This window comes from Primulina eburnea, chromosome 11 (assembly GCF_022965805.1).
Source record: "Primulina eburnea isolate SZY01 chromosome 11, ASM2296580v1, whole genome shotgun sequence".
Taxonomy (NCBI): domain Eukaryota; kingdom Viridiplantae; phylum Streptophyta; class Magnoliopsida; order Lamiales; family Gesneriaceae; genus Primulina; species Primulina eburnea.
In genome coordinates this window covers 38,303,421-38,364,368 of record NC_133111.1, presented here as the reverse complement: position 1 = coordinate 38,364,368, position 60,948 = coordinate 38,303,421, and the positions used below count along the sequence as shown (strand labels likewise).

Genomic DNA, 60,948 nt, shown 5'->3' with positions numbered 1-60,948 from the left:
ATAAGTCCATAAAAATAAAATTGATCCAACACTTCTATGGTGATCTTACGTCGCATGTTTCTGATCAAAACTATAGGGAACCTCGTATGCTAGATGGGAGAGATTTCTTTCTAATTATGGTTTTCTAACACTTCAATGGATAGTTTAGCAAATCACTTTTGCCTATTTTTGTTACCATTATAGCCTTTGCTACCAACCATTTCAATTTATTCTCTAGAATAAAAATCATGTGGGTTGCACTGTCCACCTACGCGATGGCAACGAACCGCGAACGTACCTTCTAGAAGGAAGAGATCTTATAAATCTGGGAAGAACGGGATTTTTTTTAATTGTTTTCGTTGTTTACATTAATGAATACTGGTTGTTTGGTAATTAAAGGCAAATCAAAGCACGGCCCAACACAAATATGCAAAGTAAGTTTAATTAGATCAAACAGTTTTATCACTCTTTAAGATGGGTTTTAATGGATATTTAATTTTTTTAAGATTCTTCTCCATTATAGATAGGAATGTAAATGAGCCGAGCCGAGCCGAACAGTATTCGGCTCGGGCTCGGCTCGGGCTCGGCTCGAGCTCGTTACGAGCCTTTGGTTTGAAGCTCGGGCTCGGCTCGTTCGGAATTTATGAAGCTCGGGCTCGGCTCGAGCTCGGCTCGTTAATGGCTCGTTTATCTTGTTTAATGAGCCTGGCTCGGGTTCGGCTCGTTAAACTATTTGCTCGACTCGGGCTCGTTACGAGCCTTTGGTTTGAAGCTCGGGCTCGGCTCGAGCTCGGCTCATTAACAAATAAGAAAAAATCAATGAATTTTGGTTATTCTATCTTCTAGACAACTGACAAAATATGATTTAATTAATATTTTATTATATTTATCAAAAAGTGTTCAACTCTTTAATTATATAACATATTTATGAAATATGTTATTTAAATACAAAAATTCAAAATTAAGATAACATAATTTTTTTATATTTCATACTATATTATTGGAAGTATTAAATTTGTATATATTAATTTTTTTCTGAGAAACTTCTTGCATATATAACTAATTCAAAAGATTATAGATTTACAAAATAAAACAAATCATATTCAATTTAATATTTTGTGAAAAATATATGTTCACTTCATCTACAAGCAAATAAAAATAAATAAATTTGATATTTCTTATTATCAATCATAACTCATAAAGAGAAATATTGAGCAATAATGAATAATTTTTGTAAAGATTTATTCATAATAATTTTAAAAATTTACCTTCAAAGATTTGTCATTTCAGATTACATAAATCTATAATTGATTTACTTATATCCATCTTTATAAAAATACATCTTCGTTATACAAGTGGAGCTATGTCGATTTTTTTTTAATTATGTAGTGCATAAATGAGATGTTATGTTGGAAGAAAAATAATTGTTATCATAACACTGGTTGTGCGCTTGCTTTCAAAAAAGGGGGAAAACAAGTCGAATGAACAATTGTTTTCATTCAACTTAGCCTATTTGAATAAACGTGGTCCTCGTTATTTCATAGGGGAAAAATTCACGCATATATGAGAAAAGTTAATTGATTTGTGTTCAATTTTGTTATTACGATTCATTTTATAGGAAAAGTGAAAGATAAGCATCTTTAGTAAGTCTCAAATTTGAAACCTACTCCCCTAAGTCAGAATGGTAAAGTGGGTACTATCATCAATACAAGTAAGTCTACTGAAAAATGAATGAATCCCAAAATATATACTTTCAGATGAACTCTTGGATAATGTTCTAAAAGTTGGGTCTCATATCTCAAGGAGTGATGTCAACTACTTTTAAGATCTATTGTTTTTTTTAACAATATTAGGCTATTAGATTATATGAAATATTGATTGAATATGATACATGTATCTGCTTTATAAATTTTAATTAGATATTATGAGCGTAAATATATATTTTTGATACAATTTTATTAGAATCCAACCTAATAACTTATATTTGAGAAGCTCATATCCCAAAAAGTAAAATAAAAGATATTTAACATCATATCATTATACAAATTAAGTTTTTGTGGAAAAAATATTTTCATTTTATTTACAAGAAAATAAAACAAAAGAATTTTATTATTTTAATCTTCTAAAAATTAACTTTTTTGTGAAAAAAATTTACAAATTAAGTTTTTTGTGAAAAAATTCTTTTTCACTTCATCTATAAGCAAATTAAACTAATATATTTTGGGTTTTCAATCTTTTCAAATTAATATTTTTTGTGAAAAAACTTTGTTCAATTCATCTACAAGAAAATAAAAATCAAAGAATTTTAAAGTTTCGGCTTTTTTTGGCAACTTGATCATTATCTAACATAAATGTAGTTTGACAATTTTGTCCTTATCATAATAACTGATTGACAAAAACGTCCTTACTAAATTTTTTCTGTATGTACAAACTAAGGAGAAAGTTGACAATACACAATAGAAAAACTTTGACATTAATTCACATTTTTATAATATGTATAAATTTTAATTTTTAACTTATTATTATTTATCATACATAATTATTTTAATATTATAACTCATTAATTATCTCAAATTCGAGCTCACGATCTACTTAAACGAGCCGAGCTCGAACCCGAGCTCGTGAACCACTTAAACGAGCCGAGCTCGAGCTCGAGCTCGAGCTCACGATCTACCTAAACGAGCCGAGCTCGAACCCGAGCTCGTGAACCACTTAAACGAGCCGAGCTCGAGCTCGAGCTCACGAGCCAGCTAAACGAGCCGCGCGAGCTCAATTTTGAGCTCACGAATCTATTATCGAACATGTTCACGAGCTAACGAGCCGAACATCATTAATCTCAAGCTCGGCTCAACAAAATTGTCGAGCCCAAAATAAGGCTCGGGCTCGGCTCGATAAGCTTAACGAACGAGCCCGAACGAGCTTTTTAACGAGCCGAGATCCGAAAAACTCGCGAACAGCTCGGCTCATTTACATCTCTAGATTAGTTATATTTATTCCACAAGCTTCTCAAATCTATTTCCGAGCAAAAAAAATATTTATTTTTGTACATTTCAACTGTTGAAAAAATGAGTTAATTTATGGTTTCACAAACATTTGCACGAGAGCTATAAACACCAAAACAAGCTAAATTTGTAGTTTTCCTATTTCTTATAAATAGTGAGCCAGTGAGCCATTTTCTTGAATTTTTCCCATTCTCCCTTAGAGACTAGAGAGTATTGTATTATCCACAAACAAAAAACATCAATGGAATTCCCTGATTTTCCTTTAGAGATACATGCATGAACTTTGTATGATCTCCTGTCGCCCCCGGTTCATAGTGAATCGGCGGCAATAAAAAAAAAAGCCGACTGGAGTTCTGAAGAGAATAAAATGTTTGAGAATGCTTTGGCAGAAGTTGATCCAAGTTCTCAAACTTTCTTTGAAGATATTGCATCAAAGAATCCTCGAACGATGATAAAAGAGATCAAGGATCATTATGTTGCATTGATTGTAGATGTAGAGATGATTGAATGTGGTGAAATTCCCATTCCCAATTACAGAAGTAATGGCGATACGAGGGATCGATCATGATATTAATTATCGGAAGGAAAAACATATCGAAATGGAGATGACGAAGAAGAACATCGCTGGTGGATCTCCTGCTGCTGCTTGCGCCAATGCAGCAGCTAAAACGAGACAGTCGCGCCAAAAGGGAGTTCCCTGGACTGAAGAAGAACACCAGTATACCTACTTTTCTTCTAGCCTTCTAGGGTTCTTTCCTTTGTTTTCTGTTTAAGATTCAAATAATATTTTCCTATGGGAAAATATAATCTTTTATTATTTATAAAATTAAAAAAATTTGAAAGTAAAATATAATCTTTTAAAATGTTGTTTCTCGATTGCCCACAAGAAAGATATGTCAAAGAATATTAACTTGTCTAATATCGAATTTTGATCCATCAAATTTTGATATATTTATTTATTTATTTATTTATTTTGTATTTGATGTGACGACATAACATAGTGAGCAGGGGCGGAATCAGAAATATGGCTCTGCCCGGACTAGAATTTTAAATTCTAGAATCTTCTAATATTTTAAATTGATCTACTCGGGCTAATATCATATTATTCCAAAATTTATACAAAATTTACATAATTTTTTGGGTTGCAGGCGCGCTATGAACTTGGAAAATGAAAATACAAAATAGACCAATTAGTTGCTTGCATCACGTGTTTTGTATGTATTTTTTGTGTTGGAATATTGAATGAAAATGGAACATAGAGTTGTCTGATATAGGAAATCAAACCAAGTCTTGCTCTGCTTAAGTTTGAACTATGGGATTGGGCCCTTAGGTATACCAGAAATTTTTGAAATGAGGAAGACACTGATAGTCTGAGTCTCGGTGGAACACACACACGTCCGTGATCGGATGGACCAAATAGTGCTTCCTTCATCCTATCACATGTGTTCGGACCAAACGTCGCGTCTTTTAGCCTTCACAGCAGGCTGCGTCTAGACTAGGTTGTGTTCGATCAAACAATGTGTCCCTTGACTTATCACAGAAAGTTGTGTTCCTTCTCCGCAACTGGTGAATAAGTACAAATAATTCCTCCATCTGCATTGATCATACTTTTCGCATCTTTGTTGTATTTTCCTTCTCGTTCATTGTATACTTGAAAGTTCTGCATATTTTTCTAAGTTCTGCATATTTTTGCTCGTTGTTATCAAGAGTTTATAGTGTTGCATTCTCTCGATTCGAAGTCGTTGTATCTTAGAGACGATTACCGTCAATGTAGAGCACTGTTATAAAATTTCGAATTTATGCATATATAAAAAAAAAACTAATTATTTATACACTTATGTTTGTACATAATGGATAATATACATTATTAGTAGTAATATTTTGCACAAATTTTTTGCGTATAAATTATTTTTTGTGAAAATTATTTTTTTGTTTTTCAATAATTTCCGAGTAAGAAATTTAGGAATTATATGAAAATTTTAGAACTCAAAAGTCTTAGACATTGATAAAAGAAGGTGTCACAAATCTAAGTAATACAGTTGAGAGGGTGCAAAATTCAATGATATATCAATCAAAAAAGTCATTATTAATACATATACGGGCTATACCTCAAAAGAATTTTACACTGAAATTTGTTACATACTGTCAAGTGTTTTCATATTATTAGTCTTTTAGTTAGTTAGTTGCTTACATTCACTCTTGTACATCTATAAATACCCTCACTGTACACAAGTGAGAATTAATTTCTTCAATAAAACTTTCTCATCGTTTCAGAGAAAGAGAGCTGCTCATCTCATTATTGTTCTTCATTATCCTTGATCGATTGGTACAGATTGCACAATTTGTGTGCACTTTAACATGGTATCAGAGCATTTGATCCTTCAATTGATCGGTTTTCCTGCGATTGGAAATTCATCTGCATAAATACGATTGGTTCAGTGTTCGTGTGAGTATGGCAGCTCCGATTGGAAATTTTAGCTTTAATGATCCTCTGTATTTGCATCCATCTGATGCCCCAGGAGTTTCTCTCGTTGTCGATCCACTGATTGGATCGGAGAATTATGGTATTTGGAGCCGAGCCATGAAGATTGCTCTGCACGCGAAGAACAAACTCGGATTTATTGATAATACGTGCAGAAAACCAGCTGCCAATTCTCCATCTCTTTATCAATGGGAGCGCTGAAATGCAGTTGTTTTGTCGTGGATATTTTCTTCCGTATCCAAGGAGATTTTCTGCGGGCTGGTTTATGCGAAGGATGCCTCTAGTGTTTGGGCAGATCTAAAGGAACGATTCGATAAGGTTTGTGGTTCACGCATCTATGCTATTCATCGCGATATAGTTCATTTATCACAAGGATCCAGCACCATTTCAGTTTACTTCTCGAAACTGAAGCAATTGTGGGATGAATTAGCTTCGTTGGTGATTTCTCCAACTTGTGAATGTCCTACATCACGTTCTTATGTTGAATATGAGCAACAACAACGGCTGATCCAATTTCTTATGGGTCTTAATGATAGTTATGGCCCAATTCGCAGTCAGATTCTTCTTATGAGTCATCTTCCCTCTGTTAGTCAAGCGTATTCCCTAGCTAGTCAAGAAGAATCACACAGGCATGTGATGACATTCCAATCAATAACAGATGCCCCTACAACAGCCTTCTATTCTTCATCCTCCAAGCAGTCCGACATTATAAAATGTGACCACTGCTCAATACCAGGACATCTGAAGGAAAATTGCTTTAGATTGATAGGCTACCCACCGGGACATAAACTACACAAGAGATTTCCACAAGCCAAAGGTATTAGAGGAATTTTGAAGCCTCCTCGAGTATCTGTACACAACACATTTAGTGAAGCTTCTGCTGCTCCCACTGATCCTTCCGGAGTCACCTTCACACCTACCCAATATGCTCAAATTCTTCGTTTGCTTGAGAATTCTACTGTCCCTACAGAACCTTCAGCAAATTTAGCAGGTATGGTTACTAGCTTGATGTCCATTTCTGCTGGTGTTGATTGGATATTGGATAGTGGTGCAAATGCTCATATTTCAGGTACCTCTATCGGGCTTCAAAATCCTCAGCCATGTCCTCCATCCAATGGATCAGTTCGATTGCCTAATGGTAATTCCACATCTATTTCTTCAACCGGTTCAATTACATTGTCACCCTCCTGTATGTTACCAAACGTTCTTCACGTTCCTGATTTCAAGTTCAATCTTCTTTCAATATCTCAATTCACCAAGGATAACCAGTGTTGTGTGGTGTTCTATCCAACCTTTTGTTTGTTTCAGGAACTCTTGACTGGGAAGATAATGGGGATTGGTAGAATGAAAGATGGCTTGTATTATCTTGTTAACCCACTTTCACTTGTTGTGTAAAATAATCCAGTACCTGTTTTCTCTTGTACTAAAATTGCTCCTATACCAATTCCTTTGCCAACTTGTAATGTTTCTGCATCCATCAATAATAATATCGATCTTTGGCATAAAAGATTTGGTCATATGTCTACTGCTCGATTGCGATGTTTACCTTTTATCACACAAAATAACCTCACACAATATTGTGCTATATGTCCATTGGCCAAACAAACCAGAAATGTGTTTCCGTCTGTTGAGAGACACAAGTCTCCTCACATATTTCATCGTGTTCATATAGACATATGGGGTCCCCATCGCACTCCCACTCATGAAGGTGCTCAATATTTTCTCACCCTAGTTGGCGATTTTTCGAGATGTGTTTGGGTATTTCTCATGCAATTTAAATCTGATACTCTTCGCATTTTGAAACAATTTTTTGCCTTTGTGTCAACTCATTTCCATACCCAAATCCAGACTGTGCGTTCGGACAATGGTTCTGAATTCTTTAACTCTGAGTGCAATGAGTTTTTCAGTACTCTTGGTGTCATTCATCAGAGTTCGTGTCCCTAAACACCACAACAAAATGGGCTCGTTGAGCGCAAACACCGTCATATACTTAATGTGGCTCGTGCTCTCAAATTTCAAGGGTCCATACCTGATCTTTATTGGGGTGAATGTGTCTTACATGCAGCATACTTAATCAACCGTACCCCAACGCCCCTTCTTGACAATAAAACTCCTTTTGAAGCTCTTTTCAACAAAATCCCTTCCTTTGAGCATATTAAGGTGTTTGGTTGTCTTTGTTTTGCCAAAAATCTTCGCCCCACTCACAAATTTGACGTTCGTGCAAAATCGTATATTTTCATGGGTTACCTTCCCCATAAAAAAGGCTTCAAGCTTCTTGATCCTACCACTCATCGTTTCTTTGTATCACGGGACGTAGTGTTTCATGAAAGTATATTTCCTTTTGCAAACATTACTGCCCCTGCTACTCTTTTTCCATCCTCTACCTCCATGAACTCTGATGATGATGTCCAATATCCTTCAGTGCCCATTTTATTCCCTAGCTCACCACCTTCTCCATCTCCTCTTCCTGAACCTCGGCGTTCGACCAGACACTCTAAACCACCCATTTGGACCAAAGATTTTGTTTGTTCTGCTGTAACTCAACCCTCTTCTTCCAGCACACCTTATGCCTTATCCAAGTATCTTGGCTATGCTCATCTTTCTTTAACTCATCAATCCTATCTTGCCTCTATCTCTCAATAGTCCGAACCCAACTCTTTTCAAGAAGCTTCTTCTGATCCAAGATGGCAAAAGGCTATGGCTGCTGAGATTGAAGCCCTTGAGGCCAACAAAACTTGGGCCATCGTGCCACTTCCTCCGGACAAAAAACCTATTGGTTGTCGTTGGGTATATAAAATCAAGTACAATGCGGATGGTAGTGTTAATAAATTCAAAGCACGCCTTGTGGCAAAGGGTTATACTCAACAATATGGGATAGACTACCACGACACCTTTTCCTCTGTTGCCAAAATTCTCACAGTACGTTGCCTTTTGTCCCTTGCTGCTGCCCAAAGTTGGCCCTTGTATCAAATGGATGTCACTAATGCTTTCTTGCAAGGTGATCTCACCGAGGATATTTATATGTCCATTCCTCCGATGTTGAACGACCGCAAAAGAACTTTGCTTGCAAATTATTGAAATCTTTATATGGACTAAAGCAAGCTTCTCGGCAGTGGAATTCGAAGTTCTATTCTGTAATGATTCAACATGGCTTTACTCAACCAGCCAATGATCATTCCCTGTTTATCAAGAAACAGGCTTCCTCTATTACCATTCTTTTGGTTTATGTGGATGATATTGTTATTTCTGGCAATGATCATGACTCTATTGTTGAATTAAAGGCTCATCTTCATTCTAAGTTTGCTATCAAAGATCTTGGCCCACTGAAGTATTTTTTGGGCCTCGAAGTTGCTCGCTCTACTCAAGGTATTTGTTTAAATCAGCGTAAGTATGCCTTGGAATTGATCTCTGATACTGGCATGGCTGGTTGCAAGCCTTTTCCTACTCCTATGGAACAACACCTCAAGTTAACTTCTTCTGAGTTTGATGCAAGCTTCACCACAGTGCAGTCTTCTTCTGTCCCTGACACTCTTCTTCCTGATCCTAGTGTTTTCCAACGGCTTATTGGGCGCCTCATTTATCTCACTATTACCCGCCCCGATATATGTTTTGCTGTACAGCATTTAAGCCAATTTATGCAGGCCCCGAAGTCATCTCACATGCGTGCCGCAGAAAGAATCATTGGCTATCTGAAAAGGTCCCCTGGAACTGGTATTCTGTCACGCCCCGAGATCGGGGTTAGTCGACACCGGCGTTGTCTCACAATCACATAATTGCAAAACAACAAGCCTCGTAGTAAATCAAAATAACCAGTCTTTTTCATAACCAATAATCGTCTTTACAATGCGATAGAAATAAAATGCGGAAGCGGAATACATGATGATAAAATTAAAGACGGAATAAATTCGACTGGTCTCAAATGGAGTTTTCTTCATTACCATCCCCAAAAGTAATCTTGCTCTTCACCCTCGATTTGTTCCTCGTTCTTATCTGGGTGGGAATGTAAGGGGTGAGTATTTTGGGGAAATACTCAGTAAATGGGGGCCGATCGAGCATAACAAATATCGAGGATATACATACGAATAAATTATCGAATTTTCAATATTAAGCATGTTGAATCAAATAATAACAAAAATACGAATATAGCACTGAAAGTCATTTCATTTTCTATGGTTTTACTGATCAGTCCCCTATATGTTACTCCTCTAAGGGGCGAGGCCAAAGGAACGGTTATTATAACCCACCGCATCAGGGCCTAAACAAAGTATATCAAAGTTCGGAATTTCCTTTACCATTGCTAAATCAAATCATTACAGTGCTTTTAAATAATTCAACATGCTTTCGAATTTTATAACCGATATCGAATCAATGAATAATTCAAGGGAATTTATACCGAATGGAAATGAATAAATTATGCCGATCGAATTTTTAAAATCGTATTTAAATTATTTCCTACATATATCATGTTCACAAAATAAAAGGATTTATTGTGCCCAAACCTTTTATATAATAATATATATTTTCAAAAGTCTACCTTAAAACAATTAGATAATGAATCACCTTAAAACAATTAAATAATGAATCATATTTATAAATACTAATAGTCACTTAAAATAATCATATTTGTGCAATTTTTTATATAAACAAAAGAAACCCACTTACAGTTTTCGGTGGAATTGAAATGATAGAAAGTGTGCCACAATAATTCCGCTCGGACAAGGTTGCGACAAGGCTTCGAATTAGCTGCTGCAATGCCTCGATCTTGGCTGAATTCGGCTACTGTCACCTTCGGAAATGGACAAGATAGTGGTCTGGAAAAAGGGCAGCAACCTTGCTTCGAACCGTTGCGGAATTCTCGGGTTTTTGGACAGCTTGTTTGATCAAGCTCCTCAGCTATTCCTGGACCAATTTCGAGCAGCAACTGGTCTCGAAAGAAACAGCAGGAACTTGGCTAAGGCTGGGTTGTTAAGAACGATAGCAACTGGACTTCGAAATGTTACTAAAATGCCTCGAATTTGGGTAGGAGGTTGGGCCAAGAAATCTGTTTTCCAGCAACTGAACTTTCGAATTCTGCCGGTACGGGGAGGAAGCTTACAGTATGTAGTATCCCTTCGGTTCACCTATATTTATAGGCTTGAATGATCAGCTCCAAGGCAAGCTCCCATCACTCCAAGATTTCTGCTGATAGCTTAGTCAACGGGTGATTACGCTTTCCTCTTCCAAGCTGAATGTGGCCCTTTTCTTGGTTCAAGTTCACGTCCCAGACTCATGCTTGCAGTGGAGTGATTTTTGATTTCCTTAAATTGCAAGGTAACGGTTGCAAGAATTTCTTCCAAGATTGGTGCCTTCCATTTGCACGGTCTTCACATTCTCCCCTCCTTATTTTAAGTTTCGTCCTCGAAACTTGTAGTGACCCGTTCCAGAATCACCTACTAATCAAGAACTAAGCATGCAATTAACCTAATTAACAATAATCAGAGATAACAGCGGAAATAGTCAACAAAAATAATGGTTATACAACCCAATCGAAGTCTAGAATAACTCAAAATAAAAATACCCAATACAACCATATCGAATCAAAACAATACCGATAAACTAAACCAACCAGATACTCACGTCCTCCTCCTGCTCCTCCTGAGCTGTCCAACCTGAGGCCTGCCCCGTGGGAATGGGGTGTCCAAGAATAAACAAAACCGAGGACGTGAGCGATAAGAACGCCCAGTACAAAAGTATGAGTATACAGACCTATATGAAATGCACATGCTATGATCATGATACCGGGGTAGTCAAGAAACAGGAGTCACAAAAGGATCTCAACAATGCTCAGTCTAGAGGCGCCAAGTGGATAGTGCCGCGCGGTACACCTCTGGGTCACTGCATCCACTACAAGACAGACGTGGACCTAAAATGTCCCGGACCACCGAAGCCCTCCCGACCCGTCGGCCACTGTGTACTCTCGGTGTCCATGCGTCCACAAGACAGGGCTGAGCGGCCCCAAGATATAGCTTATCTCGAAAGAGATACAGCTCAACAGTAAAGGCTATCTCAAAGGAGAATACGGCTCAACATGAAATGCAACGTGCAGTAATAAACGTGACATAATAGCATGCATCATATGACATATATCAATGCACCACATAATCATGCAACACATATATGAATGTATACTCAACCAGGATATCTCGGATAGTACTTTCGTACCTCTATCACAGCAATCCTAATTCACTGGAACAACCAGACAACAGGTCTAATCCAAGCCTATTCATCAAGTGAAAACCATCACTAAACTTATCTACCAGACTTAACTAGATAATCCTGAGATAAATACTGATAAAATTCCAAACCTTCGTCCGTCGCTAGCCCGCTGATGCCGCTAGCTCCCAACTAGAGCACAGCTCTGCTACAAGACCAGCAGCTCCCCGCTAGTGCCCAAATCTCGGAACAAGACTAGAACCTGTCAGAAACGACTGAAATGCTATGGAATTCTCTGAATTGGCGAGTCAAAATGAGGAAATCCGACCACTATTTATAGGCCATGTTCGGATCGTCCGAACCCTCTTCGGAACGTCCGAACTCTTACGTGTCCATCGGCTCTTGACAGCTCATGATCGGATCCTCCGATCATACACTTCGGACCGTCCGAACATGCACGTGTCCAGCTGCTCTTGACACCTCATGATCGGATCCACCGAACCTACACTTCGGAACGTCCGAACTCCCACGTGTCGATCAACTCTTGACACCTAATGATCGGATCCAACGAACTCACTTCGGACCTTCCGAACTCTTCGGTGCTTCCGAACCATCTTCGGTCCGTCCGATCATGACTCGGTCAAAATTACACCTTAAACCTTCTTAATCACCATTACTCCGTTAATTACCCAATTTGGAATTCGGGCTACTACATTCTCCCCCCCTTAAAAACGATTTCGTCCTCGAAATCTAGGCAAGAGAATGAACAAAACGAAATAACAACATCGTTACCCTCAAAATCTAAGGGACAACCCATCACTAGACGCTTGGCTAAAACCGAATGACCCATCGGAGTAGAAACGGAAAGAATGACGTCTAGAGAAACATGCGGTAACTTATGACGCTTAACAAATCGTCCTGGTCACCCCAACGACCTACACTTCCCTGACTACTCTCATCACCAAAGTGGTCAGCCATTGCTACAACATAGAATGGGGAAACTAGTAAATTGGTCAACGGAAATCCCAAAACAGAAATCTATATCCCAAAATCGTACGCATGCTCTGATACCATAAATGTAGTGACCCGTTCCAGAATCACCTACTAATCAAGAACTAAGCATGCAATTAACCTAATTAACAATAATCAGAGATAACAGCGGAAATAGTCAACAAAAATAATGGTTATACAACCCAATCGAAGTCTAGAATAACTCAAAATAAAAATACCCAATACAACCATATCGAATCAAAACAATACCGATAAACTAAACCAACCAGATACTCACGTCCTCCTCCTGCTCCTCCTGAGCTGTCCAACCTGAGGCCTGCCCCGTGGGAATGGGGTGTCCAAGAATAAACAAAACCGAGGACGTGAGCGATAAGAACGCCCAGTACAAAAGTATGAGTATACAGACCTATATGAAATGCACATGCTATGATCATGATACCGGGGTAGTCAAGAAACAGGAGTCACAAAAGGATCTCAACAATGCTCAGTCTAGAGGCGCCAAGTGGATAGTGCCGCGCGGTACACCTCTGGGTCACTGCATCCACTACAAGACAGACGTGGACCTAAAATGTCCCGGACCACCGAAGCCCTCCCGACCCGTCGGCCACTGTGTACTCTCGGTGTCCATGCGTCCACAAGACAGGGCTGAGCGGCCCCAAGATATAGCTTATCTCGAAAGAGATACAGCTCAACAGTAAAGGCTATCTCAAAGGAGAATACGGCTCAACATGAAATGCAACGTGCAGTAATAAACGTGACATAATAGCATGCATCATATGACATATATCAATGCACCACATAATCATGCAACACATATATGAATGTATACTCAACCAGGATATCTCGGATAGTACTTTCGTACCTCTATCACAGCAATCCTAATTCACTGGAACAACCAGACAACAGGTCTAATCCAAGCCTATTCATCAAGTGAAAACCATCACTAAACTTATCTACCAGACTTAACTAGATAATCCTGAGATAAATACTGATAAAATTCCAAACCTTCGTCCGTCGCTAGCCCGCTGATGCCGCTAGCTCCCAACTAGAGCACAGCTCTGCTACAAGACCAGCAGCTCTCCGCTAGTGCCCAAATCTCGGAACAAGACTAGAACCTGTCAGAAACGACTGAAATGCTATGGAATTCTCTGAATTGGCGAGTCAAAATGAGGAAATCCGACCACTATTTATAGGCCATGTTCGGATCGTCCGAACCCTCTTCGGAACGTCCGAACTCTTACGTGTCCATCGGCTCTTGACAGCTCATGATCGGATCCTCCGATCATACACTTCGGACCGTCCGAACATGCACGTGTTCAGCTGCTCTTGACACCTCATGATCGGATCCACCGAACCTACACTTCGGAACGTCCGAACTCCCACGTGTCGATCAACTCTTGACACCTAATGATCGGATCCAACGAACTCACTTCGGACCTTCCGAACTCTTCGGTGCTTCCGAACCATCTTCGGTCCGTCCGATCATGACTCGGTCAAAATTACACCTTAAACCTTCTTAATCACCATTACTCCGTTAATTACCCAATTTGGAATTCGGGCTACTACAAAACTTGGATTAACTTGTCCTTCAAATAGGTAGGGATATAGATCTTTTATTTTCTCTTCGAGTTCCCAAGTGGCTTCTCTTTCGGTATGATTAGACCATTGTACCTTGACGTAGGGAATTGTTCGTCTCCTTAGTACTTGGTCCTTTGTATCCACGATTCTGATCATGACCTCCTTATAAGTAAGTCCTTCATTCAAGTCTCCCTCGATTAAGAGTGGTTCAGCTTCGAGGATGTGGCTTGGATCCGAAACATATCTTCTTAGTTGTGACACATGGAAAACATTATGGATTCTAGACATACTCGGTGGGAGTGCCAATCTGTATGCAAGTGTCCCCACTTTCCCTAGAATTTCAAAAGGTCCAACATATCTAGGGTTCAGTTTCCCGGGTTTGTTGAATCGAACCACACCTTTCATTGGTGATACTTTCAAGTATGCTTTATCTCCCGCTATGAATTCTACTGGTCTTCTTTTCAAGTCAACCCAACTTTTCTGTCGATCTTGTGCCACTTTAAGTCTCTCCTTGATTATAGCGATTTTGTCCACTGTCTCTTGGATCAACTCGGGACCAGTGATGGCCTTTTCTCCTACTTCATCCCAATATAGTGGTGACCGGCATTTTCGCCCATACAGAGCTTCATACGGCGCCATTCCGATGCTGCTGTGGTAACTGTTATTGTAAGCAAACTCAATCAAAGGCAATTGTTCACTCCAATTACCGCTAAGTCTAGAGCACATGCTCTCAGCATGTCTTCTAAAGTCTGAATTGTCCTCTCTGTTTGACCATCGGTCTGAGGGTGGTAGGCCGTACTGAGGGTGACCTTAGTTCCCATGGCTTGTTGAAAACTCTTCCAAAAACGAGATACAAACCTCGGGTCTCTGTCTGACAATATGCTGACTGGAATTCCATGTAATCGTACGATATTATTCATGTACAACGTGGCTAGCTTGTCCAAATTATAGTTCATGCGGACTGGTAAGAAATGCGCAGATTTTGTGAGTCTGTCTACGATTACCCAGATGCCATCATGGCTTTGTCTAGACTTTGGTAACCCGACCACAAAGTCCATGGAGATATGTTCTCATTTCCATTCTGGAATCTCTAGAGGTTGAAGAAGTCCTCCAGGTCTTTGGTGCTCTGCTTTGACTTGTTGGCACACAAGACACTTGGAAACAAATATCGCAACATCCTTTTTCATTCCACTCCACCAGAAATTTTTCTTTAGGTCTCTGTACATCTTGGTACTGCCAGGATGGACTGAAAATTTCGACTTATGTGCTTTTGACATTACTTCTTGTCGAAGGTTATCGATGTCTGGTACGCACAATCGTCCTTTTATCCAAAGGACTCCTTTGTCGTCGATCTGAGTATCTTGAGACTTTGCTTCATTAGCTTGTTCCTTAAGTTTTACTAGAACTGGGTCTCGATCCTGGTTCAACTTGACGATTTCTCGCAGACATGGTTGAGCGGAGAGTGCAGCTAAGGTAACCTTACTCATATTCCTCCGACTCAAAGCATCAGCTACTTTGTTTGCCTTACCTGGATGGTAGCTTATAGTCAAGTCGTAATCCTTCAACAGCTCAATCCATCGTCTTTGCCTCATATTTAATTCCTTTTGGGTGAACAAGTATGGTGGTCCGTGAAGATTTCGCACTTGGAGCCATAGAGATAATGCCTCCATATTTTCAAAGCAAAGACGACTGCTGCCAGTTCGAGGTCGTGAGTGGGATAATTTCGTTCATGCGGCTTCAACTGCCTTGATGCATAGGCAATCACTCTTCCTTCTTGCATGAGTACACATCCCAACCCTTCCTTCGATGCGTCACTGTAGATGGTGAAATCTTTATCTTCAGTGGGCAAGACTAACACTGGTGTAGACGCGAGCTTTTCTTTCAATGTCTGAAAACTTTTCTCGCAGTTGTCATCCCAAATGAATTTAGAATTCTTTTGAGTAAGCCTTGTTAATGGTATGGCTATGGAAGAGAATCCTTCAACGAATTTCCTATAATAGCCTGCCAATCCAAGAAAGCTTCTAATGTCTGTGGCGTTTCTCGGTTTCGGCCAATCTAGAATTGACTCCACTTTCTTTGGATCCACTGATACTCCTGCTTCCGATATCACATGCCCTACAAATGACACACTGTTTAGCCAGAATTCACATTTCTTGAACTTGGCGTAGAGTTCTTTCTCCCTTAAAGTTTGTAGAGTGAGGCGGAGATGCTCTTCGTGATCTTCTTTGCTAGGAGAGTAGACAAGGATGTCATCAATGAATACCACTATGAACCGATCCAGGAACGGCTTGAATACTCTGTTCATTAGGTCCATAAAGGCTGCTGGTGCGTTTGTCAGACCAAAGGGCATCACTGTGAATTCGTAGTGTCCATACCTTGTCCGAAAGGCCGTCTTTGGGATGTCTTCAGCCCTGACCTTCAATTGGTGGTAGCCCGTCCTCAAATCCAATTTGGAGAATACTATGGCTCCCTTAAGCTGATCAAACAGGTCATCTATTCTCAGAAGAGGGTACTTGTTCTTGATAGTGATCTTATTCAATTCCCTATAGTCAATGCACAGCCTCATGCTCCCATCTTTCTTCTTGACAAAAAGTACTGGAGCTCCCCATGGAGACGCACTTGGTCGAATCTGCTTTTTGTCTAGCAATTCTTGAAGTTGCTCCTTTAGCTCCTTAAGTTCAGCTGGTGCCATTCTGTATGGTGTCTTGGAGATGGGTGCCGCTTCGGGCACTAAGTTGATTTCGAACTCAATTTCACGATCCGGGATTGTCCCTGGTAGTTCTTCCGGAAAGGCGTCTGGGAATTCTCGTACGATAGGGATATCCCCTTGTTTAAGTTCAATCTCCTCCTTCACTACGTTAATCATTGCTAGATAGATATCTGCTCCGGATTTCACGGCTTTCCATGCTTGGGATGCGGAAAGAAGTGACTTCCGTTCCTTGGATTTGCCATGATACACGACCTCTTTTTGGCTCGGGGTTCGGAGCCTAACACTCTTTCCCTTGCAATCTACCATCGCATTGTTTCTTGCTAGCCAATCCATTCCAAAGATGATGTCGAATTCCACCATTTTCAGTTGTATCAATTCTGCTTGGAATAGATGCTCATGGATACAGATCTTACACTGCCGGTGCACTCTATGTGTTTCGATTGTCTTACTAGTAGGAGTTGCTACTCTAAATGGTTCGACTAGTATTTCAGGTGTAAGCCCTAGTTTCTTGGTGAACCTCTTAGATATAAATGAATGAGTAGCACCACTATCAAATAACACATAAGCTGGCATTTCATTGACAAAAATGGTACCTGCCACGACGTCGTTTGCATCATCTGCTTCTTCTTGGGTTATTGCAAACACACGAGCGTTGGGCTTATTCTCCCTTGGTTTGTTGGGGTTAGCATCAGTATTAGGCTTGTTACTTCTCTTCAATGGCTCGGGGCAATTAGCAATTCGATGCCCTAATTTCCCACAATTGAAACATGCTCCCGTCTGTCGGTGGCATTCTCCAGAATGACGATTATTACATTCGGGGCACATCTTTGGTTCTTGGTAAGTTGGGTGGGACGAAGCACCTTTGAAGGATCCACTGGACTGATTTGGTCTCTTGAATGGTGGCTTCCCCTGAGACGATTGTCCAGTAAGAGGTCGCTTATTCTTGTTCTCGTTCTCCCGACACTTGATATCTGTCTCAGCTCTTATCGCTGCTCCCATTAAATCAGCAAAGCTTGTAGGTTGGTAAACTGCTAAGGATGACTGGATACGGCTGATCAAACCCTTCTTGTATCTGTGCATCTTTAGAACTTCATCTGTCATGATTGTCGGGGCATAAGTTCCAAGGTTATTGAATTGGGAGGTGTAATCTACCACTGACATGTCTGGAGTTTGCGAGAAGTTCTCAAATTCGCTCAATTTCTGTAGTCTGACTTCTGTTGGGAAATACTGTTTGAGAAAGACATCTCTGAATTGTTGCCAAGTGATCACTCCGGCGGCTGTCAGGGCAGGTGAGACTGTTTCCCACCACTTGCTCGCCTTATCTTCAAGGAATGGTATTATCACCTCTACTTTGAGTGCCTCGGGTATCTCTAATAGTCGCAGCTGGGTTTCCACACTTTTCAACCAGTTCTGGCTACTTTCAGGGTCGGCGTCTCCCTTGAACACTGGGCAACGGTTCTTACGAAGAGACTCATAATGATACTTGATCCCATTCTGTGCCGGTGGTGGTTGAGGCTGCTGATTAGCGTTACCATTGGGGTTTCCCAAGCCCTGGATAGTTGTTGCCACTATGGTGGCTATAACCATCAAATCTGCTTGGCTCAGGCCCACTCTGGGAGGTGGTGGCGGTGGATTTTCGTCAGGATTCGGATTTCCATTATTGTCATTGTGGTTGTTGGCGTATCGTGGGTTGCGATTGGCTCGTGGAGGTCTTCCGACCATTTCCTACAAGCATACAAGTTTCTAAGATATTTGTTGCACAAACTGGCAGAATGCATTGAATAATTCGAGCGAAAATAAATTGACGCCAACAAGCAATCGAAATAACAATTTTTATTGATTTCTCAAATAAACATAAACAACTGAATAGGAATTTACTGGAATGGAAAATGGCAACAACGGAAATAAACTAAAAATGGTTCACTAAAATATTCTAATATGCTATCTCTCCATTCCCCACGGCTACGTCAGGTGGGGCTTCTTCCTCCTCGGAATCCTCCTCCGGTACATCCAGGTCTAAAAAATCTGCCAGCTACATCTGCAGGCTTTGATTCTCCGATTCTAATTCAGCAATCTGTTCCCTATGAGTCAGAATCTTCCCTATCGCGTCGTCCAACTCATTCTTTGCACGCGCGCAGTTTGCTTGATCCTTCTGGATGAGTGCCTTCTCTCTTGCCTTCCTTTCGTCTATCTCCTTTGATAGCCTTCGGTTATTTTCTGACAATTGCATGACCACCTTCCAGAACTCTTCCATTCTCTCCTTATCCCTTACCCGTGCGTGACGAGCTTCAGCCAATTCTACTGTACGTCGGTCCAATTCATTCATAGCTTGTTTGGTTTGGCCCCTCGTCAGTTGTAGTGACTCTCGCAGTTCGCCGTTATCTTCATTAACAAGTTGGAACATCTCATATACCTGATCAATCCTCTTTTCTGCTGTCAATAGTTTGGTAGTCAGATCCTCCACTTGCTTCCTCCTCTCCAGATTGCTAGCTCTCAGCCTCCTACTCGTCCTATCGTGGCGTGCTAGGGCCAAATCATCTAAACGTACAAGAGACTGAGCGCGCGTGCGAGGTCGGGGACTGTCTAGCTGAAATGTCTCCCTATGAGTAATCGAAGCTACACTCTTACGGGCAGTTAAACGTATGCGAGCCATTTCCTGAAATAACGAGAGGAAAGGTTTAACAAGTATCGGAAAAGCGGTCAAGGAACATTATACAAAACGAGGAATATTTTCCAAGGGTTCTAAAGAATGAATCATAAGGATATTGATGACAAAATTGGTTAGAAAATGGTTAAGCTTTTTGCCAAAATTTGACTTCGTCAAATTTCCTATGGCGGTCTCCCATCCGGATTATGAACCTGGTGTGCTCTGATACCACTTAAATGTCACGCCCCGAGACCGGGGTTAGTCGACACCGGCGTTGTCTCACAATCACATAATTGCAAAACAACAAGCCTCGTAGTAAATCAAAATAACCAGTCTTTTTCATAACCAATAATCGTCTTTACAATGCGATAGAAATAAAATGCGGAAGCGGAATACATGATGATAAAATTAAAGACGGAATAAATTCGACTGGTCTCAAATGGAGTTTTCTTCATTACCATCCCCAAAAGTAATCTTGCTCTTCACCCTCGATTTGTTCCTCGTTCTTATCTGGGTGGGAATGTAAGGGGTGAGTATTTTGGGGAAATACTCAGTAAATGGGGGCCGATCGAGCATAACAAATATCGAGGATATACATACGAATAAATTATCGAATTTTCAATATTAAGCATGTTGAATCAAATAATAACAAAAATACGAATATAGCACTGAAAGTCATTTCATTTTCTATGGTTTTACTGATCAGTCCCCTATATGTTACTCCTCTAAGGGGCGAGGCCAAAGGAACGGTTATTATAACCCACCGCATCAGGGCCTAAACAAAGTATATCAAAGTTCGGAATTTCTTTTACCATTGCTAAATCAAATCATTACAGTGCTTTTAAATAATTCAACATGCTTTCGAATTTTATAACCGATATCGAATCAATGAATAATTCAAAGGAATTTATACCGAATGGAAATGAATAAATTATGCCGATCGAATTTTTAAAATCGTATTTAAATTATTTCCTACATATATCATGTTCACAAAATAAAAGGATTTATTGTGCCCAAACTTTTTATATAATAATATATATTTTCAAAAGTCTACCTTAAAACAATTAAATAATGAATCACCTTAAAACAATTAAATAATTAATCATATTTATAAATACTAATAGTCACTTAAAATAATCATATTTGTGCAATTTTTTATATAAACAAAAGAAACCCACTTACAGTTTTCGGTGGAATTGAAATGATAGAAAGTGTGCCACAATAATTCCGCTCGGACAAGGTTGCGACAAGGCTTCGAATTAGCTGCTGCAATGCCTCGATCTTGGCTGAATTGGGCTACTGTCACCTTCGGAAATGGACAAGATAGTGGTCTGGAAAAAGGGCAGCAACCTTGCTTCGAACCGTTGCGGAATTCTCGGGTTTTTGGACAGCTTGTTTGATCAAGCTCCTCGGCTATTCCTGGACCAATTTCGAGCAGCAACTGGTCTCGAAAGAAATAGCAGGAACTTGGCTAAGGCTGGGTTGTTAAGAACGATAGCAACTGGACTTCGAAATATTACTAGTCTCGAATTTGGGTAGGAGGTTGGGCCAAGAAATCTGTTTTCCAGCAACTGAACTTTCGAATTCTGCCGGTACGGGGAGGAAGCTTACAGTATGTAGTATCCCTTCGGTTCACCTATATTTATAGGCTTGAATGATCAGCTCCAAGGCAAGCTCCCATCACTCCAAGATTTCTGCTGATAGCTTAGTCAACAGGTGATTACGCTTTCCTCTTCCAAGCTGAATGTGGCCCTTTTCTTGGTTCAAGTTCACGTCCCAGACTCATGCTTGCAGTGGAGTGATTTTTGATTTCCTTAAATTGCAAGGTAACGGTTGCAAGAATTTCTTCCAAGATTGGTGCCTTCCATTTGCACGGTCTTCACATATTCTCTTGGCAGCTTCTTGTGATCTTAGCCTCTATGCTTATTGTGATTCGGACTGGGCATCTTGTCCCATGAGTCGTAAGTCTGTTTCTGGTTATCTTATTACGCTTGGTACATCCCCGATCTCATGGAAGTCCAAGAAGCAAAGTACAGTTTCTCGTTCTTCGGCGGAGGCAGAATATCGATCAATGGCCTTCACTGCATGTGAAATTGTATGGTTGCGTGGTCTCCTCACCGACATGGGTCTCTCTTTTCACAGTCCTACCTTGCTTCATTGTGACAATTAGGCTGCTCTTCATATAGCAGCTAATCCCTTGTACCATGAACGAACCAAACACATCGAGATTGATTGCCACTTTATTCGGGAAAAAAATCGAGATCATGTCATCACTACTTCTCACGTTTCTACACACTCTCAACCGGCAGATGTTTTTACCAAGGCGCTAGGCTCTGATCAACATCATTTTCTGATTTCCAAGCTTGGTTTGCTCAATATACTCCAAGCTTGAGGGGGGATGTTACATACTGTCAAGTGTTTTCATATTATTAGTCTTTTAGTTAGTTAGTTGCTTACATTCACTCTTGTACATCTATAAATACCCTCACTGTACACAAGTGAGAATTAATTTCTTCAATAAAACTTTCTCATCGTTTCAGAGAAAGAGAGCTGCTCATCTCATTATTGTTCTTCATTATCCTTGATCGATTGGTACAGATTGCACAATTTGTGTGCACTTTAACAAAATTACAATTGTTCTTGACAAGTAGTCGTGATCTGAAATCATTGGCATCAGAGTATCCAATTAACTCGAAGTTTTCATTCTTAATTAGAGTACCATAGACCTTTTTTTTTCCTCTAAGATATTTTAATATTCTTTTAACTACTGTGTATTGTGATTCTCTGGGATTTCCTTGAAACCTTGAACACACAAACAACAAACATTATATCGGGTCTGCTGGCAGTAAGATATAGCATATATACTTAGTTATATATACTGTTAGTCCTGATTCATCCTTATCAAATTTTAAGTTGGTGTTGCTGTTGGTTTTCCTTCACCAGGCTTGAACTTTTTCATCAACTCTTGTGTATACTTCTCTTGGCTGATAAATATACCTCTTGAGCTATCGGCAAAGACGATATCATTGTTAATGTGTTCAATAACACATGATTCTTCTTATTTCGTCTTGCGGATAAAAGATTCGCCAGTATATAATTGATATATTCACACACATTTCTTTCATGTCTGAAAAACGTGTCTTCATTCCTGCAATTAATAGATAATTTATGTGTTTTCATTAGTTTACTCCATCCAAAATATGCAAATATTGTGAATGTTATGCTGTGGTCTTTGGGAATAAATAATCACCCAAAAAAAAGGGTACGTAAATTGCATGAAATATCTGTCGAATGGCCACATTGACTAATTATTCATCGTCATCACACTACGACAAAAACGACAAACGACAACGGATTATCGTTGGTAATTTACAACTATTGTAATTGATGGTTTTGTTGAAAAGCGATTTCCTTGTAGTGATCATGGAAGTTTGAATGTTCTGGTTTAACTTATCTGAATTGGTAGGTCTTCATCATGTTTCCACTCATGTTGGCTTACATATAATCTCACCCAAATATATTATATATACTTCAGAAACTTATGAATAGAAAAAATTGTTTCCTTTGTAAAAGAAAGCACTATTTTCTATTCAAATTTGTAAATTTAACTGATTAAATTATCCTTGAATTATAACAATTTATTTGTGGACATTTTTGTCAGACTCCATCGATGGTGTTTAAAATATTGATACAAATTGAGACTAAATCTTTAAATTTAAATTTTTTACAGGAGTTAAATTGTTACTTAATACTAATGGGGAAAAAAGATTAATTTAAAACAAAAATTTCATACTTGTCCTAAGATGAAAAGTACTCAATCGTGTGATTTAACCGAATGATCTAACTCCTGGTTTCATATTTGGCAACAGATTAAAGTAAATCCTTAAAAAAATATTATGATTTTTTTTTATTTTTTAAAATTGTGAAAGAATGATCTAAAATCTTTTTCTTTTTTTTAAGTATTTACAAACACGACTTAAGGATAGACTCGTGTCTACAGTCGTAAACGGTTGGAACTTCACGGGAGCACACCAGAAAGGCAGAAAGAGAAGGTTGGAAAAGATTTTCTGCTACTTTCTGTAAGGATGAGCATTGGGAATGTGAAAATCACCAATTAAAGCAAAAAGCTCACATTTTTACATATTTTCTTGTGGTTCTCACTTTTCTCTTATATAATCATGACCAAAAGTGTAACAGAAAGGCCAAATTATTACATCAATATCAAATTTTGAATCAACTAGAGGCCCAAAAACCCGATACAGATAACTCCCTATGACTCGCAGGATCAATTTTGGTTTTTCCTATATGAAAATCCTGACTCAATAAGCAATCTCCAAACTCAAAAAAATATGACCAGGGCATCGCGTGTAAGCTGCAAGATTTCAAAAATTCTATCAACAAAAAGAAACAGGGAACGCAAGCTACAATAACGCAGTGAATTAGTGTTGTGCCAGTGGAAAATACATTTTCGTTCTCGTTTTAACCAGTTGAACTCATTTTTACATCTCAGAGAATAGCTGAAATAGGTACATTGTGTGCCAAGGCAATTGAATTTGATAAGAACTATTAGCCCACCCATCATCTGTTTGCTCCTGTATGGTACATAAGAAAGCAAGGATCAGCACAAGAAACAGCTACTATGATTGTAATCAGAATGAGTAACTTAAACAAAGGAAATATTAAAGGGCGAAGCCGATTTACAAGAAATTGCTCCCCCTAGACCAAATTTGCGAATCTACTTCCAATGATATGGATTCGAGCACGTCTTAGAGGAGATAAAGGGAATCTTAATTCTCATGATACATTGCATTTAGCAAACTATCTATAACATAAACCCCTCTAATGGAGAAATCCATCAACATGAGAGATGGTTATACCCAAGAAGTTCAATTTGGTTTTCCAAGGTGCTCCATTTTACGCTTTAGCATAGCCCACACCATCGCGCTTACGTTTGTTAGATGTTGAAAAGAAGCACAACTGAGCCCATAATTTCTTTTGCTTGGTTGGCTGCGACTTGACATCCTTCTGTGCATAAAGGTTAGCCATATACTGAACAACAGCCTGAGGTGAAAAAGAAAAAAAAAAGAATCATATTTAGTAAAACAATAATTTAAAAGGAAAACAAAAGGAAGAAAATAGAGTCGGATTTACCTGAGCTCCTTCTTCAATTACTTTTCTCGGTGGCTCCAACAGAGGATTTCCCTCAACTTTCAAGACACGCAGCTGAGATAGCATTCTAAATGAGTCTGGAAGGACTCTTATTTGGTTATTGCTCATGTCCAACTCCTCTAGCATTTCAAGGTTTCCAATAGATCTTGGCAGAGATTGCAAATCGGCAAAGTTGTTGCTTATGTTCAACCTTACGAGAGTTGTAGCAAGGCATAAGCTCTCAGGGACATATTCAAGCTCGTTGAAACTAGCATTGAGCTCTCTTAAGCTCGACAAGGAGGCCATAGTCGTGGGCAACTGTTTAATGTTATTGTACCGCAAGGTTAGAATCTCCAAAGTTTCAATTCGTCCTACTGCTTCAGGTAGGGCTTTAAGCCGATTATAGTCTGCGCGAAGCTCCACGAGTGAAGTACATTGGCCAATCGTATGTGGGATTTCCTCGATATCGTTGGTTTCGACATTCAATTTCTTTAGACTGACCAACGATCCAATTGTGTCTGGAAGCACGGAGATCGCATTAGAGCTCAAATCAAGATCTTGCAAACGAACTAATCTGGTAATGGTCAAAGGCAGTGATTTTAACTGGTTTCCTCTCAAATCAAGATTAATAAGGGAAAGCAAATCCCCGATGGATTCGGGTAGTTCACTGATTCTATTTCCATGTAAATCCAGCGTTTTTAACGAGGATAGCCCCCCTATAGATTCTGGCAACCCTGCAATCCTATTTTCCGATAAATCCAATGTGATCAAATTCGAAAGCTTCCCTATCGAATCAGGAAGCCACTCTACTTGATCCGATAATTTTCCCTGCAAAACCAGCTCTCTGGTTCCTTTCTTTGCCGACACTTGAATAAAACTTGCTAACTTTATAAGACTGAGTTTTTCCCCCTCTTGTCCTGTAAAATATCAATAGTTCCAACATCAAAAACAGAATCTTGATCGCATTTAACAAGTCAAAATTACCTACTGAGTAATATAGTCGACCTAACCTTGTTTCAGGGTGGAATCTACATGTTGTGGCACATTCAATACATCTACAGCTCGATTCCTGGGCACAATTCCCTCACTTCCACTTACATGAAAGGCCGTGATCGGCTTCTTCAAATAACTATCATCTTTAGCAAACAACACCTCCGAAGCCTTCACGCTCTCCTTCTCATTATAGAAACTCGAAGAAGACGGTGAAGTGACCGTTGTAAATGGAGAATTCAAACTGTTGGTGGAGAAAGAAGAAGTGGTAGCCAAGGACACATCGCTCAAATCTCTCGATTGAGAACCTGAACTCATAGGCAAGCATTTGGTAGCTCTCTGAATCAAATCACCAAAAACTAAGTGTACACCCTCCAGATCCAACAGTTTCAGAGCCTCCCTCTTAATGTCCTTGCTCTGGAAATGGACCATATTTCGCTGCATCTCCAGCAAGATATCGAACAATTCTTGTGGGACGTCTTTTCCTTTGATTTGCTTCGCAATACCCTCCAATCTCAACTGATCTTCCCTCTCCACATTCTGAATCAAAGTTCTAGCTGCTTCAACCTCTTCTATTGCGGGCCGGGCCGGTAATGATCTATGGATTCTCATTATCTCTTCCACCACGTCGTCTACTGTCGTCGTGGGCGGGCCCAACGTCATTTTTCTTCAACTTTATCCTGTCTGCTGGAATTTATCAAAGGTACGCTGAATCATGAATATAATAATACCGAAACCAATAAATCGCCCACAGAAAATGAAAAAAAAAAAAAAAAAAAAAAATCTTCTTTCAACACAACTATTTCACAAAAACACAGTAAAACAAAGTTCAATTAATCCTCGTAGAGAAACAACTGATAGGTGTCCGTATTCGAATTTACTTGGTTCTTAGGGTTGAAAAAATCAACAGAAACACAATTCAACTATGCTGATTAATGCATTATATAAGCAAAACCCCAATCACCCCAAACAAAAAAATTAACACGTATTCACCAACCAGTAACAGTGAATCAACGAAATGGCGTATCAAATTCGAAGAAATTTCAATGCAAATACTGTACTTGAGACGGTTTTCTACTATTCCAGAGTCCAGTTTCTTCGAGAAAATTCAGAGAAATATATAGATAAGGGAAGAAAATAATGGTGGGTACTTGGAAATTTGATCCAAGACAGATCAGTCGATGGGGTTTATCAACAAGATCTGCTCACGGTTTCATATTTCACCATTGCAGTAAAGAAAAAGACTTTGATCCATATTAGGAAATGCAATTAGTATTTCAAGAATGTTTGGTCTTCATATTTTTGTATTTTTTTATTGATTATTTCAATGAATTTTATATTATAAGTGATATTATTTTTCTTAGCAAAAATGTGTGATATGGTTTCACATATCATATTTTGTGAGACAGATCTCTTATTTTGGTCATTCATGAAAAAGTATTACTTTTTATGCTAAGAGTATTACTTTTTATTTTGAATATAGATAGGATTGACTCGTTTAACAGATTAATTCGTCACAATGTCTGAGACCTACTCATTTTTTTCCGTCCAACCACAAATTCAAAAATTACTAAAATATATTAGTTGATTGTGACATATATAATATATAATTTGTGTATCTCATTGAAAAATTAGATAACGAAATAGTTTTTTTAAAAAAAATTTAAAATGAAATTTATTCATTTTTAAAATTAAAATTGAAAGAGGAAAAATAAAATATTTAATATAGTTTGACGTTGTTTTGGGAATTATTAAAATCTAACATATAATATTTCTAAATTAGATATTCTCTATCAATTCATTAACATGCAATTAATATGTGAAGAAAGTTATTGAGCTGTTTAATCTTCAACTTTATTATAAGAAATATTTTTGGATAAGATTTTATTTGGATTATATTTATGTGATATAGAATTCCATTTTTAGAGTTGATCATCATTTGCTGTGGTCCGTTAAACATCATTACGACACTAAGTTTACGCCAAAAAGTCAAAAAACCAATTAATGCATATATATATATATATATATATATATATATATATATATATATATAAGCAAAAACTTGTGTGAGATGGTCTCACGAGTCATATTTTGTAAGACAAATCTCTTATTTGGGTCATCCATGAAAAAATATTAATTTTTATGATAATAGTATTACTTTTATTGTGAATATCGGTAGGGTTGACCCGTCTCACAGATAAAGATCTGTGAGACCGTCGCACAAGAGATAGCCGTCTTAGCATAAAAAATAATAGTTTTAGTATAAAAAGTAATACTTTTTCATAGATGACCCAAATAATATATATGTCTCACAAAATACGATCCGTGAGATCATCTCGCATATTTTTTTTCCTACTATTTATCATCTACATGTTATATACTTTGGATCTTATTAAATTATCCATCTTTATATTTTTTTTTTTATCTTTATCATTCACTTCAACCGATATTTTATACGATAAATATCATATATTTTATTCTCGAATTAGAGATTTTTTTTTCTCAATTTTGTATTATTCCTGACGAGTAGGTCTCATGTGAGACCGTCTCACGGATCTCAATCTGTGAGACGGGTCAACCCTACCCATATTCACCATAAAAAGTAATACTCTTAGCATAAAAAGCAATACTTTTTCATGGATTACCCAAATAAAGATCCGTCTCACAAAATATGACCCGTGAGACCGTCTCACACAAGTTTTTACCATTCCTGACTTACTTAAATTTTAATCTCAATATTCCTCTACTTAGTAATGATATCCTACTTTGAGGTAATGTCTCTGCCACATATTTCATGATCGTTATTGATTTATAATGTGGGGTTCATTTTATCCCACATAAATTTGATAAAATAAATTTGAAACAATGACATTCGTTAGATCCATCGCAAGGGTGATAGGTTGAACTCAATCTATTCTTAGATAATTATTTTTTAATTATATAAATATTGTTGAATATAATATATTATGTATTAGAATCAATTTTAGATTGCTTCAAGATTGTATAAGCAACTGATGATAATATTCATCTAAACTTATAAGTCTAACTTTAATGTGAATGTGCAAAAACTCAAGTAATACAACAAAAATTTTGGTCAAACTAATAATAAATAATGAAAACGGATTAAAGATGAGTTTATTTTTTTAAGTTCGAGAACCAAATTCCTTTACGTTTACCTTTTTCAGTTACCGAAGTTTTTCATTAAATGATTTTGATTTATACAATCGTGTTGTGAAAATTCATCTCAATTGATGTCACATTCTCAATTGAGATTTCTGGCATACTCAACCAATCAAGATGACAAGATCTAACTGGCATACTACCTATTAACTAGAAGACAAAGCCTTGAGATAAAATCTAACTTCTACAACTGTTCTTCTTCATTTTCTGAATCGAGCTAGTGTGAAAACTGAGTGGGGTGCAATAACAAAGTGTTGCACCTTGGGCACATTGAGCCTTGATGATCGTATTGGCGATGAGATCGTGCTCTGACATCGGAAGTGCTCGTTGTCTGAGTTGACAAGGCGGTGATGTGCGAGCGTAGATATGGATGCTTCTTTGTTTGAGATGTTGGACATCCAGGTGCTCGGAGAACTTCTGCTCTTTATTAGATAATGTTGATAAACATTCTTTGTATTCTTGCTCACACTCATATCTTTTTTAGAAATTCTCTATTTTATATCAGCTTATTACAACATTCATATTTGATCTTCTTGATGTTCCATAATGTTTTTTGGAAATACCGATGTACTTTTTTCTTAACTATAGTCGCACTGAATGATTTTATCCTTCATATTCAGTGACTATTGTAATGGCCCAATTCGACGATTGTCCTCATTATACCAACATGAGTCCTTCTAGTGTGCTTATCTCCTAACTCACACACTCTCTATGAAACTTCTCAAGATGTCATCTATCTCAGTATTTTTTAAGTCAAACAAATTTAACTTTTGAGTTTTTAAGTTATACGCACACAAAAAAGAATATGTATCTAGTTGATATAACTAATATCTATCAAATCATTTATGTCTCTAATTCTGGTGTATGATCAGTTCACTTATACTCCTCATCATCTTGTCATTGGTGTTATTCTCATCTTTCATATATTAACCACTCATATTATGTACACACATATATCACCCTGGGAAATGCATACCAATATATTGCCCTAAGATATTCGACTTCAAGTGTGTCATGCTCACCAGCTTCTATTTAGTTCGTCATCAAACCACGTCGTACTATGAAAGATCGGTATTTGGTATCATTATGTCACGCCTTATACCTATTGTACAGTCGCATAGGCGTGGACTTGAGCTTGGGGCGTTAAAACTATATTGTCATTGAATTAGTTAATTGGTTTTGGCTTGTTAACTTGTTGCTTGGAACCAATGACTTGTCTAGAACTAATAATTTATTTGTCAGCTATTTGTTTACATCAAATAACATACGCTTATCAAAACAGATTCTTTGTCAAATTTCGACGAGTCACATATCCAAAGTCGATTAGGATGCAGGTATTTTGAGTTTTTATATTAGTTTCAATTTTTTAATTAAAAAAGTTTTTTTATTTATTTTTTAATAATAATAATCTAAAACAATACCACAGATCCCAATAGAATTTGTTTTCTTGAAATCAACATCCTTGAATGATTTATTACCAAGTGTTGTGCCCGTGTTCCTTAAATATCTTTCGACGAGCTACCATGAAATGAATTTTGGCATTTATATAAATAATCTTTTATTATTATTATTATTATTATTATTATTATTATTATTATTATTATTATTATTATTATTATTATTATTTATCCTTCCTTTGAACCCTTTCTACATAAACACAAAAAACAAAAATAAAAAACAAAAAAACATAGGAACAAATTCCTGATTAAAATCTGAAGTTTTATATATATATATATATATATATATATATATATATATATATATATATATATATATATATATATAGAGAAAAGTTTTAAAAATAATATTAATAAAAAAGTTAATAAAAGTAAAAATAATGATGAACAATAACAATAACAATAACAATAACAATGATAGATCTCATCATCATCGTCATTATTAATATTATTGTAATATAATGAATTGATTTTTTTTCATATTAAATTGGCCAAATATTAAATTAATTCATACTTAAACATTCATAATTTATTAATGTACTATTTCTAATATAAATAAATACTTATCAAAATAAATCAAATTGAAAAATCATCTCATCAAAATATTTATGACTTTAATAATTATCGTAAACTGACATTAATTTTTATGATAAACAAATTTACACGTCAAGCCCAAAATTAAATTAAGATAGAGAAAATAGTAGAATAGTGGTATTTTAGGATTTTTAAATGATTTAAGGCTAAATTATAAAATTATAAATAAGTATGAATATTTTTTAAAATAGGGGTTTTAATACGTACAACAAAGGCAAAAACTTGTGTGAGACAGTCTCACGAGTTGTATTTTGTGAGACGGATATCTTATTTGAGCCATCCATGAAAAAATATTAATTTTTATGCTAAAAGTATTACTTTTTATTGTGAATGTCGGTAGGGTTGACTCGTCTTACAGATAAAAATTCGTGAGACCATCTCACATGTAATAGATACCGCTGATAGGGACAACACTAAACTTTCATTCAGCTATATATAATTGTCCACATTGGAAGAAAATTCCGACGTAATCTTTCTTATGTATAACTTTGTATAGTAGGCTATATGCATATTAAAGTGAACCATGTCAAAGTCAAGTGAGTGTGAGGGAGGTGCAACACACCGATCAGACACGAATCCATGCTCGAGATCGTGGTCAAAATCGAGCCACACTTGCGCACGATTCATGCACACGAAGGACATGTAGATGTCATACATATGCTTCGTCGCAAAGAGCGATGAGGAGCCTTTCACTATATGACATGGAATTGACTGCAAGGAGAGATGAGGAGCCATTCGCACAAATGTTTTTTCCCTCCTCTTTTTTTATACCAAAGAATTAAATTCTCCATCCAAATGTTTTAAGTCAAACATTTGCCGTTTTACCAAATATTATAGCTGATGACAACTGTGCAAATGCTCGATCCTACGATCTTTAAAATGAACAGTCCAAGAATGTGAAATCCCGAATTTCTAATGTTTCATCAGCTTATAATAAACTGGTCAAATTAAAATAAAAGAACCTCTCTCCATCGTTCTAAATTCCAGCAGGAACAAAGCATGACAAATGTAAGGAAGCTATCTTCCTCAGCCGTCTACTTTATGTCCCCCTTCTGATTTTGTTACATGATGGATGTTCTTGAAGGTCTTTTACTCACTGAACAAAACACATGACGTTGTTGCATGTCCCCATTTGTTACTAACAATGATGCTCACGAGAAATTTATCACTAGTACAGATGCATGTTTCAAAATTGTCCCGAGCCTGAAATAACAAATAAAATCGTCAGGAGGGGGCTAGGAGGTGTCCTGGCGTAGCCCCTCCGACGCTCAAGTCAGAGACTGATGATATATGGAGGGAGCAGCTAAGGGTGCTGCTGAAAACGATATAGTGACTCGAATGAATTAACACTCAAACCTGGTATTTATAAGAAAATACCTGGGCCCTTGATGAGTCTGTCTTCCATTTGGGATAGAGATGAGCCAGAGGTAATGAGCTCATCCATGGAGTATCAATATATATATATTTAAAAGTTACATAAATCCATAAATTTATAGAAAGTAATTATTTAAATCAATTCTAGAAATTTTATGATAAATATTATATAATATTTTGGTATATCATCTCAATTTGTTTTTTTGGTAAGAAACGAGGGAGAGAAATTTCGAACTCGAGATATTATCTAAAATTTGAAAGAAATATGCCACTAAACTCGTGTTTTTATTCAAGTTAATGTTACGTATTTGAAATCATTTAATCCAAATACAATTTAATAGTATTTCAAATTGATTACATCTATTTGGATATTTATTAAACTCCATAAATCTTAAATTCCTCAATCATTTTGAAGTTATTCAATGATTTTATTTGGGTAAAAAACTTCAAAGAGTTGATATTCCGGTGAGCCCATGATCGAAATAGAATTTGAAATATGAGAGCTAAAGAAAATTCACAATCATGAATTTGAAAAATCTTTCAAACAATTGATTGTATTTTTGGATTAAGATTTTGAAATCCAAATTCGCCAAATCCTTTAATCCATTGCTAAATGAAATTTTATGCTACACAAATAATTATCATGAGGGCCAATTATACTAAAGTTTTACTTGCTATCATTACAAAAAAAAAAAAATATCTTAAATTTCAAAGCAAAGAAACCATAAACTGAACTTAACCGTAAACCAGTTTTTTTAAATACGGACATAAATATTTAAATCGAAATTTATATGGTTCGATTTCAGATTATATATTTTAAATTAACCAGACTGGCTGAAAAAACAAAAAATTAAGTATAATAATGATTTTATTTATATTTTGATTTAGATTATATATTTTATGAAATGATATTCAGTGATTTAAAAATATTTTTATTATATTTAGTTGATTATTATTTATTTAATTTATTTAGACTTTATACTTAAAGGTTTTACCAACCAAAAAAGTAACTACATCGATATTATACTATATTTTAAAATATATTTTAATTAAAAATTTAAATAATTATCAAAATTGAATCGAAATAACCGAACTTTTTTGGTTGAAAACCTAACCGAAGCGTAAGAAAATAGTTTAGATATTGGATGATGTATTTTTAAAATCAAAAATAAAAAATATCAAAATTAATTGTATAATTCAAACCGAACCGACCGATAAACACCCTACAATCATGATCATTAATAACTTCTTTTCACGTTAATTAGAGTATAATTCCCACATTTAGATCAATCATGACTATTGACATTGCGGTGATGGTAATAACTCAAAAATATAACATCACAAAAACTCTTGTAAGACCACTTTACATATCAACTTCATGAGATAGACCTTCAATTCAAGTCGACCCAATCCATGAAATTTATTATTTTTTATATCCAAAATATTATTTTTTACAGCAAAAATATCAATTTTTTTTAGTTATGTTATGAAAAATATTGTGCAAGAAAAGTATTCGACCAATAAAAATATTATTTTTTATGTCAAAAATAGTATTTTTCACTACAAAATTATCATTTTTTATTTATGTTATCAAGAAATATCAAGTAATATATGCTTTTTGAACTACCTTTTATGTCAATAATACATTTTTCATTACAAAGACTAAACCGACAAATCTCACAAATATAGATCGAAGTATAAATATGAACCAAACTGATAATCTTGCAAATATAAATCCATTATTATGAATCGCATCGAATCGAATCGAATGAACCACAAAAAAACCAACCATATATGATTTATATCTCAAAATTTTAAATAAGTCAATCAACAAATATATATTTAAAAGTTGCCAGTTGTGTGGATGTGATGAAAAGGCAGTACGAATAAATGAATCCAGGTGTGTCGGGCCAGGACAAAGCACACGTGTCCAACCCGAAATTTCTCTTATCGACCAAGCTTTTTGGCAGTTGGATCAAGCTGTAACCCTTGCTCCCCACGTGATACATGCTACCTAATTATCCCTCCATTGATTATAATGCATATATATATATATGGTTATCCATGAAAAATTATTACTTTTTATGCTAAGAGTATTACTTTTTATTGTGAATATCCGTAGGGTTGACTCGTCTCATAGTAGATTCACTAAAATAGATTAGTAAAATAGAAACATATGTTAATAAAATTTGCAACATATCTATAACTACCGTATTCATATTTTTTATTTATATATATATATATATATATATATATATATATATATGAGTAGGTTTATAAAGAAACGGTCTCACGAATCTTTATCTGTGAGACGGTTTAACTCTACTGATGAGATATCTGTCAAAATAATATTTTCATGGATTACCCAAATAAAAGATCCGTCTCATAAAATACGACCCGTGAGACCGTCTCACACAAGTTTTTGTATATATATTTATTTATTTATTATCATTTATCAAATACACACGTATAGATAGCGATTACGAGTTCTTACACACAGATACGATTATTTATGCATATTTTATTTTTATTAATTTAAGTATTTTAGTAATTTCTGAAAAAAGATAATAAAAAATATGAATACGGTAGTTATAGATATGTTGCAAATTTTATTAACATATGTTTCTATTTTACTAATCTATTTTAGTGAATCTACTATGAGACGAGTCAACCCTACGGATATTCACAATAAAAAGTAATACTCTTAGCATAAAAAGTAATAATTTTTCATGGATAACCCAAATAAGAGATCCGTATCACAAATACGACCCGTGAGACCGTCTCACACAAATTTTTGCCAAACTATACACGAGTTAAGCAGTTATTAGTTTAGAGTTATCTCCTCTTATTTTCGATCTCCATCTCAGTAACAAAGTTTGATTTTAAAAAAATACCAAAAAAGCTGAAAATTAGTGTTAGAAAGATACGTCATGTTTATAACGGTTTTAACTGATTTGATATAAAATTAATTCTTTTAAATTTAAAGATAAAAATAAAAATAACAAAAAAATATGTGGAACTGTTAAGCTAATTTTTCAAAAATTGTAATATAAAATATTATTAATATTTATTTTTTAATAGAAAAAGAAATAAAAATAACAGATTTAACATTTACTTTATATAGATTTTTTTAGAGTAATTTTTTTACATAGATCTAATAAACTTATGAGCATACAAATTTATTTTGAATCTTATCAAAATCTTAATGAAATTAAAAGGATTATATCATTTCTCGGGTTTTTATTAAAATTAATCTAATTTTAAAAAAAAATTTCAAAAATAATTTAAAAAAAAAAACCATTTCAAAACTACCCCAATCCGCGCTTACGGAGCGCGGACGCTGCACACGTGGATCAGCGTCCGCGCTCCGTAAGCACGGACGCTGGTCTATGTCAGCATCAGATAATATTAGCGACGGAAAATATAATAAAACCGTTGCTAATTTGCGACGGTTTACTAAACCGTCGCTAATAATAGCGACGGTTTATAATCAGTCGCTGTAATGGAATCTGCCACGGTTTCAAAAACCGTCGCTCATTTAGCAAAGGTTTTAACCGTCGCTAAATGCCTAAAACCGTCGCTAAATGCGCATAATTTAATCAGACGAAAAAAAAGACAAGAAATAGGGGTGTTCATCGGTCGATTTTTTTCTCTATCTGCACTATGCACTAGGCGTGTTCATCGGTCGGTTCGGTTTTAAAAATATATGATCCGATACCCGAATCATTTTTCTTCATATTGGTTCGGTTTTCTACCAAAACGGTTCGGTCGGTTAATTCGATTTTGATATAATTATTTAAATTAATAATATAAATATATTGTAAAATATAATATGTTAACTTTCTACATGTTTTCTTAGTAAAATCTTTAAATATAAGGTCTAAATTAATTAAGAAAACAACAATCAACTAAAAATTGCTCAAAATAGTTCTTCATTCACTAAATATCATATCAAAATATATAAAATAAATAAAAATATAAAAAAATTATTAATTTAATGAAATTTCGATTTTTTCGGTTTTGACATATATAATCCGAAATCGACCAAATAAACTTTGGTTTAATATTTAGATCTGAATTTCAAAATTCGATTTTCGGTTCGGTTCGGTGTTCGGTTTCTTCGGTTTGGATTTTCGTTTTTAACCGAAGTTTGAACACCCATAATCTTCACTACAAAAAAATGGCTTTTCGCAGCGTGCAAATTCTCTTCCCGCAGCGTATATTGCACGCTACAAAGTTGCAGGCCGTTGAAAGTTCAAGATTATCCGCAGCGTATATGTGCACGCTGTTGATACAATTATGTGTAGAGTGCGTAGAGGTAGGTATCTCGAAATTAAAGTGTGCGTCATAACAACAAACAAGTTGAAATTGTCACATCGATAATATTGGATCGTCGATCGGGATTATAATGAGATTAATATAATGAGGACATGGATCGTGGGCTTGCAAGAGTATAAGCCCATCATGCAAATTTATTAAAGTTGAAATTTATTAAAATTCTAATTTATTAAAGTTTTCATTTAGCGACGGTTATGGCGACGGATTATAAACCGTCGCGTGTATTAGCGACGGTGTAGCGACGGTTTTTGAAACCGTCGCAAATTAGCGACGATTTTGTTATATTTTCCGTCGCTAATATTATCTGATGCTGACATAGACCAGCGTCCGTGCTTACGGAGCGCGGACGCTGATCCACGTGTGCAGCGTCCGCGCTCCGTAAGCGCGGATTGGGGTAGTTTTGAAATGGTTTTTTTTTTTAAATTATTTTTGAAAAAATTTTTTAAAATTAGATTAATTTTAATAAAAACCCATCATTTCTCATTAAAACATTATTATAAAAAAATAATATAAAATATTTTATTTATACAAGGAATTTTTTAGTATAATATGCACGCACCACAAGCTAGATCTACTCGTGTGTGTATAAATAATACACGCGTACATTTATGATATAAATCTCCACTTATAATTGATAACGCGCATATGTATACATATACACAAACTTTTGTAGAACCGTTTCAACCTTCACCAGTCAATTTAGTGATATAGGTCTCCGATCCGAACCAACTCATTAAAAAAAAATTAACTTTTATGCCAAAAATATTATTTTTCATGATAGTAATGAGTCATATCGATCCGTCTCACAAAAGATTTACTCATATATCTATTAGTAGATCTCTTGTGAGACGATCTCACAAATCTTTATATGTGATACGGGTCAACAATATCGATATTCACAATAAAAATTAATATTTTTAGCATAAAAAATAATATTCTTTCATGAATTATTCAAATAAGAGATATATATCATAAAATACGACCCGTGAGATCGTTTCATACGAATTTTTGCAATATATCTAAATATATGTTATGTACATTTGCGCGCTGGCAATTATAAGTGGACATTGGGCTTGTCTCATTTGGAAGAGAAAATAAAAGATACATTGGAATGCGTCTAACCATGTGACGGTTATATTTGACTGTTTCCAACGGTTATGGTTTAACTGATTTGAACTAAAATCATTTTTTTAATGTAAAGATTAAAATAAAAATAACAAACCAAACAATTAGTTTATAAAATATTATTAAAATTTACATTTAATGTAAAAAAATAATAATTAATTTACTTATTATTAAGTGTGGTCAAAAACATGAATTATTTTTCCACAATGTTGTATTTAGAAACTTATCTGTTTCATAAGTCAGTAATGTGAGAAGAAAGATTACTTTTTTATTTTAAAAAAATTTGGTTCTCACGGTTTAACCGGCCCCGTTTCGTATTCTAGGTGGGACGGGTCCGAAATATTTAACCGAGATGAGACGAGTAATGGATAAAAAAAAATTTCATGGGGAGTGTCTCGAGTTTAACCATACCCACTCTATACCCGACCCATTGACATCTCTATCCATAAAGTTCCCGTTTATTATTTATAGGAATTGGAACTGAACCGTAAGTACAGGGTTCCGATTCCGGTTTTGCAACCAACATGAAACAAGGCTTCGATTTCTGATAAACGAATCCGATCTTAGTTCTACGGTTCCTGGTAACTATGGTCGGGTCTAGGCAAGAGGCTCTTCCTTGCACTCATTGGGCCATTTGCACTGAAATCACTGAATTTGTGGAGACAAATCGGACCCATCGAGACTAGATTATGACCGCATAAGCCAACGGCCACTTTTTTTTAAAAAAACACCACATATTAAATTGCTAATTCGAGTTTTGAACAATGATGTACTTACACAATCATTTTCGGCTTTAAAACGACAAAATGTCGAGTGAACGGTCAGTTCGTCCCATGGCTCCATTCTTCTTCGGGTCCGTGACACAATGCTAGGAATGAGCGGACAGCAGAACCGGGGATCACATCCTTCAGTCGAGTACCATAGTCTTTAGCATCAGCGGGAGGCTGAACAACATCTTTACACTCGTTTGATTCGAGCTTCGGAATGAGAAAGACTGATCGGATGATGGCACTGAGATCAGAATATAGTGAGGGTGGCAAAGTGCAGATCAAATCATGCGTATCATGAAAATTCTTGACTTTGTAGGTCCACCAGGAAGAACCTGTCTTTACGCGAGGGTCTATGGATTTGCAAGGGATTCCAAGTTCCTTCAGCGTTGGTAGATAGGATAGATACTCCGCATGAGGGTAGGCTGATTTCTTTCGTCCTTCATGTTCGACGCCTTCTGGATAGGTAGGCGCATAAACAAAATTGGTTAGCAGGCTGCAAGTTTCAAAAACTCCAAGTTCTTGGATTGCAAGTGCAAAAGGAAGAGGTAGCTCCACATCTTTGGTATATGCCGGTGCAGAGGCATATCGGGAGGCATGCTTGCCATAAGCTTTGAAGATGCTTCTCAGCTTGGCGTAAATTGCTGACATACAAATTTCAACAGTTACAGGCACAATATCATCAATTTCGGATTCAATATCAACTTGCCGAAGCATAGCTTGAGATTGATACTTCACAATTAATGCAAACTTAAGACAAGTTGCAAAACAGTGATGTAAGTAAGTAACGTCGATTTCAAAAGTTTTGAGCTCGAGTTTCTTCTTTCCAACTGGACGGCGATAATTATCGCCAACTTCACGTCGGTCTTTAAGATGTCGCACGTAAAGGGGAATCAGCTCTAAAGACGTGCGCTTTTGTGCGCTTTTGTTCGCAGAAAAGCAAATCTGACGCGTCGAGATTTTGGGCTGACGGCGCGCTGGATTCTCCCTTTTGAGTTTTGTCAGACACAACTAAAGCCATAACAGTTTCTGTAGTAGAGGTTTTGGCGATCTTTTGTGGCCGCGGGGTTTCAACTTCGGGTCGTTCCATGACGTGTAACTTAGCGGTAGCTGGTAAATTAAGAAATCTTTAACCTCAAGATGACAATAACGATCTTTCCTCGGATCATTATCAGCAAAGAGTAGATAATATAATCCATTGTATAGTTTCATGGAAAAGTTTGGTATCAATCAACATTTTGAATGAGCAGTGGTGATAAAAAAAATATCAATCCCAAATTTCCTTCATTTATCTCAATCAGAGAAACAAATTGAGAGCTACACGAAATTGACTTAAGATCAATCACTCTTACCCTCTTGAGAACCAATTTCTTGAAGGTAATGTTCTGCATCTAAAGCTGCCATGCAACCTGTAAAAAATGTAGCAGAAAGGAATTATCGTTTTTAGATCAATCGGAAAATGATGAATCTTAGTCAAATGTGGAAAAAAAATCTTCTTTAAACTCCTTTCGGGTGAATAAGTGGGTGATCACTTCCCTGATACCGGAAGTTATTGTACAGAGAGAACATATCACATGTACAGTTCCTCTGGTCATATTTCCAACATTTTTCTCCTATTAAGTCCTCTCAATATATTTCCATACCTCAGATATGTAATTGCCCACCAACATGGGCTAAAATCAACATTCTGACAGATAGTAGACAGATTTAAAAAGTTCTGAAATGGAGGGAATATTCTTTTTCAGAGGGAAAGTTGCGGATCCCTACTACAGTTAGAATCTGGACATACCTGGAAATTGGATGAAGCATATTGCCAAAGCTTAGAAAAGGGGATGGTTTTTCAGAAAACCTCAGGTTTCTAGAGTTTATTCATAATTTGGTTATCATGATTGCAAAGAAGACACATACTTAATTTTTACGAAGTTAGAAAAATGGTATTTATGTCTAAGCTCTACGCCCGGTCGCGAGCATTCTAAACATGTTCAGCTATCTGTTACTTCGTCCTTACGGAAGATCTGGAGTATGCAGCCCCGTGGTAAACCGAGGTAGAGCCTTGGCCCTCGCTCCCGTCATCAGAAAATTTTTGGTGCCCAATCCCAAATAAAAGTAAAAAGTTTTATCTTTATGCTAAAATAATATATGGTTCTTCAATTTACATGAGATCCTAATTTCTTGAAAACATTTGTTAAGAAAAATTCATGCGCATTGAACTAATGAATGTTATTCCACCCAGCATTATACAATACATATAATTAAATTATCCAGAGTAAATGCATCTATATATCTTTCCCAAATTACTCACAGTCGTACGGAAAAGAAAATGGCAGGACCAGCAGTTTGTTTAATTCCAGAGTTAAATGGTAACAATCTCAGTCTATCATCATAAAAGTCAGACCTTTTTTTATTATTATTGTTTATTTATTTTTTAAATCCTGGTTAAGAAAGGTCAAGGTTTCATTGTAGAAAACAACTCTTTATCAGTTGTCCTTATCATGAAAAGGCCACTGTTTAGCTCAACAAATAAAGACCAAATTTCCATTTTAAAAACAGCTATTTGGCGGAACCCATTGTTATCTTATGCTATACTTGCATTCATCAACTGCAAAAATAAATTCTTGGGAAAACTGAATGAATTTTTTAAAACCATCAAGATTTAGAAGATGCAATAGTTAGAATGATTCTCACAATGGTCGTCTTAGCAACTGGTGCAAATTTTTCATCATAGTTGAGACCATATTCTTGTTTATTGCCAAGAGCAACCAATCGAGTTTTGTATCTATCTAAGGGGCCATCAGACTTGAATTTCACAGTATAGACCACTCACTACCAATTGGCCCAACATTTGGAGGACAAGAAACAATCTCCCAAGTATTATTTTGCTCGAGTGCTTTAAGTTCTGCTTACATTGCTTTCTGCCATCACTCGTGTTCCATAGCCTGTCTATACAAGTGGGAATAGAAAAAGATAACAAAGTAGTAGACATAGCAACAGGGGTTGAAAAACCATACCAATCAGGAGGTTTGTGAGTTCTAGAGCTTTTTCGGAGAAGCAGTGGATCATTGGAAATGGGTGGGACAAGATCAGATGCCGCAGGATGATTGGGAGGAACCTCAGTGGGACATGTAAGATGATCAGATACGGAAGCAGTGCGTTGACGATAAACATAACCAGCTTGAAATCTTTGTACTGTTGTTGGCGACTCAAGAAATTGAGGCAAAACAGATAGAGGAGACTCTAAATAAAGCCCATGTTGCTCTCAAAAAGGACTGATTTTTTTTGAAAAAATACACTCCTAGAAACACGAGCTCAACGGGCATAAGGATCATAGCAAAGAAACCTTTTTTTAGTTCCAGCATATCCTAAGAAAGCACACTTAACAGTAGAAAGCTTATTTCTCTCATGTGCAGTAAGGTTACCAAAGCAAACACATTCAAAAATACAAATTGGAATAATTTGGTGCATGCCCAAACAAGCGAGAGTAGGGAGAATCATTATTCAAATTGGGAGATGGCAATCGAATATCGATTGATCAAATAGAGTGGGACAATCTTTGATGTGGTATTGGAGTAGAATTTTAGCTTTCTGCTCCATGACAGCCAGTGTAATGAGCCGTTCTTCTTCCCTGAGAAGCTCTCCTACACAAATATCCAATAAAGGAACTGGATCTCTGGTCATCAGGTTGGATCTGATTACTTCAAACTCTCCCTTTAACTTCATTAAAAACTGGCCACGCTTGCTAGTCTCATGTACTTTGTGGACAACAATAAGTCCTTCAGGAGGTACATTTGCATACACAATATCAGTGTACTCAGCCCAAAGATTCTCAAAGTTAGAATAAAACTCCTGGATTGACATGTTGACTGAGTTGTCCCACCTCGAGTTCCAAATGAAACATTCGTGCTGCGTTGCTTTGGTTATAAACTTTCTTCAAGTAATCCACATTACTTTAGAAGTCTTACTTGAGATTGAGAAGTATGGAGGGGTCCACACTCCCAAGGATTCAAGACATGATTTGAGCGTCCTTCACATCTCATTTTACATATTCTTTCTCCTTCTCGCTATTAGGTGCAGGATTTGTGCCATCGATATGACCCCATAATTCTTTTCCCTTAACAAAGATCTGAAATTGGAAAATCCAGACAAAATAATTTTTGCCATTAAATCGAAGAAGAAAATGTTCTGATTGTTCCAAAGACATGATCCAACCAGAAACAAGAATTTAGAGATCGAGTCCAAGAAAACACCAAGATCTCAGAGCTAGAAAAGGAACTAGACACAAGATGAATTGATCTCAAAGTTTCGTCTCTGATACCATGACATTTTAAGCGAACGATTCAGGAAAAAATGTTATGTTTCTATTTACTAAGAAAATTACAACACATAGACATATAAAAAAAACAGATCCCTTAATCCTAGACCTACTGTAGGAAGAAATACAGCATAATTACAGTAAGAATATATACAACAATATAATGGAAATCTTAAAGAGGAAATCAATGGACTAAAGAAGGAAATAATATATTGACATATATTGACGAGTAGGTATCTTGTGAGACGGTCTCACGAATATGTGAGACGAGTCAACCCTACTGATATTCACAATAAAAAGTAATACTCTTAGCATAAAAAGTAATACTTTTTCATGGATGATCCAAATAAGAGATTCGTCTCATAAAATACGATCAGTGAGATCGTCTCACACAAGTTTTTGCCTATATTGACAGTCAAAGGAATAAACAACACAAAATTTTTAAGAATTATCATCTGTTGAAGCATGTCATGAGAGACAAGTCTTGGGCTGTAACTAGCGCTGGTGGAATCAAACTAAAATGAAGTATTCACAGAACAATAAAGATTAATTAAATGTAAATTCTACAACTCGATTCATCAAGGTTTTTTTAGATCACCAGGTACAATCCAATTCAAGGCTGGAGCCCAATGTATTCTCTGAGAAAAAATCTTATTTTCGATCACTTTTCATCATCATTCCCTACTTGAGAAAATGCCTCACACCTAGAAACACAAGTCTGACTCCAGAAATCCTACTATCAATGTCCTCCTGTTCTTTCATTTGAAAACTAACCAACCAAAACTACACATATCTTTGCTAGGAAGGAATTCCAAAGCTTTCAAATCAACTAACGAAGACTCATAAACCCATTCAAGAAAGGAATTTGAATGAGATATTGTTCACCATAGCAAACATCCCACATAAATTGGAGATTTTCACTGGAAATCTCAATTTTACAAGAACTTACCTCTATTTCCCCTGTACTTTCACATTTTACCTACCAAAAAAGCTACTTCATGCCGTTGAAATCTAAAACAGATCCACACATATAAGCATCTTTTTTTTAACACGCCTTTCTTTGGACAAGCTTTCCTTCCCTGATGGGGATTTGCAAAAATGCAATCTAAACCACAATGCATCAATCCGATTATTGCTTTCTTCAGTTTGCTTGTTTATCTATTTAGATGTTTTAATTCACATTCGTAAAATAACCAACAGATAGAATACAAAATCTAAGCGTACAAACACAAGCAACGCGAAAAAACATAATCATCATGGATCATAAATTCATAATTGTAAAATAGAAACAAACAACGCAAATTAACACTGAATATTGACTGACCGGTGCCAGCAGCAGTGATGGCCTGCCTGTATTTCTTGTCCTGAACATCACCAGCAGCAAAAACCCCTTTAACACTGGTTAGTGTGGTGCCAGGCTTCGTGATCACATAACCATCAGAATCCAATTCCAGTTGTCCGTCCAAGAACTTGGTCGCAGGTTCATGCCCAATTGCAAAAAACAAACCCGACACCTTCAAATCCAAAACCTCCCCACTCCCCGCATTCTCCACCTTCAAACCTCCCAATGTCCTATCCCCATATGCCTCAGCCACTGACGAATTCCACAACACTTCGATTTTTGGATTCGACAATGCTCTGTTTTGCATTATCTTTGACGCCCGAAATTCACTTCTTCGATGTATGATGTAAACCTTAGAACCATATTTGGTCAAAAAATTGGCTTCTTCCATAGCAGAGTCCCCCCCACCAATGACCGCAAGTCGTTTATTACGAAATATAGGGGCTGCCCCGTCGCAAACAGCGCAGGCTGATATGCCCCGGTTCCAAAAGGTATCGGAACCTGGGAAGTTGAGGCGTTTCGCAACCGCGCCTGTGGAAATAACGACCAAATCAGCTAGCACAATCTTCTGATCAGAAAATATTTTGAATGGCGAGGCAGATAAATCCACCTTAAATACAGTTTCGGTGAAGATTTGAGTACCGAAGCGGAGGGATTGGGCTCGGCAGCGTTCCATGAGATCACCACCCCCAAGCCCATCAGGAAAACCGGGGAAATTCTCCACTTTGGAGGTTGTGGTGAGATGACCACCGGGAGCGATGTCGTTGGCCATCCAGCCTTCGAAGAGAATAGGTTTGAGCTCAGCTCGGGCGGCGTAAATCGCGGCAGTGTGGGCAGCTGGGCCGCTACCAATGATGCAGAGGCGTGTTTTCAGAGTCCGCAGATCGCTTTCCATAGCGGTGATCTCGGGAGCGGCGGCGGTAGTGGTGGTGAGGGTGGCGAGGCCAAATTGGTTGCGAGCGGACTTCAGAACATTTAAAAGCTTCGGGAAAAAGTTTGTAGCTCATTGGTGACTAAGCCTTCTCCAAGCTCGTTGCACTATCCTAGCGTAACACTAACTTCAAAATAATATAATTTATATATCAAATATAAAATTCATCTCCAACCCATCAACTCTAAATTCAACACTAAAAGAAATATTCTTGAAATATTCTCTAATATTTTATTTACTATAACTAATATTCATTTCACAAAATAAATGTAACATATTAATTAAAAATACATTAATATTATATTAAATTTCATTTGTTACTGAATTATTAATAGTAGTTATTCATTTATATAGATAATAATATGCGATTATAAAATTTAAATAAAAATTTGAAATTTGAAATTTATTATTTTAAATAGTGAAATATATTAAATACAATTGAAAAACTAAAAAATATATAACTATAATTGGTATTTTAAATATATGTATAACATCAATCATCGAATCAATTAATTGAAATTATAATATTATAATCGAATAATGAAATGCACCACCGGGTTTTATAATGAATTATAAGACATACCACTAGCTTTCAACTAAATTATACATTAAATTACAACCATCACAAGAAGCATTAAAAATACTAAAATAAAGCTTATGAAATAGAAATGAAACACAAATATCGAACTTCTAACTAACTGAATGACTATATAAATCCCACAAATGGTCGATTAGTGCATCACGTAGTGAGAAATGAGCCTCTTTATCTTTAATTTTTTTAAATCGAGCAAGAAATTGTTGAAATCTTATGTTTTGATTTGTAACAATTTCCACATTCAGAGGCGGTGATTCCATCGCATCTTGGATTGGTGTATCCAAGTCTCGTTCATCCTCGATAATCATATTATGCATTATAATACATGCGGTCATTATGTCTTGTAGGTGTCTCTTCTGCCAAGCACGTGCCGGAGATGCTACAATCGCAAATCGTGATTGAAGAACTCCAAACGCTCGTTCAACATCTTTTCTACAAGACTCTTGTTTCATTGCAAAATATTTTTTTTTTCGGACCGCGTGGATCATGAATTGTTTGCACAAGAGTTGACCATTTCGGATATATGCCATCGGCTAAGTAATATCCTTGATGATACTCTTTTCCACCAATAAAGTAATGTGCCGGAGGAGCTATACCTTGTGCAAGATTTGAAAATAGATTTGATGCCTCAAGAACATTAATGTCATTATTAGATCCTGGCATGCCAAAAAATGCATGCCATATCCAAAGATCATAATCAGCGACTGCTTCCAAGATAATTGTCGGAGATCCACTACGGCCTGCATTAGATTAGATTTCATTCAATCACAACCGTACGATCTTTATCTTTTATCCAAGAAATCAAATCAAACTTACACACAGTTCGATTAGATTACATTGAATCACAACCGTCGATTTTTATCTTCTAATATTATTCATTCTATAAATATATATCACATCATTCATTAACATTCACCACTACAATTTTCTATCTAAGATATATCACTTATCACCAACCATATTTCCACTACAATGGCTTCCAGTGCACGAAGTGCTTCTTATTCCTATCAAGAAGATATACATCTCTGTCATGTTTATCTTGATATTTCCCAAGATCCTATCAAAGGCATAAATCAATCTCGAAACCAATTTTGGACTCGTGTCGAGGAAAGCTACAACAATTCCAGGACATCCCATATGACTGAAGTACGTAACAAAAGATCAGTGCAATCTCGTATGCAGGTAATATTGACGGAAATTAGTAAATTAAAAGCATGCATCCAACAAATTGAACAACTCAATCCTAGCGGTGCCTCTGAAATGGATATTGTGAGTTTTATTAAATAGAATATGTTAACATTCTTTCATTATTTTTTATTATTTACAATTAATTTAACATCTTTATACAGATGATCCGTGCGAAAGAGTTAATGAAACAAGATGATAATTTCAAGAAAGGATTTAAGTTTGATCATGTATGGTCAATTATGAAAGATATGGAGAAATTTACAGCTTCCTCAAACCCGTCAAGGAATCCAATTCAAAGGAGTGTTGAACTTTTCGATTCACCACAATCAGACACACAAGCAACAGATTCTCCCAAATCAGCGTCTCCTAGCTTATCTCAATTTGAACTTAATCTCAGTGATGAAAATATTGGTGGTAGTTCATCGCAGAGACCACTTGGAGTGAAGAAAGCAAAGCTAAAAAAGAAGAAAGATGAATTTTTTTCACAGACAATTGAATCAATGAGAGCATGACAAGAAAAAATTATTGAAATGATACAACATGGAACTGTTTGTCGTGAACAAATCAATGAAATGCAAATGCAACGCATGCAACAAACTCAACGAAAACTGGAACAAAATGAAACAAAAATAGAACAAAATCGACAACTATTGGAACTAACGAGGTTTCAAGAAGAAAACAAAATTTTGCTAATCGATCTCAACTCTATTCAAGATCCTTTATTGCGTGAAAATTTTCGCGCCGAACAGTTGAGAATTCTGAATGAAAGGGATGAAAGGAAACGTGCACATGAAAATCCCAACTATGGAAAATACTTCGGAGATATTGGAGGGTCTGGATCCGACTTACCGGAGTTTTAATCTTTTCGTTCTTATCATCCTGTTTTAATTTATGTTGTATTGTGTTGTGATATTTGATAATTTATTTTTGCTAATCATGTTTAATTTCATATTTCATTGGCTTTTATTCGGACAATTTTAGTGCTTGTCAGTTATTGTTTTTGTTTATGTTCAACCGTGATTTGATTTTCAATAATAAAGTGTTTTTCAATACTTCTATTCAATTGTGTTGTTATTTTTTTAAATTTTTTAAATTAATATTATTTAGACAAAATACAAGTTTATCATTATCAAGTATGATAATATAAAATCAATATGTACAATACTTTACAAATTTACAACAAACACATAAATTTACAAATTTTAAAAATCAATAACATCAAAAAACAAAATATAAACAAATTATCAAAAAAAAAAAAAAGGAAAAATAATGCAGAAAACAAATACAAAAAATAATTTGGTGCAACACTGTAGCTCTATCTTCAAAATAGCGTTAACTTTGGTGTTGGTTGGAGAGCTTTTCTCAACATCAATCTAGCGTAATACACCAAGTTGAAGTCCGATAGGAGATGGCCTAAGGGAGTGTTTGGCAGATCAAATGAAGTTGTTGACTTCTAGATGGTTGAAAGTGTTCTTGGATTTATGTGAATATCAATTTCTGTTTCGATTTATATGATTTTTAACCAAAAGTTTTTTTTTTTTAAATTTAAAGTTATAATTTGATATTTGTGTAAAATTTATCATATTCTACAATTGCTCTCATTTTTTATAAATATTTTTGAAGATTAAAAATGTTAAATTTAATTTATACATGAGTTTTGAATGAAAATGGTAAATTTTCAATCAAATTTTATTAAAAATATTAATTTTTGAAAAATACATAATACATTTTTATATAATTTTTATTTACATTATTATTTTTACATGTTGTGTGCATTTATACAAATTTTTTAATTTGTCTTTAAATTTTTTTTACTAATATTATATAAATTTTCACTCATTCATTTTATAAAAAGGATATTTTGATATAAAATATAATAATTTTTGTATAAATATATTGTCGATGGTGAGTACCGAAATTTAGATAATTAACAAAGATAAATGTAATATAGATGAAGACTATTATTTCCATTTTACTAAAAAATAAATTTGGAAATAATTTTTGTCCAAACACTCAAAATTTTAGCTTGTAATATAGTTTTAGACTTTTATTTCCAAATAATTCCTGATTATACTTCTCACTTAATTCAAAATACTCTCTAGAATTATTTTTTTCTAATTCTTCAAGATTATTTTTAATAATTATTTTCCTCACTCTATCAAAAAAAATATAGGAGTGATTATATTAATTTTAATCATAATCTATACTGTCAATGCTATTTATACTATACTATTATAAAACTTTTGACCATAAAATACTAACTAACTTTACCACATTTAATTAGTCTTTGATGTATCATACACACAATAAGTTACCCATGTTTAGTAAATTCCCTAGCTGTTATGTCTGTTACTATTTTCTGAGACAAGTTCTGAAATCAGAGTTTTGTGTGCTATGCTGGTTAGTTTCTTGAATATGTGACTAGAATAACTATGTGCCACCCTCGAGTGTATTGTTCAAATTTAGGTTCAAAACCTCTATGTTTTGTGTTTGTGCTTTTCCAGATTGATCTGGGAAAGGAAGCAAGGCATTGCTTCTGCAAAGCAGGTTATCTGCTGGCTTTGATTTCAGATGAAAATTTCAGATTTAGCCTTTGATTTATCACAAGAGGTATAATATTGACTATGTTGAAGCAGGCTATAATACTGTATTGAAGAAGAGAAAAGACATTTTAGTGGATTTTGCTTTGATAGAACACTCGTGAAAAGAACAAGTTTACAAAATGGTTTTGATTGCAGTGATGGATTAAGGGTAAGCAGGTTACTATTCGAATCTGATATGTTTCAAAAATTGGTCTCGTTTTAGAATTTTTTACCATTTAAAATTGATCACTCCCGGCGCCCTTTTTGATATCGAGTGTCACATGCCTCCTAGCTTCTGCTTGATTCCTCCCCGAACCACACCATACTAGTAGAGTTCGGTTCTGATACCATTATGTAATTCTCCAGATTAGGTGATTATCATCATTCTATCAACACGAGTCATTCTAGTGTGCTTATATATTCATTCATATGCACCATGAGAACTTCCAAGAGGTCACTCAACCAATAATTACCCTAAGTCAAGCACATTTAACGTTGGATTTGTTAAATGACGAGCTCACAAAAAGAAGATGCATTGTGTTGATATGAGTATATCTATCAAATCTTTTAAGCAATCATCAATGGTACTGTTTAATACATGCACAGTCTTGGAATCTCTCATTCATGTGTGATATCATTTCATTCATGTTCTCCTTCAAATGTTTTCCGTACAATCTCTTGACACTGACGATCACTCCCTGCCCTCTTCGGCCTTGAGTGCCACTATACTATTGTGGCCTTATATAGACTACTGCTTATAGCCAGTGGTAGACAAAGTTGAGTTGTATATCATCCAAACCACTCAGAATTCAATCGAGAACGTTCTCGTAAAATACAATGCCCTCTGCAGCTTTTTATATCTCCTCGAACATATTTAAAGAATCATTCCAAGAACCTTTATTGTCATATATTATATTTGGAAATAATACAAAAACATGTTATATTCTCTGCACAATTGTCGGCTGATCGTACAAAAGAAGAAGGTTTTCACAAATGCTAATGCTGGAAATGTCGGTATTTAAAGACTAATCCATTTGACATTAAAGACCTTATATTTTACTGAGCTTTTTTATTTCTTTCGCAACCATTTTTCTTAAAACATGAGAAGATTTTGAGCACCCTTTCTAGCCATATGTCAAGCTGCTCAAAATCACTCGTTGAAGTTTATTCTATATGATTATCATTTAGTGCTACTTTTTTCACTCTATGGTTTGTTGTAACTAAACTGATATAAGAGTGGACAGTTTGTGATTTTAGGATACCAAGAATATCAGGAGTTAAAGTTTGATCAACTGAACTGGATATGTACAAGTTTTTTTATCGATCAAAATCTTCTACCGGAATCTTTCTTAAATAAGAAAGATGGACAGTCGTCAAAAACTTATCTTCGAATTTCCATAAAAAAAATTCGTCACATTTAATTTGTATCGCTTACATGTTTGTCTTTAATTTGCTATCTGCATATCTTGCAGTTTGACCAGCTACTTTTGTTTACTTTGTTCATTAAGGCCCGCTGACTCTTATCTTCTACACATAAAAAACACCTTTTTTCTCGACCCAAGTCATTTGCAATTTTTTCTTTTTTAAAATTACAATAAAAAGTAGAGATTTAATAACAGTTGTTCAAGGAAAATTGGAAAAAAAAAATAAATTAGGATGAAAATAAAAGTAACAATTAATTTAATTAATTATAACTTTCATATTTATTTTGTGCAATATCTTAAATTTTTTTTGACAAATATAATATAATATTTGAGTAATTAATGTGATTATTTTTAGGAAGTGAGACAATCAATGAATTTATTAAAATAAGAAAAATTAATTAACGTACCTTTCTCAATCATTGATAAAAAAAATTAAATATGAAGTGGATATGACAAATAAATGTAAATAACATTTTTTTAATTATTTCATAAATTGCTAGTAATTATGCAATGTGACAAAAAAATTAAAATATTTTATATATTAACCATTTAATATATAATGTACATACAATTTAAGTTTTTAGGTGGCCATCTTTTCCTAAAACTTAATTTAATTTTGAGTCAAAAGAAACCGTCCAGTAGCTGCGGCTAGCACGATCTTTTCCTTCTTTCATAAAGCTAATCAGATTTTTTCGTGTTTGACTTTATATTAGGAAAGATTTTAAATGAAATTAACATAACGACCATAGTCTATTTCGATCTTGAACTCCTTCGGGACCTTTTCCCGTCTTAGGTTCCCACTGAAGCCTTTTTCCTCACGGGTTTTTTTATGCGTCATTACTCATAAGACTTTCCACACCAGCTCAATTGGTACCAAGTCTCTTTTAACTATGTACTTATGCAGGAGATAATGGGTTCGAGACTTTGGGAGGTACCACTCCACCAACCTGGCGTGGAGAGCCCTATGAGTAATAACACATGGGAAAGTTCGTGATAGAAAAGGCTCCAGTGAGAACCCCACACGGGAAAAGTCCCCGAGGGAGCCCGAGATCGGGATAGCTCATGGTCGTTACAATAAAAGACGTTCGAGACTTGAAGATATACCACTACACCAACTTGGTGTGGAGATTCCTAAAAGTAATGACGCATAAGAAAGTCATTGAGGGAAAAAAGCCCCAGTGAGAACCCAAGACGGAATAAAGCTCTCGAGAGAGTCCAAGATCGGGATAGCTCACGGTCATTACAAATTTTGTCTAATATACATGATTTGCAGGCCATCGTATAAACGAAATATTTATCCAATATGCACAGAAGGTTAAGGATTACAGTTCCTACGGCATAAAAAAAATGAATTTCCGATCAGCCACGGAAAGTCGAAAAGATTTTTTTTTTTTAAGAATAAGTTTAATTATCCCTTGCAAAAAGTCTAAAATAGTCTTGCAAAGCCTATGTTTTAAAGTAGAATTAATTTGACATTTTTCCACATGAATCGTAAATGCAATTTGCTCTAATAACACACGATGAATACTTTATCGATATATTAATAATTTTCAGTAGATTTGAATTTCAAGGAAAATTAAAATCCACGAAAATCATATTTTCCAGAGAGATTAATTTCCAAACAAATAAAAAAATATATATAACATTTTATCATATTTCAATCGAAGAAAAGTGACAGAAACATAACAATATTTACGTATTTTTTTTTTATACACAAAGATTTCAACTGTTTGATGACCTCAAAATGGGTTCTCTTTCATCTGCAGTAATCGAATTCTTCTTGATGAAATCCAAGCAATCTGCGATGGCTTCTGCACAAAACGATTTCGAATGCGCAAGTGATCTTATCCCGCAGCGTTCATAACCCAAATTCTTGCCCTTTCCACTGCTTTTCTTACACAAATTCCTCCTCAAAGATCGCAAAAGATCCTCGTACATATACTTCAATCTTCTGAGTATCCCCAACAGATGCAAGACCTTTCTGCGCAGCCTTCTTACAGAGAATCTTCTCGTGCTTACTAGAAAACCCTTTACGCCGTAGCATTTCTTGATGATTCTCTTGCACTTCATACGACTCATTTTTTCTCGTATCGAAAGGAAAGAAATATATATATATATATATATATATATATATATATTGTTTTGAATAATCTATCTTTCAAGAGTTTATATGCAAACGGGAGTTGGCAAATATTCAACTTTTGTCTGTGGTGGGGATGGAAGGTACGTGGTGTTTCAGACTTTGTTTTTGAGTCTTAAACGCGGTACAAATAGTACACACAACGTGGAAATTTTCTCTGATTTTTATGTTTAAATTAATATAATATATTACGCACTATTGTGCATATAATATTAGTATTTATTTACATGTGAAAAGCATATCTATCTAATCTAATACTATTATAAATATATGAGTTTTAATTGTGAATTTACTTGGTTACCCTTTTCCAACTATTACTTAATTAATGTCTTATTTATTTATTTAGGCGACTTTTCAATTTTCTTATCTAATTACCTAATTTGTTTAATTAATACATTTTACTATGCATTATTTCACATCAAAATATTTTCTAAGCTTTATAATCAAAAATGATTCGGACTTAATTTTTCTAAACTTCAAGTTACAATAATATATAAATTTTTGATTATCGGTTCTGATTTAATTTTTTAAACTTCAAGTTAAAAAAACATATATGTTTTGTAACTAAAATATTTCAAACTTTATTTTTTAAACTTCAAGTTAAGTGAACATATAAATTTGTGGTTAATATTTTTTAAACCTGCAATATATTTTCTATTTTTTAGCGGTCCGGACTTAATTTTTTATTTTTTAAACTTCAAATATTTTCTATGTTTTTTTAAACTTCAAATTATATTAACATATAAATTTTTGGATTAACGGTTCGAACTTAATTTTTTAAACTTCAAGTTAAAAAATATATATGTTTTATAATTAAAATAGTTCAAACTTTATTTTTTAAACTTCAAGTTGATTTAACATATAAATTTGTGGTTAGTATTTTTTAAACCTACAATATATTTTTTATTATTTTAATATATTTTTTATGTTTTATAACCAAAAATGGTTCAGACTTAATTTTTTAAACTTCAAGTTACATGAACATATAAATTTTTGGTTAGCGGTTTGGACTTCATTTTTAAAACTTCAAGTTAAATAAACATATATGTTTTATAACCATAAACATATATGTTTTATAACCATAAATAGTTCAGACTTTATTTTTAAAACTTCAAGTTAAATAAGTATATAAATTTGAAGTTTAGTATTATTTAATTTAAACCTACAATATATTTCTATTCTTTTAACAAAAAATGATTCATATTAATATGTTTAACTTAAAGTTAATTAAAATATATACATTTGTCATTATACCATTCATATTTATCTATAATACGCATCCATACATTGTTGGTTATCTAATATTTGATTTACATATGGTTTCAATCTAAAAATTTAGCTTAAATAAATTTGTAGATGTTGGTGATTTATTGTATTTGAATAATTGATATATTTTACTATACATTATTTCACATTAAAAATTGGACTATTATTAATATTTTTTAAACCTACAATATATTTTTTACGTTTTATAACCAAAAATGGTAAAAACTTTATTTTTTAGACCTCAAGTTACATGAACATATAATTTTTTTGTTAGTGGTTCAGACTTAATTTTTTTACATTTAAGTTAAATGAACATATAAATTTTTAGCTAGAGGTTCGGACTTAATTTTTTAAACTTCAAGTTAAATAAAGTTAATTTATTTAATTTATTGATTGATACATCATTATGCATTATTTTCTCCATTATTAGTTAATAATTGATATATTTTTAATATAAGTTAGTTTATTTATTTATTTAATTGATACATAATTATGCATTATTTCCAATAAAAAGTTGAATACTATTAATATTTCTTACATATTTTTTTTACTATGCATTCTTTAACATGAAAAAGTAGACTACTATTAATATTTTTTATATGTACGATATATTTTCTATGTTTCATAACAAAAAATAGTTCGAACTTAATTTTTTAAACTTCAAGCCAAATAAACATATACGTTTTATAAGCAAAAATGGTTCGAACTTTATTTTTTAAACTTTAAGTTAAATGAGCATATAGATTTGTGGTTAGTGGTTCACAGAGTAAAATATAAATCAAACAAAGAGAAGAATTATATTTTCTGTTATATATTTTATTTATTCAGTAATGAGCTTTTTATAGGCAAGTACACATATAGAAAGAACCATAAAAATAGCAACAGTATTTGACCACTAAACCATGAAATAACAAATATGCTAAGATAATTATTTTCTGTAATACGTTAATAATAAACAATGACTAACAGACTTTATTTGACAAAACATATAACTAAGTACTTCGACAAACTTTTAACAATTCAATAATCTCTCCCTTAAACCGATAAGGTCAACATCGGCTTAATAAGAATATCATCCCTCAAATTTGTTTTGTAGTATGTTAATACCAAGTAGTTCCCTTAGTTTATGAAATGCAGGCAGTTTCAGGGACTTGGTAAACATGTCAGCTACTTGGTTTTCCTTCTACAATATATGAGATCAATTGTTTCATTATTTGTGAGGTCACAATTGATATTTCACATCAATGAGCTTGCTTCTTCCATGGAGGACTAGATTCTTAGATAGTTTTATGGATGAAGTATTATCATAATAAATTGCAAAAGGATCATGATTTTTGAATTTAAGCTCTTCAAGAATTTTTCTCAACCAAATAGTTGACATGCACGTGAAGTTGATGCAACAAATTTAGCTTCAGTGGTTGATAAAGTAACAATTGATTGTTTCTTCGAAGTGCATGGAACAACCGCTTGATCTAAGAAAAAAAATCATCCTTAAGTTTTTTTCTATCATCTCGATCTTCTGCATAATCACTATCACAAAAAAAATCCATCAAATCTGATTGTTCTCCTTTCTTATAGTAGAGACTGTAAGACCCGAGATTATATCACTTTAATCCGAGATTATTTAATTTACGAATTTTGGAATGATGAATTAGATTCCACGGTTTTTGTTTTTAATTAGGATTGAAATTGAATTAAAAGATTGAGCGGGGGCCAATTTGCAAATAGTGAAGAATTCAGGGTCTAAAGTGCAATTATGGATTGGAGGACACTTGTCACACCATGCATATATAAAATTGAAATCTCCTTCATTCTTCACGAGATTCAGAAGCAAAAAGCCGAAACTCCATCTTTTAAATTCCTAAGCTTCATTATATTGTAGAAAATTTGATTGTGACGCAACCGTTTATCAGAATTTGAATCCGGACACGGTGCTATACTCCTCTCGTCGACAGCTACTATAGGACGTAAGTTTTATTGAATTCTGGTATCATTTGAAAATATGATGTTGTAGGAATTTGATATAATTCATATATGGTGTTCTGGACATGTTAGACATCGTATAATCGAAGTCAGATCGAAGAACAGACTGATTATGGAATTGTAATGATTTTCTGATTATATTGATTGAAAATCGGACAGATTTGGATTATTGATTGATTATGTATTGTATCAGAGATGGGTTATGATTTGTAATTGATATCTGGTGGTATTGTGTTGACGGGGATATTGAGATTGTGCCGTTATGCCGTTGATTTGAATTAAATTCAGATTGATCAAATTCAGTATTGAATTGAGAATAGAATATTGATACAGAATATTGATATTGTAATTGCCAGATTGAACATTGACAGAATTTGAATCAAGACTTCGATTGTATCAGATCGACAGCAAGAAAGGTATAAATAAATGTTGATTCGGGATTGCACAACTCGAGTTAGGTTTGACTTGAGTTTCCCTAAATCACATACTTTACTTTATTGCACTGATATTTGCAGATTATCAGATTGATATGTGCATGTATTGACTTAGAACAGAGTCAGAGTCCGAGTCTAGGGCAGATCAGCCTAGCTAGGGCAGAACCGCCGAGTCTTTCTCAGAACCGATAAGACTCTAGACTTACGGTGTATCGAAGAGCCTTAGATGTAGATCGACGTCTATCTCAGACACTCGATACAGCATACCAAAGTCTAAATTAGATTGGGATCAATAGAATTGAGATAAGATAAGATTAGATCACGAGTCATTGATTCATGTAGTCAGACTAGATACATGTTTTGATGTTTGTTTATGCTTTTATATATGTTTTATATGATTGCATTTAATACATTGTTTATACTGGGATATTTATATCTCACCGGAGTTATCCGGCTGTTGTCTTGTTTGTATGTGTGCATGACAATTGACAACAGGTGAGACAGGTACAGGGTCACAGAGGTGAAGACAGATCGAGATTAGAGTGGTGATTCCGGACTTGGACTAGAGATAGGGTTTAAACACTTGATAGTTAGTTGTTAAACCTGAGATGTGTACGATTGTATATTTTATCAGATTTATACTTTTATACTGATATGTATAGGAGTTTGATTCCATTACCTTCCGCATTTTAAAAAAAAAAATTTTAGACCCTGTTTATTATAATTGAGTTATTCGTCCCAATCATGATTAAGAACTTGATTAGCGTCCGGGTCCCCACAGAGACCAAGTTCTTGTTTTCGTTGCAGGCATCGTAAAATCCTCTTAACAGCTCAAAAATGCATTTCTATAGGATTCTCAACGTATCTGCTTATGAGAATGAAAGAATACATAATATTCGACATTGTTGCTGTCAAATACATTAAGCTTCCAACAATTTGCTTGTAAAATGTGTTGTCAATCTTCTTTCCTTCACAACTTTTTGTTAGCTTCAAACTATACTCTACGGGAGTACTTGCAGAATTGCATTTCTTCATATTAAATTTACACAAAACTTTTTGAACATGTTTCTTTTGTGAAATAAAAATCTCATAAGTAGATTGAACTACTTCATACCAAGAAAATAATGCATCTTGCCAAGACCCGACATATCAAACTCAACCATCATTGACTTCTTAAAATTTTCAAACATGACACTATCATTTTCAATGAATATAAGATCATTAACATATAAACAAACAATGAGATTTTTCCTTCATCTTCAATTTTGTACAAAGTTTATACTCATATGAACTTTTTTGAAAACTTACCTTACAACATGGGGGCGAAAAAAAGAACTATACTAAGCTCGTGGGACTTGCTTTAGCCCATACAAAGTTTTTTTCAATTTATACACTTTATTCTCATTTCCAACTTAATATAACAAAGAGGTTGATGTATACATATATGTTCTTCCAATTCTCCATGTAAGAATGCCGATTTCACAGCCAAAATAAAAGATAGACCATGAATATTGTGCTACTAAGGCAATTACCAATCTGATTGTATCATGTCTTGCAACTGAGCAAATATTTCTTTATAACCGACTCCAAACTCTTGTTTGTAATCTTTTGCTACCAACGGTGCCTTGAATTTGTCGGCTTTCCATTTTCTTTCAATTTAATATTGTAAATCTACTTCACACATCGTTTTTTGACCTTTTGGAAGTTCGATGAGTTCCCAAGTTTTTTTTTTATCGATGGATGTAATTTCAGCATCCATTTCCTTTTGATATTTTGATTCTTTGACACCTTCTTAGAAAGTTACTGGATCACAATATGAAAATAGAGCAAAATGAACAAATTAATCTTCAATTTGATTATTACCAGTTACCTCATAATTTGTCATCCATGTTTCTCTTCTTCTAAATCGTTGAGATCTTTGTTCATTTTCTGTTTCATTAACTGAAATATGTTGATTGATTATTGATTGTTGCTTGTATTCTACAGATTATGCATTCTCCAAAGGATGTGTCATCCATGTTGCTCTTTTTTCTAAATCGTTGAGATCTTTGTTCATTTTCTGTCTCATTGACTGAAATATGTTGATTGATTATTGATTGTTGCTTGTACTCTATAGATTATGCATTCTCCAAAGGATCTGCATTTCTTCTCCATTTTCTCCATCAAAATCAGCTTGAATTGGTTGTCTAACAATATTTTCATCAACGAAAAACTACTGAACATCATGAAATTTTTTGGCATTGAGATAACTGCATCTACCGATTATCATGTTAGTATCCATTTGGTTCAACTTTGAACACAATTCTTTTTCTGTACATATATTTTACCTTGCTGACTTGTAACTCAACTGACAATTTAGTTGAGATAAAGCGATTGTATTTTGTTAGCTCAAACCAATCATACCGAAGTTTTAATAGGGTATTCATTCATTCACCCCCTCTAAACATCTAGCCGGTCCTAACAATATATGAGATTGAGTACATGCTAATAGTCATAGACTAAAAAACGAAAGCTAGAGAAATCCACCATTCATTGTTGCAATTGCAATTATTAAATAACAAAAAGATACTTGGTTATTGTATGTTGTTGAATTAGTTAAATATAATTTGACATAGTATATTGATAAAATAATGAATTCCTTCAAAAGCATTGCTTAAGAATTGATATGTATATTAACCGATATTCGAACAGTCGTTTATTAATTTTAATTTAAATTATTTAAATTGTGTTTGTTTAATCCTTTTATTTTAATTTCAGTTTATTTTATTAATTTATTCAAGTTAATTAAAGAATTGTTTTTATTGTAGATTTGTAGTATATCAAGTTTTATCGGACGATATCCGTACTTGTTATTAAAACTCGACATGTACACAGAAATAACAAAAAAATTATATAACGAAAAGTAAATTATTTAAAATAAACATGTGAAAACATGTAAATTTCATATATGTAATTAATATGAATTTATAAAAAATATAATTTTCATTTTTATTTATTTATCAACTAATTTTATCTCAGATAAAATCGGTTCCACGTGCAACGCACGTGCACTTTTCTAGTTATATTATATATATATTAAAATTATAGGCTTGCGTGTGCATATATGTTAATTAGTATCTACTATGAAGTAGAGATATGTGTTGTCAAAAACATTCTTAACTATAAAAAAAAAACAAAAAACAAACAAATTCTTAACTACCCTTACTAAAACTTTCGAAATGGTTATAATTTATACGTTGACAAATGTGGTTTTGATTGCACATCATTAATATGATCAACTATAATTCCAACTCAACATCAGGGGAACTTAAGTATTCTACATATCTAATGACTTGAGTAAATCCAAATAACTGGAAAATATCTTCTGGGTCGGAGTCATGCATAGCTACTTTCCCGTCTGTTTGTCTAGTCCAACTTGAGACATATTTTATGAGAATGAGACGCCAAGATGAAAACAAGAGCGTGAGATAAATAATCGTCTAATACGTAAATATGATTATACAAACATATATAGAAATGCATGAATATATACTGTTGATCAGAGATCAATCTAGGGATACTTAAGTATGTAGTACTTTGCTCTGAAGAACATGTTGATGGCTTCTACACTCGTTAGAATCTTGGAGCTATAATATCTTAGTTCACCATAGCGTGCTTCATAGACTCAGTGGGTGTCTCTTGGTGCTCGATCTTTCAAGAAAGAAGACTAAGCTATCTAAGGCTGGGGCGGATCTAGAATTTCGACTCTGTGGGGGTCGCTTATAAAATAGAGACAAAATATTAAAAGTGGAAAGACAAAAATTACATCGGTTATCTATACTTCTATACTATATTATTAAGTGTGAAGACATTATAATAATTACCTAGAGAGGACACCAAAATTTTTTTTTTCAATTTTACCATCATATGATACTAATATTACAATTTGTTTTTTGTTTGTTTGTTTTTTTTAATTTCAACACACACTTTTATTTATTTATTTTATTTCAATCATTCAAATATCAATTTAGTCCCTCCATAATTTGTCAAATTTCACTTTAGTCCATCGATAATGATAAAAAAGATTGTACACACACGCATCGCGTGTGCAGAATAACTAGTATTCAACTAAACATAAACAATACGTTTTATAAGAAAATTTCTAACTAAAAAGAATTTGACATTCTTTAAAATTTTCAAA

The 60,948-nt window shown here is 34.9% G+C and overlaps 3 protein-coding genes across 7 annotated transcripts; all 3 read right to left on the bottom strand.

The window, feature by feature from the left end:
• Positions 1-9,378: 9,378 nt before the first annotated feature.
• LOC140805608 (uncharacterized) lies at positions 9,379-18,676 on the bottom strand. The gene is made up of 5 exons (XM_073161869.1): positions 16,841-18,676; positions 16,041-16,720; positions 15,400-15,936; positions 14,338-14,902; positions 9,379-9,453 (listed from the first exon to the last, which is right to left on the bottom strand). The coding sequence occupies exons 1-5, from the start codon at positions 18,674-18,676 to the stop codon at positions 9,379-9,381; spliced, it is 3,693 nt and encodes a 1,230-aa protein (XP_073017970.1).
• Positions 18,677-24,515: 5,839 nt separating this feature from the next.
• Positions 24,516-27,037, bottom strand: LOC140805831 (plant intracellular Ras-group-related LRR protein 4-like). The gene is made up of 4 exons (XM_073162154.1): positions 26,737-27,037; positions 25,760-26,426; positions 24,753-25,666; positions 24,516-24,662 (listed from the first exon to the last, which is right to left on the bottom strand). Exons 2-4 carry the CDS (start codon positions 26,400-26,402, stop codon positions 24,516-24,518), a joined length of 1,704 nt encoding a protein of 567 aa, XP_073018255.1. The 5' UTR covers positions 26,403-26,426; positions 26,737-27,037.
• Positions 27,038-38,500: 11,463 nt separating this feature from the next.
• Positions 38,501-45,120, bottom strand: LOC140805829 (thioredoxin reductase 2-like). 5 transcript variants are annotated; one of them, XM_073162150.1, is made up of 4 exons: positions 44,868-45,120; positions 44,208-44,756; positions 39,927-39,983; positions 38,517-39,218 (listed from the first exon to the last, which is right to left on the bottom strand). In XM_073162150.1, the coding sequence occupies exons 1-4, from the start codon at positions 45,118-45,120 to the stop codon at positions 38,629-38,631; spliced, it is 1,449 nt and encodes a 482-aa protein (XP_073018251.1). In that variant the 3' UTR covers positions 38,517-38,628. The 5 variants fall into 5 exon arrangements, 4 of the variants coding, with proteins under 4 accessions (XP_073018254.1, XP_073018251.1, XP_073018252.1 ...); XR_012112352.1 differs by lacking the exon at positions 38,517-39,218 and adding exons at positions 39,603-39,684; positions 41,583-42,694 and having other exon boundaries at positions 44,208-45,120; XM_073162153.1 differs by lacking the exons at positions 44,208-44,756; positions 44,868-45,120 and adding an exon at positions 41,583-42,688 and having other exon boundaries at positions 38,501-39,218.
• Between the last annotated feature and the right edge of the window lie 15,828 nt (positions 45,121-60,948).

Coding starts and splice junctions, on each gene's coding strand:
- LOC140805608 (XM_073161869.1), bottom strand. CDS start 18,676: ATGGTCGGAAGACCTCCACGAGCCAATCGCAACCCACGATACGCCAAC. Junction 15,937..16,040: donor AGTGACGCATCGAAGGAAGG/GTTGGGATGTGT, acceptor TCGAACTGGCAG/CAGTCGTCTTTGCTTTGAAA. Junction 9,454..14,337: donor GAACAATTCCCTACGTCAAG/GTACAATGGTCT, acceptor ATTCCCACCCAG/ATAAGAACGAGGAACAAATC.
- LOC140805829 (XM_073162150.1), bottom strand. CDS start 45,120: ATGGAAAGCGATCTGCGGACTCTGAAAACACGCCTCTGCATCATTGGT. Junction 44,757..44,867: donor AGCCCAATCCCTCCGCTTCG/GTACTCAAATCT, acceptor TTATTTCCACAG/GCGCGGTTGCGAAACGCCTC. Junction 39,219..39,926: donor AGAAATTGGTTCTCAAGAGG/GTAAGAGTGATT, acceptor TTTGTATGTCAG/CAATTTACGCCAAGCTGAGA.
- LOC140805831 (XM_073162154.1), bottom strand. CDS start 26,402: ATGACGTTGGGCCCGCCCACGACGACAGTAGACGACGTGGTGGAAGAG. Junction 25,667..25,759: donor AGATTCCACCCTGAAACAAG/GTTAGGTCGACT, acceptor GATATTTTACAG/GACAAGAGGGGGAAAAACTC. Junction 24,663..24,752: donor TAATTGAAGAAGGAGCTCAG/GTAAATCCGACT, acceptor TTTTCACCTCAG/GCTGTTGTTCAGTATATGGC.